Raw genomic sequence first — 55,246 nt, forward strand, 5'->3', positions numbered from 1 at the left:
TATACTGGTCTGGTGAACAAGGTATGTTAATTGTAATGTTTAAATTGCAGCTTTATATTAAATGGGCAACTGGTTGACTTGTCTTATTTAACTAAATTAAGCACAATTCCAATTTGCTGAGCTAAGGCTGAAACGTCTGGGTCCTTCTGTGCACTGTGGTAACGATGCCATGACCCTGCGTGTTCCTGGCCCAAGAATGCCCCACTTCCTGGTTGATAAAGGTAAGCCTATCCAACCTTTTGGTTTCTCTTTTCACATTTTATAAGTCCTGTTATGGTATGTTTTTTTAAATAGGAGTGGGTCTCCAGTGCCTCTGTCTGAAATCCCAGCCAGCTGCGGTATCTCTGTGAAGAGGGTTCGTCGGATGTAACATTTTCTGTTCCTTTCCTGGCTGTCCTGTCCGACAACAGGTCAGTGCATGCCCGCCTCGTACTTAAAATTACTTTGCTGCAGTTGTTTTGTGCAAATGGGGCTTAATCGTTTCTCTCTTCTGACAGCGTGGAAGTTATATTCTGTCTCTGATTCTAATGGGGGCACAGTGCAGGCTCATGCCCTGAGAGTTCTCCCCTTCCTACATTTCTTGCTTGCCCATGGAATGGTTATCTTGCTTGGGCTCGGGCTGATAAGTCAAGATCAAAGGTAGTTTTTCGTTAAATTCTTGAGTAATTTAACTTGATGTGGTTGTGAGGCTTTCCCTTCTCTTTTAGTTGATGGATCATGGCAGCCTCTGCTGTTAGAGTACTCTAAATGTGGGTCAACATGGATACTGTTGATGGTCTCTGAGTGTTACAGCACCATTTACTGGAAGCTGTTGGGTAATGGAAGGTAAGACGTAACTGTTCTGTCAACTACACAAATTTCTTATGCTGTCTTTTTGTAGTCACAAACCGGAGCGTTTCAAATTTGAAAGCCTATATTAATGCAATTTTTGTCTCAGGATACGGAAAGGCATCTCCCTTTGCTATACCTTGACCAAGAAGTGATTCTTTCCTGTCCTTTGACGCTGCTAACAGCTGCCACGACCGTACCTTCTGCTGACCCTCAATAAGACCCCTAACTTTTGGCCTGCGGCGCGACCTGGCCGCGGCGCGGTAGGCCTCGGGCGGCCTGAGGGCCCTGGGGCCGCGCTGGGCTCTGGCGGCCTGGAGCCTGCGGCCTGGACCTGGCGCCTGGACCTGTGGCAGGGCCTGGACCTGGGCGGCCTGGACCTGGCGCGGGCCTGGAGCCTGGGCGCGCCGTGGAACCTGGCGGCCTGGACCTGGCGGGACCTGGACCACATAGGCCTGGACCACATAGGCCTGGACCACATAGGCCTGGACCACATAGGCCTGGACCACATAGGCCTGGACCACATAGGCCTGGACCACATAGGCCTGGACCACATAGGCCTGGACCACATAGGCCTGGACCACATAGGCCTGGACCACATAGGCCTGGACCACATGCGGCCTGCGACCACATAGGCCTGGACCACATGGGGCCTGGACCACATAGGCCTGGACTGCAGGCCTGGACCACATAGGCCTGGACCAGGCATAGGCCTGGCACACAGCTAGGCCTGGACCACATAGGCCTGGACCACATAGGCCTGGACCACATAGGCCTGGACCACATAGGCCTGGACCACATAGGCCTGGACCACAACATGGCCTGGACCACATAGGCCTGGACCCATAGGCCTGGACCACATAGGCCTGACCACAACATGGCCTGGACCACATAGGCCTGGACCACATAGGCCTGGACCACATAGGCCTGGACCACATAGGCCTGGACCACATAGGCCTGGACCACATAGGCCTGGACCACATAGGCCTGGACCACATAGGCCTGGACACATAGGCCTGGACCACATAGGCCTGGACCACATAGGCCTGGACCACATAGGCCTGGACCACATAGGCCTGGACCACATAGGCCTGGACCACATAGGCCTGGACCACATAGGCCTGGACCACATAGGCCTGGACCACATAGGCCTGGACCACATAGGCCTGGGCCCGGACCTGGGCGCCCTGGACCACACAGGCCCGGACCTGGGCGCCCTGGACCACACAGGCCCGGACCTGGGCGCCCTGGACCACACAGGCCCGGACCTGGGCGCCCTGGACCACACAGGCCCGGAAGACAATAAGTTCTTAAATCTGTGTTCTATTGATGCTGAAATATCATGTTTTGTCTTTCAGGTTCTTGAACAAACCTAATAAAGCTTGAATGACTACAGTTTGACTCGTGGCATTTTTTGCACCACTACTGCATTGCCTTGAGGAAATTAAGGCCTGGATGGCACTAAATTTCCTTAATTTTAACAACAAAACGAAAGGTATGGTGTTTACATAGACTGTTCACTATTCGGCATTAAATGCATTATGACAATGGCAAGAGTCTTAATTACAAAAATATACAATTATAATGTTTTTCAGCCATACTCATCTCAAAGTAATTTTATCTCTCCCTCCTGTGGATAAAACATCCAGCTTTACTTTACATGCAAAAGCATCCTAAAATATGAAATGGGGGTCACAAAATCCATGTAAATGTAATTTTTTACTTTATAGTAACTTATTAAAACATGAATTTAGTGTAGAAGTAAATTGTTTGTTTTGCTTGAAAATGTTACTTTAATGCATGTTTGCAGATAGAACCTTATAATTCTAAACCGAAAGTGATTTTTCAGATTCTGAAGGTTCTATCTGCGCTTGACCTGTTCCAAAAAAAAAACCATTTACAAATTTCAGAAAATGTTGCTATTGTACATTTGGAATACATTAAGGGTCTCTCTCTTTCATGTATAAGAGATTTGTTCCTCATCATTTTTGCTATATGAAATGCAAAAACTTTAAATCTCAATATCCCAAAACTACTCAGACCACAGATAAAACCTTATAATTCGAAGGCGACGACATGTTAACCTCAGTGACAGTATGGGTAGTGCCCTCCATCATGCTCACTTGCTCTGAGTAGGTAACATCACCACCCTCTTGGGACCAAAGTGAGGGAGCATTTTAAGGTAACAATACATCACCCTGCCCAACTAACAGAGTCTACAGGTGGAATTTAGATGGTCTACACATCAATTTGGGACTGCCGTTCAACAGGCTTATGTGTCTATGATTGAACCCCTGGCATCACTGACTCCAGAGACGATTAGAAAAGTGTGGGAGAGAGATACAGATATTCAAAAAAGCATTGGTGATGACGACTGGGCTAGCAAAGGTAGTGGGGATGATGTTACTAGTCTTTAAACAATTTGTAATGTTTAACAGTTTTCATCTGAAGAATAGAAAATTAGAATAGATTACAGTTAATGTATATATGCAGTTCACATTATTTTTTTTAGAAAACTAAGATTCCTATTCTGTACTGTATGAATTGAAAATGACATGACATGATGTATGATATGATTAAATCTATTTAATGTATGTATTGTGAAGCAACTTTGTTTTGACAAACTAGAAAACCAAACAAAAATATAATCCAATAAAACTGCATTGTTGATCATTAAAACTAGAATAAAAAATGTCTATCAATACAGGCTTCAAATTTTCCAGATATTTGCATTCCTTGTGTTAACTCACAACGTAATGAGACAGGTGAAAACAAAAGGCTTAGTGATGATTGATAACACAGATGACGGATTTGATTGGTCAGCCATGTAAATTAGCAAGTGATTGAATACAAAACATGAGTACAAATAGCACACTCTGTCTCAATAAGTTTGTTAACGTTTGCAGTTAAGCAGGTTTTTTTTTTAAACTGAATTGAGTTGGTATAGTGGCACTCACAAGTGGAGTAGATTAGAGTATTGCCCTTGTGATGCTGGGGCTTCGAGATCTTTTACTTTTTGGACCTGGACCACGGCGCCCTGGACCCCACAGGCCTGGACCACGGCGCCCTGGACCCCACGGGCCTGGACCCCACAGGCCTGGACCCGGTCGCCCTGGACCCCACAGGCCTGGACCCGGTCGCCCTGGACCCCACATTTAAGAACTTGTTGTCCAGGCCGCACCTGGACCCCACATTTAAGAACTTGTTGTCCAGGGCGCCCTGTACCCCACAGGCCTGGACCACGGCGCCCTGGACCCCACAGGCCTGGACCACGGCACCCTGGACCCCACAGGCCTGCACCCGGTCGCCCTGGACCCCACAGGCCTGCACCCCGTCGCCCTGGACCCCACAGGCCTGGACCCGGTCGCCCTGGACCCCACAGGCCTGGACCCGGTCGCCCTGGACCCCACAGGCCTGGACCCGGTCGCCCTGGACCCCACATTTAAGAACTTGTTGTCCAAGGCGCCCTGGACCCCACATTTAAGAACTTGTTGTCCAGGGCGCCCTGGACCCCACATTTAAGAACTTGTTGTCCAGGGCGCCCTGGACCCGGGCGCCCTGGACCGCCTGGACCACACAGGCCTGGGCGGCCTGGACCTGGGCGCCCTGGACAACAAGTTCTTAAATCGGTGTTCTATTGATGCTGGAATGTCATGTTTTGTGTCTTTCAGGTTCTTGAACAAACCTAATAAAACTTGAATGACTACAGTTTTTCTGTGAATTGTTTAAAATTTGACTCGTGGCATTTTTTGCGCCACTACTGCATTGCCTTGAGGAAATCAAGGCCTGGATGGCACTAAATTTCCTTAATTTTAATGACAACAAAACTGAATTTATGCTGTTTATGCTGGGTGGTAACTGAGTCTTTAGTCTTGGACCTTGGAGAATTTAAACCACTTGTGAAGCCCTATGTTAAAAATGTAGGTGTTATCATGGATTGTCAATTTAAACTGGACAAACAGATTAACTCCGTAGTTAAATCAATTTTTTTTCCAATTGAGCACTCACTAAGGTGAAATTTTTCCTGTCTCCTAAAGACTTTGAAAGGATTTCATATTTTATTTTGACTCGCCTGGACTACTTTAATTGCCTATATATAGGCGTTAGTCAGGATTTCATTTCCAGATTGCAGATGGTACAGAATGCGGCTGCACACCTGATGATTGGCACACGAAATTGGGAACATTACCCCTGTTTTTGCCAGTCTCTTTAAATCTCTTAATGGTTTAGCCCCTAAATACTTGTCCAACTTGATTAAGCTGTGTGCTCCACTAAGAGCTCTTAGGTCTGCTGACCAGTTGCTTTTTGGCTGCCCCTCGGGCTAAGCTAAAGAGTAGGGATGACTGGGCATTTGCAGTGGTGGCCCCGAAGCTCTGAAATAGCTTGCCTCTCTTCATTAGACAGGCCCAGACTCTTGTTGTTTTTCAATCTAGTCTTAAAACTTATTTTTAGAGTTTGGCATTTGACACTATGTAAGAGCTGCTTCCATGTATTTATTTTATTTTTCTATTGACCGGTTTTATCGATAATTATACTCTCGCTTGCATGTACAGCACTTTATTAAACACTTGGTGTTTTTTCAAAAGTGCTTTATAAATAAACTTTGACTTTGAGTACTGTTCATTATAGACCTGTACGGTACAAGAAACCTAATGCCTCGCCCTACCCTCACTGCATTCTATAACTTACCCTTTACCTTACTGCTCTGGGCCGAAGCTATCCTGGCACTGTTTTCTCTAAGACACAAGAGACTGAGCCTTCAAACCTCCCCTCAACATCTCTCATTGACTGGTGGTTTTGGCAGCCATGCACTGTACCTCCATCCTGATGCCTGACCAGCTCCAGACACTTATTATTTGCTGGGGTTTAACACTTTTTGTTTAGGAATCTTTTCCAGTCTCTAAAGCAGCTCTGTCCTTCACACTGGACAGAAATTGGGCTGAACTTTTGCCAAATAATTGGAAAGGGCAAAGACAGTCTAGAGGAAATGCAAGCCACTCAGCAAACAAAACTCAAGCAACACCAGCTGCCTCGGTCACTACTGTACACGACAGCGCTAGAATTATTGGTGGCGGTGTCCAATATAGCAGCGGCAATGACTGTCACGCCACTCCTCTCTGGACTAGTTGTGTAGAATGGCAAGAACATGAGTGCTTTCTTTCGTTAAAGGAGTACTTCACCCAAAAATGAAAATTCTGTCATTTACTCACCTTCGAGTTGTTCGAAATCTATATACAATGGAAGTCAAAAGTGCCCCAGAACTGTTTGCTGTTCTACATTCTTCAAAATTGCATCTTTTGTGTTCTATGGCTATGGGAGTCAAAGTGGGGCAAAATCTGTTTGGTTATAAGCGTTTTTCCAAATATCTTTCTCTGTGTTCATCAGAACAAAGAAATGTATACAGATGTGGAACAACTCGAAGGTGAGTAAATGATGACAGAATTTTCATTTTTGGGTGAAATATCCCTTCAATTGAGTTCGACCATTGCCCCCCACACTGCAATCACATCACCAATGAGATTTACAATTATTGAAACTGACTATGAATCAAAGTGATACAATGTTCAGAGTGGTAAGGGCCCCCAAAAATATTCAAAAAATTCAAAAAGCTTCAAGGTCCTCATATTCCCTTTTTGTCTTGGTAGTAAACGAATGCAGATAAATATATATAGTTCGTAACGGTTTCATGTAAACTATGTGTACCCACATGAAAAGAAATGTGTAACCACATTTGATCATCTTTAGTATTAATGTAGTACAGAATATTAGAGTATACTACAGTAATTATTTTATGTAATTTTATTACTACAAAATGTATTACAATTCTGATTTAACCTCATACCGTGCCCTGCAATACCTCTATATCCCACTAGGACGGCGCAGCCTACAGAGTTTGGGATTCTGATCTAAACTAGTCTAGTTTGGATTACAACTTGGTTTGGCTGTTTTATGTATTGTTGAAACTGTGCTTTGCACTGCACTATTGTAACCCGTGTTGAAATCTGGTCTTAATAGGCTTAGTATGCTCGATAGGCTAATTGAGCAGAAGCTGTGAAAAGGATTATATCCTTTGCATTGAGGGACAGCATTTAGAATTGTCTATTCACCTCAAGGACCTACCAGCTAAACAAAAAAAGATACTTAACAAACTAAATCCTCGCAGTGTCCACCATGTCAACTGTAAAAAGACTATTTCACCCCAAACACTCAATTGAGGCGCTCTGTTTATACACTATTCATTTAAATTAGCAGCATTAAAAAGCATGAGGTGAGAGTCAGCTCCCCATCTGGTGTATTTTGTCCGCTCGTGAGCTATGTAGGGGTACAGGAAGTGTTGCCTAGTGACGGATGAGTTTATGCATGTAGCCAGCAACAAAGATGGAGAAGTACGAGAAGATAAAAGTGGTGGGGAGGGGAGCTTTCGGGTAAATAAAACTACAAACGCTTCATGGTTTGCAAAAGTATCTAAGTTTTTGTCAGCTTTTATTGAGCAAAAACAGTCTAACGCAACGTGTAATAAACGTGATAAAAGTTTTTAGTTAATTTGAGAGACTCTTGTCAGAAACTTTAAATCTGCTGCGCTTCGCTCATAATAAGGAGTTAGCGGATCACTCTTAAAGCGCAATTTATTTCCGCATTCCTTTAGTTTGTTATACCGGTATACAACCATTATAGACCACTTTTAATGCTTTAGTATTAACGTGAAACGTTGAATTCATTGTTGAGTATACATCCTCGCTATTTTAATTCTCAGAACTCCTAAAGGGATGCGTATATGATTCCTATCGGATTTATAGGAATCCCATTGGGAATGGCCAGAAACAAGGGTGTGAATACTCAGAAATTATACTCAGTGTTATTCATATAATTTCTGAACTCTAGGTAGCCTAGAATGTGAAACATGTGCTCATTTAACTTATAGCCAATGCTTGACGGAAAACTTTGGTTACTTAACTGCACTTATGAACGTACAGTGTGAACCTTATTTTCCAAGCTGGTGAAACAGACTGATAAACTAAACAGACAGAGCAGATTTTCTCATTTAATCATCTACTTCTTTCAAAAGGTTCTCTGTATATTTATATTTAAAGTAAAATATTTGATGTGTGAGCTCTGAAAGACAAAAACAACTGAATACTGAATATGTGAAATAGAATGTAATAAAGAGGATTTTTATATTTAAATCATGATGACAAGTGAAACATGGAATTTGTACGTAAAAAAATGGACGGGTTGTGGAATATGACAGAAATACTGTACACATTCTGTGTTGCTATGCAGCTTTTCATCATTCTTTAAAAAAGAAATCTACATAGTAACTTGCAGCCTTATATCTTTATCTGTTTCAGCATAGTGCATCTTTGTCGCAGACGCACTGACGGCGCACTGGTGATCTTGAAGGAAATCCCAGTAGAGCAGATGACACGTGATGAACGTCTCGCAGCTCAGAACGAATGCCAAGTTCTCAAGTTACTCAACCACCCCAACATAATCGAGTATTATGAAAACTTCCTGGAAGACAAGGCGCTGATGATCGCAATGGAATACGCTCCAGGCACAGACATTTTCTCACTGTTTGTCAAAATGTGTAAACCAGGCACACAATGCCTTCGGGTGAATCTTATGAATAACATGTCAGATTTGCCTGAGACTAAAATGATCAATTATTTACATTTTACTGCCTTTAATTATAATCCTAATCCTTTGTCTCTGCAATTGTTATTATAGGTGGAACCCTGGCAGATTACATACAGAAGCGCTGCAACTCCCTGTTAGATGAGGACACCATACTACATTTCTTTGTCCAGATCTTACTTGCTCTTTACCATGTGCACAATAAACTCATCCTACATCGGGACCTCAAAACCCAGAACATACTACTAGACAAGCATCAGATGATAGTTAAAATAGGTGACTTTGGCATCTCAAAGATTCTCGTGAGCAAGAGCAAAGCGTACACTGTAAGTAATAAAACGTTGTATGTGCGTCAGCAACGATTTGAATTTCACAGCATGTGATTTCAGTGATATACTTAAAGTTCTTTTTATGACAGGTTGTGGGGACACCATGTTATATTTCTCCAGAACTGTGTGAAGGAAAGCCATACAACCAGAAGAGTGACATTTGGGCCTTAGGCTGTGTTCTTTATGAGCTTGCTAGTCTCAAGAGAGCCTTTGAGGCAGCAGTAAGATCTATCTTTATTGATTTGCTTCGTCTTGATTTTAAATCCTCATTTTAAATCACTGTCTATATCTGTAATACTACAGTATACCCATTATTTCTACATTATGGATATTTCGCCACTTTGCACATTTTCTATATGGATTGAAAGCCTAGATGTGAACGCCACATATACTGTATCCCACAATGCAATGTGTTCACGTTTAAGTGATTAATGAACCAGTAAACTAATATTATAGTCTAAACAAATAAGAAATCAAGTTTTTGTTTGTTATATTTAATGACAAGCTAAGTAACTTTTCTGTTCTCAGAACCTGCCAGCCTTGGTGCTAAAGATCATGAGTGGCACATTTGCCCCCATTTCAGACCGTTACAGCCCAGAACTTAGACAGCTGATCCTCAACATGCTGAATTTGGATCCATCCAAGCGACCCCAGCTCAATGAGATAATGGCCCATCCTATTTGCATCAGGCCATTGCTCAATCTCTACACTGACATAGGCAACGTCAAAATGCGCAGGTAGGATTTTTTATACTATTAGTTATATTATTTGTATGTGCTTGTTAACTATATGTAAGTAAGTATTTGTCTGGTCATTCATGTGAGGTTCAAATTTTCTCTTTTTAGAATTGAAAAGCCACTGTCTACTGTTCAGGCAGGTTCTCATGGAAGACCAGGTGGAAGAGGAACCAATACTAGAACTAGAGGTGAGATGTTATTCAGTAAGCTCTTTTTCTTAAAGGCACAGTTCACCCAAAAATAAAAATTCTGTCATCATTTACTCACCTTCGAGTTGTTTCAAATCTGTTTACAGTTCTTTGTTCTTATGAACACAGAGATATTTGGAAGAATGCTTATAACCAAACAGTTCTTGGACCCCATTGACTACCATAGTAGGAGAATTACTTTATAAATTTCTTTGTTTTGTTGAACGCAAAAGAAGATATTTTGAAGAATGTAGTACAGAAAACAGTTCTGGGGCACTTTTGACTACCATTGTCATTCCTACTATGGTAGTCAATGGTGGCCGAGAACTGTTTGGTTACAAGCATTCTTACAAATATATTTCTCTGTGTTCATCAGAACAAAGAAATCTACACAGATTTGGAACAATATGAGGGTGAATAAATGATGACAGAATTTGTATTTTTGGGAGAACTGTCTCTTTAATATAATTTTTTTATGTGTAGTTGAATATTTCTATTCGTGAAATGGAAAGATTACTGTTGTAGGGGATTTACAGTAAAAGACCCTTAGACCAGTTATGAATGAATGAAGACAAGAAGTCAGGGTTGTAATTAATAGATGAAAATTTACTGAAGAAACATGGTTTTGCCAGCAGAAGTCAGCTTCAGCACTCTCAAGGAGTTCCACAGGTCGACCTGCCTTACATCCATAACAGTAGTATTTAAGCTAACAGAGTCAACTAACTACGTCATTACTTGGGTAAATCAAGCTCACATGATTGGTTATCAATAGATACACAAGAACACAAAGCTGTCAAACACTTCTGGAGTCATGAGACAGGACATATAGTCCTATGACAGGCATGTACTATAATACGAATTAAAACATGACGTTACGTCTGTCTCGTGATTTTCCACTCTTTCTCATTTTCCTGAAACAATACAATCACACTCCTCAAGGGTAGAGTGTGTGCTAACAGAAGATGTCAGAAGTCCCTTTTCACAGTCACACTGACCGAGCAGGAAGAGAGACCCTAAGCATTCATTAGAGACTTAAACCATGAATTATTCTCTACTTTCTGTATCAGAAAAGGTTGGTGTTAATCGTGCTTAAATCATCAGTTTAAAATAAGATAATGCTGAATAATAAGTGATTAAGAAATGCCAAAACCACATAAAAGTAGTTATATTTGAAGTAAGGTGAAGCCACGGCACTGGTCCCTTCACTATCTTTGTTGATTTCTCTGTCTGAGGCTTTTCTGTTTTAATTTGTGCAATTCATTCCACTTCACTAGGTGGGCTGTCCGGTTTAACCACAACAAAGATGATGCATCCATTGCCCTTATCTTCAGTGCACACCTGGGGCAGTGGCATTTCCACTCCTCTGCGTCTGCCCATGTTAAACACAGAGGTTATCCAAGTCTCCCTGGGACGCACCCAAAAAATGGGCGTCACCAAATCTGGGAGGCTCATCACTTGGGAGGTGTGTTGTTATTTTTCCCTGATACGAATCCAATAAATCCTATTTAATGCAGCCAACTCCATGTTCTCACAGGGCACATGGCTGGTTTCTTGCACCAGCTCAAAACACGAAATGTTTTGCTGTTCAAAAGCATTTTAGAGTCATATGCGTGTTTAACATCTTCAGCGGTCTTGTTTGGTTCTATGGCAGGCACCCTCGGTTGGATCTGGTGAGCCTGTTTTGCCTGGTGCAGTCGAGCAGATGCAGCCGCAGTTCATCTCCCGCTTCCTAGAAGGTCAATCTGGTGTCACCATCAAATCTGTATCATGTGGTGATCTTTTCAGCACCTGCTTGACAGGTATACAGCCTCCTACCATCCAGAATTATCTATGAATGCACAGTAATCTCAATCTCAGTCCATACACTACAACAGAAATAAGGAGTGCCTAATCTTCCCTTTTTAGTACCCTTCTATAACGCTCATTAAGCATCATTTGTTCACACTGCCTAAACTAATCTCTTGTGTCATGGCATTGTAACACAGCGGTATACGTTTGTCTCCTCCAAAAAGTAAAGGATACGGTGTTAGCATTCGTCTCGGCAGGGAATCATTAGTCATGTGTCACAAGCACATACAGGATTCAAGGGCCTCACTTCAGCTCAATTGCTTTCTAATGCAACACTTGAGGGAGAAATGACTTCTGGATAATCCTGTGTTCTGGATGATAAACCTCTTCTCTGTGCATGTTCATCAGTAAAATCTTTCATAATCCGTAATAAGTTTAATAATAAGTTTGCTTTTATACTGCAGACAGGGGAATAATAATGACATTTGGCAGTGGAAGCAACGGTTGTCTTGGCCATGGCAATTTCAACGACGTTACACAGGTAAATCTATTATATTCATATTTCGATCTGTTACTGCTATTACTGTACATTCTTAGTGTCACCTTTAACATTGCTTATAAACATTTTTGCATGACAGACAAAACAGTAGCCAATAAGCAACTACAGAGGAACCACCCAAAACACTATCAAAACTCAATGTCAATGCATATCAATATCAGTTTAGCAACAAAATGGCAACTACCCACAACACCCCCACCATTGTGGAAGAAAGATTTGAACAGATTAACCTATATTTACTCAGCAAAATGCACAAATCTCTGTATTTATATTTTTTCTCATGCAACTGTTTGTGAATTCAGCCCAAGATAGTGGAGGCTCTTCTGGGTTACGAGTTGGATCAGGTGTCTTGTGGAGCATCTCACGTTCTGGCTGTGACCAATGAGCGAGAGGTTTTCTCCTGGGGGAGAGGAGACAATGGTAAATGAGTGCCGTCATTTGTCACTTGAATGGTGTGTTTCATTGGATTTCCCTTTGTAGTCTTGTAGACAGAATTGCCTCAATCTCATTGTCTCTGTCATACTCACACTCTCCTCATATCTCTCCATCTGACAGGTCGGCTGGGTTTGGGCACTCAAGACTGTCATCACTCCCCCCAGCAGGTGAGTTTGCCATCTGATTTTGAAGCCCATCGCGTGTTGTGTGGGGTGGACTGCTCTATGGTTATAAGCACACAGCACCAGATTCTGGTCTGTGGAAATAACAGGTACTTAAAACAACGTTCTTAATGTCTCTTATTATTCATAACAAAGATAAAGGGTCACTTTCATACTTCTAGGTGTGCCAATCTCGGAACAAAAAGGTTGAATACAGCCTTTCCACATGACTTAAGCAACAGGATTTGCTACAGTTTTCAGTGGATATAAAATAGTTCCAGATATGGGGCTGGCTGAGATATTGACATTGCCTGTCATAGATCCGATACTTAGATGCGCCTAGATTTTGGCATCTTTGACTTTGATTTTGGCATCAAGCTGACTTTGGTAGTGTTACACTTAGCAGTGAATTAACCTTAATGTAAACGTGTGTCTTTGATTTTATCTTTATACATAGCCATGTCACAATTGTCTTGCTTATGTTGGGCAGTTTTTTCATTGCCAAACCAGTTTAGGGAGTTAACACTCCTCATTCTTGCTTTAGCGTTTAAAAGGACTGTGGAGGATAAAGTTATTTCATCACAGGAAATGACCAAGATCATGTCCATATTCTATACAAAACTGAGTCACACCCTGTTAACCACACCAGTGTACTCTTTGAGTGCTAAATATTGTAGTCTTTTCAGTTTAACCAATTTCAACTTCATTTTATAAGTTATACGAAATGCAAGTCAGTATAATAATTTCATAATAATAAAGTAATAATTCAGCAAGTCAGTATTATAATTAAAATGTAAGTGACTTGTAAAGTCAATTTGACTTAATCATTTAAAGCAGCTTTTGAACTAAAGTTTTCATGTTGAAATAGGTAGAAATTTACAGCAAACCCTTTTAACCATGAACTTCTTGTGAAATAAGTATTTCTGGATCAATACAGTTAAAATGGTTCTTCTGTGGCATCATGTAGCACCTTTCTTTCTAAGGAAATAGAGAAAAAATCTCCACAATGACCTAGATACCTTCTAGAGTTTTAAAAGAGATATTAACAATGTCTCAGGCTGTGCTCGGATTTGTGAAGATACTTACAAGTCAGAGATTTAAGTACATAATCAAACGTCAGATTCCTTCAAAACCAAATGATTTAAGCCAAGTTATTAACATTAATTGCTATATCATAATTGAATAGTGCTTATATTTGTTTACTTTTTATCTATATTTCATCTAGATTTATGTATTAGATATATATTCAAAATAAACCCTTGAAATAACCTCAGAGAACGAAAAAATAAATCATCTTATAAACAGATTTAACAAACTGGGTTTGGACAAGATCTCGGACACAGAAGAGCCCCCATCTCACTGTCAGGTGGAGGAGGTCCATATATTCCAGCCCGTCCAGTCGGCACCTCTAAATGTTGAGAAGATTGTTTACATCGACATTGGAACCGCACATTCTGTTGCCGTCACAGGTTAGAATCCTGTTGATTTAGTTGTTTTGGACATCATTTATGTCAGTGCACAAAATGATTTGGTTTAGTCTGATTTGTTCATCTGACCTGCATGATAATGTGCTGGATATGCAGAGAAAGGACAGTGTTACACCTTTGGCAGTAACCAGCTCGGCCAGCTTGGTTGCAGTTCCTGCAGAACCACCCGAGTGCCCTGTCAGGTCCCAGGACTGCAGGGGATCACCATGGCAGCGTGTGGCGACGCCTTTACTCTGGCAATCGGTGCAGGTAGCTAAGACTTAAAATAGAAGTGAATCATATAAAAGCATTGTAAGAATCATAATAAGAATGACTGGTTCATGAGAGTAATGAGATTTTGGGGAGAAATTTGCATGGTTGACATTTGTTGATTATACGTTTATGGGTCTTTTTTAATCAGGTTGCAATTTTGTTCATTCCTTTCTTTTAGTTTTGGAGTGAAATATGACCCAGACATGATCTTGACTGTTTCTATCAGCTAAAGTTTCCTGATGCAATACAGCTTATAAACTATACCGGCAACCGCTATAAACCACATCAGTTAACAAAATGTCAATGTTGCACGTAAAATTTGAATGTGGTATAGACAAGGCTGCTACGACGCCATTAACTTCTTTAGTCACAGAAAGTGCATTAGTGGGGGCAGGTAAGTTAATTAACACGAGGTCATGTGGGTAGAGGTCAGCATGCAACCCTGACTGTGTCCCGCAAGCTTAGAAGACTCTGAAGACCTTTATTGTTTCATGTTGTCTTTGTTCATTCATCACTCTCACAAGACCAGACATCCAGGAAAATAGATAGACAAAGATGTCATTCAGCTTTGTCCAGTGCAAATTGTATTTAGAATTGTGAGTAAATTTTCTGCTCCTTCATTTTGCAGAGGGGGAGGTGTACACCTGGGGTAAAGGGGCACGTGGTCGACTCGGACGGAAAGAAGAGGATTCTGGGAAGCCAAAGGCTGTGCAGCTCGACGAGAGCCACCCCTTCACTGTCACATCCGTGGCCTGTTGCCATGGAAACACACTGTTGGCTGTGAAACGTAATGTACAGCTAATAATTTACAAATGTTAACAAATAAGACATTTATTCATTTTCATTTTTTCATTGATTCTGCATTGAAACAGTTACCATTTTCTTGATTTCAATATACAGCCATGCTTCTCTAATGTTTTGAATTTCTCAGCATAAGATTTGTTTGAAATAGGCTGAGTTTATAGTTTGTGTATTCATTACTTTGTCTTGACACTGCTGTTTTAATAATTGCAACAATCTAATGTTCTTGCTCATCCTTTCTTTCCTCAGCATTTTTTGAAGAGCCTGTTCCAAAGTAATATGACTCAAGTTACACAACGCACTCAACAGAGGAGGCTCACGCTCTTGCAAATAAAGACTGAGGGATTGTGCGTTGGAGAAGTGCAAGCTGTGCAGTGTTTGTACAGTAACTACATGTTAACACATGATAACAGAACTGTTGAAATTCTGTTTTGGAATTGCATCTTTTTGGCAAGACCATGCAAGACTGGCGGACTGGCAAATGCAGTCTTTATATTAAAAAAGGGAAGGGTCGGTCTTAGATTAGCTGAAGGTAATTCTGTGACCTTAATAACAGGAAGGAAAATATGATGATAAAAAGCGCTTCTTAGGGTTTCACATAAATGTGAAACGCAGATAGGCATACAATTTCATATGTGTAATAGCACAAAAATATGACACTTTGACCGTCATTTGTGGCAGTTGTCCTGTGTATATCACCTTAACCATATATAAATGATATATTATATACTTAATTACAACTATAAGTATTACTATAATTATTATTATAGCTCGAACAGCTATAATAAATATGTATGCTTGGCAATTTATAATGCATAAAAAGAAGCTTCATGTTTATTCACAGAGGAATAGCATAAACATGGCACGATACACACAAAGCTCATGGATACGTCATGCTATGATGTAATTCTTGTGCAATACGTGATGCTCAGCGCGTGTCCTTGTCCAGTAACCGCGCTTGTCCATGCACTGCATTTTAACGATGGTTAGCAAATGTCAGAAAATATGATTGGTAAAACTGAGCCAATAAACGATACAAATGACACGGTTTGTGTTGTTTTCATTGACGTAACGTCTGATCCTGCACATGTGTGATGCTCACCGATAGAGGGAGTCATTTCCTTTACAAATAATTCCCCTTACAAATTCCTGCAACCTTTTGTTTGCAATAATCGGGTTATTGTCTTTTCATGCACACGAGATTTTATTAAACCTGACGATAATTATAGTTTTGGGATTCAATGTTTTTTTTTAAACTTTTAAATCTTATTAAAGCGCATTTAGAGAATGCACAAAAACATTCTACTAACTGCATAATGTTTATTTTACAGGAATAAAACTTCAATGCAGCTACGTTATAACACTCACAAATAGAACGGTAAATAACTAAACGTTCTCTCCTCCTGATCTCCCTGGGCAGGGAGAGATTTAAATTGGGCTCCTCCTTCACGGCGGAGTAGGCGGGGCTTTATATACCTAAACAGATGGGATTCGAGCTTTGTCTCAAGGCTGTCAGTGTTATCTCGACAGACAGGAGAGGCGCGCGGTTAATGTTTCTCATTGAGCTCATCGTCTCGCTTCATCCGTAGCGCTGCATTGACGGACTCGTCATATAAACACATCGCGGGGTTCAGACTGTCAACCCGATGCTGGATCGAGCGGCGTTGCTCGAAAGAGAAAGCCGAGACGGAACAATACCGACCGCTTAGAAGGAGAGAGCGCTTGTGTATCGTCGGCAAGTGAATATCAATTTTCACCCGAGCGCTTTAAACGGATTCAGACTGTGACAGCACGTCAACGAGCATTACTGGAGAGGAAAATAAACGCCATTTCTATAGACTAAAAGATAAAAAATACAGCAATGCCGGGTTTTGACTACAAGTTCCTGGAGAAACCCAAAAGGCGCTTTCAGTGCCCTCTGTGTAGCAAAGCGATGAGGGAACCCGTCCAAGTTTCCACATGTGGACACAGATTCTGCGACACCTGTCTGCAGGAATTTCTCAGGTGAGGCATCATAACAACACATGGGAACGAAGAACATGTGACAGAAGCTATACCTTAATGCATAAGATAGACATTTGATTTAGGACAGTGAAGATGGATGTTTTGAAGGTTAAACTGTGTTAGACAGATAAACAGTTTCGTCACTTAAGTTACTGTTTCGACACATAACTGTCAATCATCTGCGGTACTGTTGACGGTTTTATGGGCGCCCGTAGGCCTTCTGTTGATCTGGCTGCCAATAGGACACCGGGAATGATGTGTGTATGGAAATACCGTGCAAATGAAGTTTCTGTAGTGTTAGACGATAAATACAGGCGTAACATATGTGTGTCTACATGGAAAACATCAAATACAACACTAAAACACCAGATAAACAATTCAATGAAAACGCTGAGACTGTGTTGAACATTATGACAGCCTTCCTACTTGTTTGTCAAATGACAGCTTTTGTCTTTGTATTATCATTAGTATAAAATTCTAGCTCTCACAGATCAGTAACAAACTTAAGAGAATTCTGGGGAATAACATTATTTTGATGTGTTAAAGTCTACTGTACCTTTGTAAACCACTTGTTATGATGAAAGACAGAAATGTGGGAACCTTTGCAGACACGTTTGGTGTGTGTGCACTGTGCAGGGCCACGGTTTTTACGTGAAATGTCTTGCCTTAACCTGTAAGGAAATTTGTACCGGTTAAATATCTTTTAATCTATTAGTGTCCATAGATGTCTGTTAGAGTTAGCTTTTATGGGTAGCGTTTAGTAAGTATCATTATCTGAAAACCACAGTGACGGGTTTTCAATACTATAGCTTGTAAGGTCTGTGTGTGTTTGTGTATTTTCAGGCTGTAGAGACCCTCAACTCTGGCCTTGTCTGTCATATTGACCGCAGGGCTTTTCGGTGGGGGCGTAAGAGGGGGTTGTCACACACGTGGGATTTGTAAGGGACTCCTTTATTGGCATGAGGGCAGCAGTACTCCGAAAGTTTGGCGGATTGTTTATTCAGAAATAAATTGTATTCCAGTCACTTTAACAACATGAAGGTGCAGGGCTGTTATTACATGTCAAAACTGAATTAAAATTAGATAGGTAAATAGTTTTACTGACATTGATATGGCCACGGAAGGAAACATGAATTATCATTTTTTTGCACATATATGACCCCTAACAAAGGCACGAAAATCTTATCTACTTTTTCCACAAAACCGGTTTTGTTATTCTCCTGTCTGCATGTCGTGTAACATAAACACTGCGCTTTTGCTGATGCTCTGGTAGAAGATAAGAGGTAAACAGCGCATGCTGCTGGTCCACTACGGTCACATGTTGTGATAGAAACATGAAGGAACCGTGCATGTTTACCAGAGAAATAGGAAGACAGGAAACGCATGATAAATTTTGCCCGAGGCTCTGTCTTTATATTCTATTCCCAGAACTTGCTTGAAGTAAACATCTTTTCTCTCACGCCTACGTTCGAAAAGGATTATTCCTAGCAATTTCCAGTGTAAAATTCTGAAAAAAGTCCATGAGAAAGTAAGAATACAAGAAGTGTCACACAAGACTTAATGAAGGCAGACAATGCTCATGAGTCATCGGGTCATTAGTGTGTCAGAGAAATGTGATCTGGTGCTCTTTCTAAGTATTCAACTTTTTTCTTTGAACTTATTTTAAAACTTCACTATTTGAACTTATTTTAACACTTCAGTGTAACTGTAAAACTATTTAGATGGTCCGGTGCCTTAAAACCTTTAGCCTACATGCTAAATTGAGTTTGAGCAAATCTTTGTCTTTACAAGGTTTCATTGATGTATTGGAGTGGTTTGCATTAGTACTTCAATTAACCGACACGTTGTGTTGAATTGATTTTAGATTCAACATAACTTGTCGACTTGATGTTTATTATTATTACAAGGCTCTCCCAAATCCTTTATTCTGATCGGTTATTTGCAGCACTGCGGGGTCAAATATGCGGTTATGGTCTCTTGATTGATCAAGTAATGGAAGTTCGAATTAGTTTCTATGTCCATTCATTTATTCATTTTTTGCTAAGTAGCCGTGTAACCAGCAGAAAAAATGTGGTGATCATTGAAATATAAACCTTAAGAGCTAATCATCTTGTCTGGGTTTATTTAGCAATACTGTACTTTTCCACTGTAATACTGATTGTAACATATATTTTTGGAGTTGATCTTGAATCTCAAGACCTTCTTGAATGGCATTAAGAAGAGAAAAGCAAATATTTACGTGATTGTAAAGATTAGTCTAAGTTTCGTTGACATTTCACGATAACCGCAGCCTTTTTTATCCATTGTTGTGTACAGTACACATGCAGAGTTCTTCCAACCGTTATTACAGTCAGCCTGTGATCAGTTCAGACCTGCCTTTGCAATGAGATTTTTTGCCGTTCGCGCGAGGGTTTACATCTGCTATGCTCTTGCACAACAAAACCCAACTATGAATCACCATCTGCTGCATTTTAACCATTATTGTTAAAATGCCTCTGGCGATTTTTGGTCCCACGCTACATGCACACCTAAAGACTCACCCTTCTGAAACTCAAATTCACATTAACACCTGAATCATCCCCCTAATCCGCAGATTTATCCCATGTAACTGGAGGAGGGTTTGACTTTGGTCCTAAAGGTTTATTTGCGTTGTAAATGGAGTGTGTTTCCGCTGTAGGAAGGCAGTTATCTCCGAAGGCCTAATCAGAGCCGGGAGGGTCAGGAGGGGCCGACCCCTGGGGCTTATCGCTCTGGCAATCAACTCGGTCACGTGATCAGAGTAGACAAACCTTGGCTGAGGGCATTTGGTTCGTTGCCATCACACAAAAGAAGTTCTCATGGGTTAATGCTTTTAAACACGCATGTGAGTGTGCACACCATGTGATAAAGATTTATGCCAGTTAAGCAAGTAGAGTTAGAAATATACATCATTTCTTCTTTATCTTTCTGTATTCTCTTGGGAGGCGATGGTCTGCAACATGTGCGCTTTGAAGCCTCTACGGCAGAAGGATGGGTTGAAACGGGGTGAAGCAGGGTAACTGGTGACAGGCATAGTGGGAATCTAAAGATTGACTCCTTTCCAGGGCCATCTGTGTGGACAACATCTTCTTTACATTAAAGCTCGAATGAATTGCCCTCTGTTCATTGAAAGAGGAGAAGAGCTTCTTTGGCCCGTCACAGACAGTGAGCGCTTCTGAGGAATGGCTGCTTTAGAGGAAGCATTGGTGCCCAGTGCGGAGAGGAAGTCAGGATGGGTAGGACATCTGGGAGTCAGCATCTTTTTCAGAACCCGTGCCATTGAGAGCGATGAAGGATGACTGGGTGTCCCCCATTACTTCCTGATTTGTCTTATGAAGGACCATCACATTCTCACACTGGTGGCACGGTCTATGCCTCGGTCACACTAGACTTTTCATTCCATTGACTTCCATTCATACACATGCGAATACAAGCTTCCGCGAAACAAAATGCATTTTGCTGCTTTTTAAGGGTCAAGTGTATAGGAAGCCCAGATAGCACAGGTACATCTGATAATCGTCTTAGAAAAGGCAGTTTTACATAAATTCTAAATCATAAACATCTTACTGACATCTTTTTGATGTCTGTATGACATCTGACGTCTCAGAGATGTATTGCAGAAAAGCAAACAATCCAAATAATACGTCAAATAGACGTCTCCCAGATGTATGTGTGCTATCAGGGAATGGTAATAATGAAAATTTCGCACAATACTATTTTGTGCAATACAACTATAAAATAACAATAGCAACAATAACAATGTAAATACGTCGGAATCCATGATGTGTAAATAAGAAACCCACTGGTTTTTTATTAACTGTGTTTTTTCACATTCTGAAAATCTACTGTAAACTGCAGCATAAGACGCGTTAAGAATGGTTGAACTCGTATATCTTAGCTCTCATTCAAGGTTCACAGATAACACGGTTGTGTTTTTGCCAATACATAGTGAAAGGAAAGTTCACAACAGTGTACTATTGATTGCCTTGAAATAGATGGCTCAGCTGAGTTCAGTTTCAGTGCGAGCACAGCGTTTAGATAGCGGTCCAAAAAATGAAATCGCCTCGGGCACTACGCTGTGCTCATCCTATAAATATATTTCCACAACTACCGGCGAGCGAAAAAGACAAGTTGAATTGCTCATTAGTCACGTCAAGATAATTCAAATCAATTCCTGTAGGTGAAGAATAACAAAACTCACCCAACTGTCAAAATCATGTTAATGCATGGTCTTGGAAATGGCAGAGAGGTTGACAGCTGACTTGTGAATTTTACCACAGCTGTAAGGTTTCGCTGTGGTCGAGGTTAGAAAAAAATGCGGGAGGTGTCACATCTACAATTATAAGATTGTGAAGAATCCCTTGTGCTGTTTTCACAGCTGAACAACTTTGTTTTGGTGCGAAAGAACTGAGATCATATCTTAGATAAATGATATCATTGAGAGACTTCGGCGAGGTCATTGTGAAAGTTGACCCTACCGTGCTCCAGCTGTGAACGAGTGAAAGTTCTTCATCCGTTCCACACAGCTGCGTAGGCTGTTATGAGAGAACCGCTCTTGGTTTTGTTGAATTTAAATGTTTTGCATCAACGGTTCTTTGGTTGGATGTGCCGTGAGGGTTCTGTTTTAATTATCATGGTCGAGGGTGTTATGAGGAGCTTGTTCAATGAGGGCGACACAAAAAGCGGGTGAGCGCTTAACATTCCTGACTGGATTTTTCTGACCCCATTCAGATGTCCACTGTCTGCAAGTGCATAGACAGCATTCCTGAGTTAATAACTGCGGTGCTTCTGTCTCGAACCCTCATAGATACCACCATGTTGTACAAAAGAAAGTTATGAACAGTGTATTAAACATCGGGGATCCGGGACTTGCCCGAGCATGTTTATTTCTAAAGATAAATGGTATAACCATTCCTCCCCTTTGTATCTGCACCCAAGGGAACTATTTTAGTTATGCAGTGAAGCACTTTGTCACTCACGCTTTGCATGCTGCTGAGGCCAGGTTGCTTTAACCTGGATTTATCGGAAACGTTTTATCAGCTGCTATATACAGTATATATTAAGATTATGTATTAAAAAGTGTGTGGCAGTATTGCGTATTATGAATAAATAATATCTTTTAGCAGGTACTTGGTATCGGAGCCAAAACAGAGTTGTAGTGTATTAAAGCTGCAATATGTAACTTTAAAAAAAAAAAGTTATTGAATAGATACATTGTACAGTTTTGTGGGGGATGTCAATTTGACCTGTTTTTCTCGCATAAAGTACGTAAAATAATTTGCCTTTAACAGAGAAGGTGATAGAGAACCAAAAGCTATAGATTGCAGCTTTAAGTTACTGGTTTTATTTGCGTATGAACCTACGACCTTAGAATTGTCTTAACTCTTTATGAAACAGTTGAGAAATTATAGCATTTATAAGATAAATTGTTAATTATATTTCATGTTAATATAGATATTTTACATCGTGAATGTACTGAAGTCTTTACTCCATGCTACATCCCTGTAACCGACAGTTGAAGGTCATCCAGATGCAATTAGATTCTCTCCGCTAAATGATTCCAGCTTTTTACGCTACAGTAATGTAAACCTTCAATCTCCGTGAGCTCAGCACAAGTCTCTAAATCCCAATCACATCCTGTTCCGCTCACCCACATTAATGCCCGTTCAGATTGCGGAGATGCGAAAAAGCAAACGAATACCCGACGAACCAAGTTTTCATATCAACGATGAAACAAATGTTCACCCTATTCTTGAGAAGAGAGAAGAGCATGGGGAGTTTAATAGATTGATCCAGGAGTCAAAGCTGTACCACGATCGTTTTCATCGTTACTTCAGGACGATGGTCTGGGGGTTAATTAGTTACCAAATGGCATTTGCATTGCAGCTGTACTATTTAAACGGTTGTAAAATATGTGTACACTTGACTTGATGTTTGTTTACATGTGTCTGTGCTTTCTACCTACAAGCAAAACTGCTTAGTTATTGTATATAAATAAAAATAAAGAAATTTGAAGAAACTGATTGTATTTGATGACTTTTTTATAATCTTTCATATTAATACAATTCACATGTTATGTTGTAGTATGGGATATTACAAATATATTGGCGGTACCAGTAAAAGTCATCAAATACAATCAGTTTCTTCAAATTTCTTTATTTTTATTTATATACAATAACTAAGCAGTTTTGCTTGTAGGTAGAAACTGTATATACTGTTTAAACTTTTATATTTGAATGCCACCTCAAATTATGCCACAGAACTTCTTTTTTGTCCTGGTTTTTGTAGTCGCTGTGACTTTTTGTACATGTGACAGTAACAACTCGACATCCATTTTCTCACAACAGCTTTTTGAGCGTTTAGCGCCCCCGCATACCCTCAGTGACTCTAGGCGCGTGACGTAAAATGCTTGATTCTTATTGGACGGTCCGTTTCTTCGCTTTGCGAATGGGGAAAGATTCTTCGCACTAGACGAAAAAAAAACATTCGCATTTTCGCCGCGCGGATATTCGCGGTCTATATGAAAGGCTTCATAAGAATCTATTGTTTTTGTTCTAGAACATTATCGCAACGAACATTCGCACCGAATATTCGCGGGCAATCTGAACGGGCCTTTACACGCAACTGATCTTTCGTTTATTTTATTTTTTCCGGCAACTCCATATATCTCATGCGACACGTGAAGTGGTTTAATCAAAAACGGTTGTATTTTCATGGATCTGGGGGCTGAGACAGCTGAGGGACCACGGGTGCGAGACCGCTACCCGTTGTGTGGCTGACAAGCAGGCATTTAAAAAATCCGCTGGTGAGGGAAGCAGCTGGGGTGGCGTGATCTTCAGGAAGAAGCGTTGGCGCTCTGAAGGCACCTGTCTTAGTGAAAGGCTCTCTTATAGAGCTCAACAGGTGTTGGCAGAGCACTTAATCTCTTCGGGTTAAAGCGTGCACTCATTCGGGCCTATTGACTGTCAATTCCGGAGGCAGACTGGATTGAAGGTCACAGCCATTGGTTCCTCTGTGTGAAAGAGGCCCTCTGATGGCTTCCTTCCTCCCTACCCGTGCAGATCCGCTGGGTGTAACGGCTCAAAGAAGTTCTTTCAGGTCCAGCATGGCACGTTATCCTCTTTTGGCTCTGCGGGTTTATTCTCAGATGTGTCAGAACAACACAAACTTAGAGTTTCTAGTTTCTTCTTTGCATCCGGTGAAAGAGAACAGAGAAAGTCTTTCCTCAGGTTCAGATGTGCTGATCATTCCATCTACTTGAGATGAATGAGATGTTAAAGAGTATGCTGTTTGAAGTATTGGTGCATGTCTTGTTCTCTGAGTCTTTTTCTTTCTTTTTCATGAAATGGCCATGGCTATTTTAAAACAAAGCTTCCGAAATATAAAAATTCTGTTATCGTTTATTCACCCTTATGTCATTTAAAACCTGTATACTCTTTCTTCTGTGGAAACACAAAAGAAGATATTTTGAGAAATGTCTTGGTTTTATGTCCATACAATGGACATCAATGGGGGCCAATGTAATTTGGTTACCAACATTCTTCAAAATATCTTCTTTTGTGTTCTGCAGAAGAAAGTCACATGACATGAGGATGAATAAATGATGAGAGATTTTTCATTTTTGGGCGAACTATCTCTTTAACTTTTTTTAATAAAAAGTACAATTTCTTATATTAAAATAATTACTTATTTCTTAAAAGGACATTTGCAGGTCCATACACAAAACATCAAGCCACTCTTTATACATCTCAATACTTGCAGAAGGAATTTCCTGAATATCATCTCAGTAAATGAAACCTAATGCTGTTACTCAGTGGCCGAGTCTGTGTGGGAGATAAAATGGATTGTGTTTCACTAATGGTCTCCTCTGCCTGCGCTGTGGGTTGATGGCGAGCACAGGGGTTCTAACATGTTCTTATCAGCTACATGAGCTCACATCTAGCTTCCCAACACGCTCGCCTCTCCCTTACACACATATACACACACCTGTCTGGCATGAGTAGCCTCACCTTTATCCCGTTACCATGGCCACTGTAGTTCTAGCCTAGCCAATGTGTGACACCTCCAAGGAGCGATGCACCTCTGGTACACAGTGTCGCTGATGAGCCTTCCTCTGTTTTTTCAATGAACCGAAACAGAAATCACATGTAAATGACATATTCCTCCCCCGTAGTGATTAACTGTCTTTAACTAGGGTTTTAAAAGTTTTAAAGTCAGGGAACGCGGAGACGGGCGGAGAAACTCAAGAGGTGTTTTCTCTGGATGACGTGGGTGACTCATGGCGTATATTAGGTGCGTAGTTGGTATCCACCAGCACGCTGTGACTCAGCCAGCCAGCAGCTGCACAACAGCCGATAATGAGAGTAAAATCTTTAACTTTCACAAAGCGCTGCACCCACTTTCCAGTTACTTTTATCAGGATGACTCAACAGTGGCGTAAACGCTTCTCGTTGTCCTTATCTTCTGCGCCGTGGTCCGCAAGTGGATATTCCCGCCTTGTTTTTGAACCCTTTTCAGTCACACAAGGTAAAATTAGATGGGGTGTGGTTGAGGTTTTTTCTTGGAGCATCTGTGGAGTAGAGTTAAATCTGGTTTACCACACAACACACAAATTAGCTTAAGTCTCGCGTACTGTTCATGTAGTGTCTCACGCAAGGACACACAATGAAGCGCTTTGTCGGTCTCGCGAGTTGGTGTCAAGCCACGGCTTAAGACTTGCTGGCGCTGGAGACTCATGAAGTTAATTTAGAGTTCATTCTAGACATATTAATTGAAGCTCAATTCAAACCATTTGTGTTGATACCTACAATATATTCACTGTTTTATTCGCTTTGAATGAAGGAAAAACAAACCATTATGAAGAGCTGATGACAAGCTTAATATGTTAGACGCTATTAATAGATATCAAAATGGATAAATATTTACTTGGGATTTGTGTGCTTGTACTCTCTTGTGTTGTATAAAGGGATGTATGGGTACAAAAAGATCGGTTCGCTTTTAACACGTTTTGTTTTTTTACTCGGTTTCGGTTTCCCTCACATTTTTATCCTTTGCAACACACAATATTTAGTTAATTCATAGAGTGTTGACTTGTCTTTAGTTGTACTTATAAATAAACATTAGACCGCATAATGCAGCGATTAACCAATCCCAATCAAGTATCCCACAGTGCCATAAAAAGATAAATAGTGACCACACATGTAGGCTATTTGTTGGCCTGTCTTGGTCTTTCATGGTTGAACCACTGTGAGAAGCGCATGACATTAAACATCAGCAAAATAATCCACCCATCCTCACTAGCGCCAAAGATAATATATATTGACAAGATGCACCACTGCCATTACAATGAATGGAGAGGAATGCAATGCTCAATATGGCCGCTCTAGCGAAGAAAGCCCCGCCCTTAAGTAGAACGATCCAATCGTCAATCGATAAAGACTAGCGATTCTCTGGGCGGGGCTTATGTGAGGCGCTAGCCAGCCTGTGCGCAATAGCTGATGCGACCTCGAAAAAGATGATTTTTAACGCAATTTAAGTTTAGCAAACCAAAGTTATGGTGCAGTCCATATCAGGTTGAATTATTGAAATATGGAAATATTCTATTTAATTGTGATTTTTGCCAGCGATTTTAGAAATATCTGCCTTCCACCATTCAAATAGATAGGACTGTTAACTTGCAATGACGTAAATAACTGACCAGAGGCGTTGCAAACAGGGCTGCCGAGTGGCACGACTTTCGTAAACGGACTTTGCTAGCGCTCAGGATTAGCCTGCTGCTAATTTGTGTCAAAGTTTGAGGTGCTGGTTTTATCTCGACAACTTTTTTTCCAGTCCAGAAGCCTTCCTGTCTGGCAGGGGTGTGAGATGATGGTAAGATAACTGTAACTGATCGCATCGCCTCCATTTTACGGTAAACAGGCTATTTTTAAAAGGGCCTCAATGAGAAGTAGACCGAGTGAGTGTGTTAAAAGCAATCAATGGGGAAAATTTGATATTCACCACTTATCAGATCATATCTATAAGATCATATCTCCAATTAACGTTAGCATCCGGTACCTTTTAGACGTAATAGCAAAGAGAATTGAGATCAGCCCATAAGTTTCGTACATCTGAAGTTCTGAACGTGCTCGAAGGCTCCGACTTAGTTTTCTGCTAAAAGAAACCCTCAGAAGATTGAATATATCAAGCTGGTGCAGGATTATCAGAGAGCCTTTATTAGCTTGTTCTTAGATCTTCTCATTTTGATGAATTATGTATTCATCTCAGAATGCGCTTTGAGAGCTTATGCTTCTGCAGCTCGGCCTGTAGCCATCTTTAAACGGAGACCTTTTTGAACATCTCTCCTACACACTAACTGCATGGGGCGAGAAGCCCTCACAGCTAAAAAGATAAGCTAAGAAACAGCTAAGCCTAGTCCTTTATACTCAATTTTCCCATCCAATTTCCACATCACTGATCTCGCACACTATTTAAGCTTCTTAAATTAGATTTGTCTTTGTCAACTGCGTTTTGTCAGTTTGAAACTTGAATTGACCCCGCAAGGGTGACAGATGTGATGTCATAATGGGCTTCCAAATGTGATTTTTTCCATAATGCTTCGCATTTATCACATTAAATGTGTCAGCACGCTTTGATTTTTGTTTTAATAGATGGTCAGTAGCTTTCAGATATGTCTCTGTGGCTTTGTATCTCTCTTTGTGTCTTATAACTTTGGTGGAGTGGATGCTATACGTACGACTTCACCAAACCAAAGGTTTGCAGAACATAAACAGTTTTGAAACAGGAAAATTAACCGTGGTTTTATTATAGTAAAACTGTTTTTACCATAGTTTTACTTCAGATATCATGGTTAAACTAAGGCTATTGTTGTGAAATCATAGTATATTTGTGGTAATGTGGTAAGTTACTGTAGTAAAACCATGGTTATTTTTTATTTGCATCATGTCTTATTTACTCGGCCAAGGTCGACTTTGTGTGCCATTCTTGTCATAACAAAAAAATACGGTTATTGGTAGCATCTCAGGAGTAGTTGTTTTTACATTGAGTTGCATAACAGAGTGAGCTAAAAGGAGGTAAAAGGTTGCACATCTCCATAATGCAGGTTTAAGAAATTTCATATTCTATATATTAATATAGGATTATAAAAAACACTTTAGTCCTATTATGTGTATTGTAAAGGACCAAAAGCCATGTCTTAAGACTCCTTCATGTGTCCTCAGTTGAACCATAGTTTTAGGATTAGTTCAAAACGGAGTCATGCATCAGATGTGATGGTAATCCATTTTCTCAGTCCTCAGGATTAGAGTAACACATCTAAAATGGCTCTAATATTTTTAAAGGCATACTTTTTTGGACCCCTTCTGAATCTCAATGCCCAGTCTTACCTCACCTTGATAGTTAGCACTGCGATGCCCTTTATCAGCATTAAAGAGTAGTATCGCCTAGAGACAGATCAGCATCTCTGTGCGTATGGACAGCGTCTCTTTTAAAAAAGCTGTCAGCGCAAGAGGAGCGTGCAGATCTGCTCCGTCGTGCGCCTGCATTCCCCAGGATCCCTACGGTGACTGCCTCCCCTCAAAGCACGCGTCTCCACACAGATGAACGTTTGACAAACATCTGCCCTTTACAGAGGCGGATAAATTTAGACCTGCCGTCTGTAATTAAACTGCCAAATCGTCCCGTAAGAGAACCGACTTTCCATTCATGCCAGTTTTGACAGTTGTGCGCACATGTGGAGACGTAGGCGAGAGAAAGAGAGACCGGAAGAAAGGTGTCTGACAATCAGAGTGAACATCAAAGCGGAGGAGTTAGCAGTTTCACGTAGGCATTTTACTGCGCTTTTTAGCACCTCCATGCAGACCGGTGTCTCCTCCTCACACGTGTGCCAAATCTAATAAACTCACTTCGGCACTTTAGCTGCTCAGAACGTTCTGTCTGTCTGTCTGTCTGTCTATCTATAATCTGTTGAACTGGGCAGGGTTCTTGATGTGATGGGGGCAGGGGGCTTGAACACACCTCCGTCAGGGCTCGTGGCAGGCGCGTGCAGACCAGTTAATGAAATGGAATTGATTTCCTCTCGCCTCCCACAAGCATCTGTACTCTACCAGTTGCATAAAAAGACTCCCAGAGTGAGCTATTGCACTGGAACCCTCTTTCAAGGTTAGGATACCACAAGGGTGTTATTTTCGCCAGACTTTGTAACACATTCGTTCATTCTGAATTTACTTCGTGGAGTACAGTTTATGACGCTCCAGTAAACGTGGTTTCCATTTCTGTCAGCAAGGAAAGCCTCACTGTGAGGATTACAGGTTTAATTACTTGTAGTTAGTACTGACATGATAAAAGGACACAGGCCATGTTTCTTTAAGTACATGACAGATATTTACAGTAAAAAAGTTGGTGCTTTGCAGTAGAAAAGAAGTGCTTGAGTGTCTATCAGGTGTGGAGTACTTTTATTGAATTCTCTTTGCTCTTTGATGACTCATAACAGGTGACGTCTAACGTCTTTTATTATTGAGTGTCTCCTAGCCCTAGAAGTATATCAAATTGACATCAAATTATTTATTTTTTTGATATCCACTGCACCTATTCCGTCTTTTACTACAGATAAAAGGTGCTCTTGCTATTACTATGAATATAAACACTACCACATTTTTTATTGGGAGGACATCTTTGTTAATATAAGTAAACTTTACAATAAGGTTGTATTTGTTAACATTAGTAAAGGCATTAGCTAACATGAACTAACAAGATCGTTTTTCAGAATTTGTTAATGTTTGTTAGTTACTGACAGACGTTATACATTTTTAAAGAATAAAAGAAAGAATAACTGCTGAAATGAACATGAACTTAGATGAATAAATAATGTAGAAGTATTGTTAATTGTTAGTTCATCTTAACTAATGTATTCACTTACAGTATGTTAACAAATGCAACCTTGTTGTGAAGTGTTACCATAATATCTTATGAACAGAAACCCATGAAACCTGGCAGCAATGCCCCCCCCCAAAAAAACCTGGGAACACTTTAGCATTCACAACATCTCCCTGCCAACCTCTCATATTTTGTTATTTTTATATGAGATTAACTTTGAGTTTAAACTTTGTTGTAGTCTTGTTAATGCTCTTAGTAATATGACATTTCAAAAACATTTCATTAGATCCCAGATGGTTTGCCTCTGAAATGTCAGCAGAGAGAGTGATAAGAGAAATGCAGAAACCTTTTGCGTAAGTGTGAACCTCTGTGACCCACAATGTGGCTTGTGTCATTGCAAACACGATAGCGGCACAGAATTTCATCCCACCATCGTGATTGCGAGGTCTTGGACGGACCACATGCTTTATCTGAGCGCGTCATCATAAATGAACAGTTGATTCAGCATCACTCTGCGCAGAATTTACATTATAAATCTATGTAAAAACACATCTGAAACGCTTTTGTTTAGGGTCAAACGTCAAGGTCAAGTTTTAGGGTCAAGTTTTTTGTTTTGCTAAATGACTGTTAAGACACTCAGGCATTAGTAGGCAGCAGTGAGTAACAGTTAAGTGTTAAGTGCTCGGCCACTGCAGTTTTCTTAACCAGCGGGCACGGGACTGTAGATTTATGATGGTCAAGCCTTCGCAATCTAACAACAGTCACGGTGTTGTGCTGACCTGAGACTGCCTGCGGAGGTTTGTTATCTTCACTGTTAGGTGGGCGAGGCAGCTCGAATCACCGTTATCCAGCCTAAATGCCAGGTCAGATTTTATTGCTCCTGTAGTTGTAAATCAGGTGTCGCAGGCTGGATTCGAACATGTATCTCCTGCATAAGCACTATAGTTAAAGCACAGGTGCTAACCATAGAGCTGGATGTAAACAATTCTTGTTACAGTAGGATTTAAAGGGATAGTTCACCCCCCCAAAAATTTGGTCATCATTTATTCACCTCATGTTGTTTAAAACATATGACTCTTTCTTCAGTCGAACACAAAAGAAGATATTTTGAGAAATGTCTCCGTGGTTTTGTGGCCATACAATGGAATTCAATGGGGGTCAATGTTGTTTGTTACCAACATTCTTCAAAATATCTTCTTTTGTGTTCTGCAGAAGTATGAAAGTCATTCAGGTTTGGAATGACATGAGGGTGAGTAAATGATGAAAGAATTTTCTTAAGTGAACTATCCCTTAAATGCCTCATTTTGTCCCAATGTAGCCCGAACGTAATTCATAACCTAATAAAAGTCCTCTATACAAATAAACACACAGTGTAGTTTTCAGGGCCAGATGTTCTTTTAGCTACTGCCGTCCTCAAGTGCACTTACTGTTCATTGATTTACACCTCCATTCAATTCTGAGACAGAAAGAGAAAGATATTTTCAGAGCCTCTCTCGACCCCTCCGAGCTTTCCTTTGTCCAGCATTCTTTACACTGATTGGCCACTTCCCCGCTGGCCCGCTTGTCAAAGGATTCGTCGAAGGTGCGAGTGCAGTGTTGTGACGCCTGTCTTCATCTATATCACTTTGCAAACGGATGACTGGCTAATCTGACCCAAGGGCACGTCAGAGAATTTTAAGAAGCTTGGGAAGCAATCAAGAATCATTGATGATCTGGAATGAAGTGTACACGCTCCCTGTGAAAACGACATAGCTGACCCCAATATGCCTGATGTTGGAGGACGAGATCAGAGAGCTGTAGCTCTTGACACAATGTGTTAAGTGAAAGGGGACAGACATGAATATGTAATTAGCCTGCAGGCGTTCTCATCTGTCCTGCTGTTAAAGCACACGGGCCCTCGGCTCGATTGGTCATCTTTTAGCATGAGCAGCTGTCACGCCTACCCGCTTGTTGAGGGAAACAGAGATTTTACTTTTAATGCGCTATTGTTTACCCCGTTGCTTGTGGGAGATCGGAGGTGGGGGAGTCCAGTGTTTTATTGGAGTTTTAAAGGAATAGTTAAACTTGATTATATCTTCTTAAAGGGACAGTTCGCCCAAAAATGAAAATTCTGTCATCATTTACTCACCTTCTTGTCATTTGAAACCTGTATGACTTTCTTTATTCTGCAAAACACAAAAGAAGATATTTGGAAAAATCTTGCCAAAAGAAAACTGTTAACTTCTATTGTATGGGGACAAAACCAGTGCAAGTCAATGGGGACCAACGGTTTTCTTTTACCAAGATTTTTCTAAATATTTTCTTTTGTGTTCTGCAGAAGAAAGAAAGTCATACCAGTTTGAAATGACAAAAGGGTGAATCAATTTTGGGGGGTGTAACCATGATGTATATTCTGTGGAACAGAAATGAGGAACTCCACAAAGGAACAATTAAAGGGAACCAATGGCAATTCTTGTCTTTTACGTCAAAGCTAGCGATATGTGGCAAGTCAGAAAATGTGTAAGCTTGAATGAGATTTGGGAATTGAGGGTTTGGACCAACATGAGGGTGGGTAAATGTTTTTTGGAGGGGGGGGTAATCTAGTCCTTTAATTCAAATCTCGAATCCAAACTTTTGTTGGTGTTAAAAGAATGCAGAGGAAGAGTTTTTTCTTCGAGCAAAATGAGCAGAGAAAGGGCCAAACATTATGCTAATGCTAATGCTGATACATCATCGTATCCATGAATCAGCCATAGCCATGAGTAGGGCTGCAAGATATATCGAAATATTGCGAACGTGCATATCACAATATGCACAAATGGTTTCCAATAAATTAAACTTTACTTCAAAAAGTTATGTATGGTTAAAGTTTCAGGTCTATGCAAAGACTGGTGAGACAGAGAGAGAGTGGCGCTGTCTTTTCCCAGAAATAATGTGAAACATGTTGGAAAAACAATACCATCACAAATATTCTAATGGTTTCCATCAAAATGCCATTATGAGCCATTAGCTTCTTCCATTAAAATACAAAATATTTTCTGTAGTGTGTTTTTGGCATTTTTCCAATAGGATTTAATGGTGTTCTATTGGTTCCCATCTGCTAAGTAGCATCCCACCTATAGAATCCATCACCAACCAGTAGGCACCATTATAGTTTCCATTAAAACCTATACTATTCCCAGTATAACCATTAAATCCATTACATTTTTGTTGTGTTTTGAGCAGGGTTCAGGGTCTGTTTTTAAATCATTTTTATATAATTTAATTAGAATTTCACAAACTTTAAGCATTGTCATATACATGTTGCATTTAACATTATTCTTCAATAACGTGCAGCTCCAGCCATGAGTCTCAACCAGACGTCTAAGTCGGAATCATAAGGTCTAAAACAGTTGTATGGCTCTCTTACTTTTTGGAAAGATTAAGTCAGAAAGAGTCTAACCAGTCACCCTCCTTGTTTCCATTATAAGAAATGAGAAGGAGATTCTGATATACCTTCCATTTTTCTCTGCCTACTGTGCTTCAATTCACATTTGTTCATCAGTTAAGGGGGCGGTACTCGGTTGTAAATCAGAACCTAACCTGAAAAGCTGATTGGTCCCAATGGAGCTGTATTGATGGTCTTGTAATACAGTCCAACAGCGTGCGTCGGATGCGGCTTTGCTGAGTAGGTCTGTCTCTGAAGGGTAATTGATTGACTTTTTTATTAAGGCCTGTTGTTAACTGGAGCCCCACTGACACACTAACCTTAATGGATGGAAGTTCCGACGTCTCCTCGGGCGTTAACATGTCCAAATCTCCATCTGGGATCTTTTTCCATGTCATCATGGGATGTTTTTGGTCTCTTAACATTAGGGCCCTTGTGGAATTCAATGGGGACGTATTGTGTACATTGTTATGTTACAGTTTATTTGCATAGCGAGTTGAGGGAAAGTCCATTTATTATTGACTTGTTTTACAATTACAACGTCTCGTGATACTGCAACTTTTTTTGCCCTTTGGCGAGAAAAGCGTTTTTATGACCATAGATAATCACCACTGCAATCGCTCTCAGTTTCTTCCTCATAGATAAATGCCATCATTGTATGTACGTGTTAAACTGGATCACATTCATGAAGACTGTATGTTGTTTGGAGAGCGTCTGTATCTCAGTAACAGGCAGTAGATGGGCCGTATTAACATCTCTCGGGAGCACTTTCACAGATGGTCCTTTGGTAGGATTATGTTTATGTAAATAATGCTGGTGTACAGTAGGACACACACACACATTCCTCCCTCATACTCCTGTCACTGCTATCTGCGGTCACTTCTATTATTTACCACAGTGAATATTTAATGGTGACATCAGTGCTCAGGACAGCCCATGCTGCTGCCCGAGGGGGTCTTCTAATGAGGCACGACACCATCTCAGCTGGTTACTTTACAGCCATGCCAAATCTCATGTCTTCCTGTTTCTCCTTTATGTGTCTTTCAGCCCTGTTCAGCTTTGTTGCGAATGGTTCATAACCAGAGTACATAATTAACCTTCAGCATAGTAAAAAAAGGGCAAACAAAGAGCCTCTACCCAGGTTTGGACACTCCTCAGGTCAGACAGGAAGTTGATGTTTAGTGTTGCTTGCTAAAGGTATGAATGGCATTGTATTGCTCATACTTGGGGTTAAGGATTAAAACAAACTCGAAAAGTTATACTAACAATAGACTTACATTGAGGTGGGTCCTGATAACTTGGGACCAGGGGCTGGATTCACAAAACTTCTTACTAAAATTCTTCCTCACTTTCATGCTGTTTTTTTTCTTGAATGCGAATAAAAAATGTTAAATATTTTGTATTCTCGGAAAAAAAAAACGTAAAGATTTTCTTTTTTCTCAATATTGATCTTAATAAATATCCTAAGAATTATTTAATCTTAAATTTTCTTAAATGTCAGAATGTAATAATGTGTTTTATACATGTATGTAGGTTTTGCAATCGTTTGTGTCGGGTCATAAATGACAGTTTTGACTTTTAATTCCCAAGGATTAGTTTAGTAATGAGGAACTGATTTAGTGATGATTTTTAATCAGAAAACTATTTTATTTGCATTTATTCTAGGTTAAAACGACTTGAAACATTTTTTACAAATAGAATTACAAATATTTTGATGTCATAATTTACATTTAGTCATTAAGCAGACGCTTTTATAATACACAAAGAAGGATTGATATACTTGTTGTTATTATTATAATACTAGCTCTAACATATTTTAAATACTGTAAAGCAGAGTTTGGGTTCTAGATGGAAGTACTATGGGCAGTCAATAGGGTATATGTGGAATGTCACATGACTTGACTAAACTGGAAAACTGGTCTTGTTACATTACTGCAAAAAATGAATTTCTAAGCATTTATGTTTTGTTTTCTAGTAAAAACATCTATAAATTCTTAAATCAAGATACATTTACTTGACAAGGAAAGTGACCTAAGATATTTTGTCTTGTTTTATGAAAGAAAATACTGTATATAACATAACATATATAAGAATTAAATAAGTTTATGTTTAAAACGAGCAAAAAAAAATCTGCCAATGGGGTAGTAAAATCATTTTGAAAGGTACTTAAGGAAAAGGTGAAACTAAATTCAAGATTATTTTTCTTACGCCACTGGCAGATCATTGTGTGTTTTTAGATTTTAATGTCACTGAGAAGAAGAAAAAAAAACGTTTGTATATACATAATGACTATGTTCATCTTTGGAAGCTTCAGCTCTATTTGAAACAAAGCACATGCAAGAAACTTGAAACGGATGTGATCGATAGACCTGTTGTGTGCATTTGTTAAAGTTGTTGAACACATCGCATACATATTTGTGATGTTCTTAAGAAAATACTTGAGAACTTCTCATGCCCCAAAATATCTTTCCCAAAAAACTTCGGGATAAAGCCCTTTTGACTTCTGAAAGTAAGCAACCGCATTGCAGCCACCCCAGAACACTCAGGCATTGTGGTGATGAGTTTTCCACAAGCAAGCCCCACCCACGTTTTATAGCAAGTAGTTTGACTCTTGCCATGTAATCTCAATTGCTTTCACTAGATACACTGAATCTGCTGGTTGTACGCTTAAGACAACCCAGCGCTGAATCGATTATTTGTGTCTGATTACTTTTCTACTGCTCGGCGACGATAACAATATATCCTCTCTTGCTTCTGTTCGCAGTGAGGGGGTCTTCAAGTGCCCGGAGGACCAGCTCCCACTGGATTATGCCAAGGTAATTCACTCAACACTAATCTCCAGTGCTTTCTGTTGTAGAACAGATTACAACTCAATCACTCACAGTGCTTTACATTCCTATAACATACTGTGGGATGGAGTTAAAGGCGCCTCGCTTTTTTACTTTACTCTCTGTACTTTACTAGAGAGTCGCTCTGCAAAAGTGTACGAAATGCTAGCGTGTCAACGGTCTGGTACCGCCCCAGGCACTTACCCCACGTCCACGCTTCTCAAATCTCAAACAACCCGAGTAATCGCACTAATGAACTGCCACCGGTCACTCGTGTCCCCAGGAATGTCCAAAGAAATCATGGAAGAAAGAGAGTTGACTCGGAGTTCCTTATCTGACAAAACGAGTAAAAGTGACAGTTCACCCAAAAATGACAATTCTCGTCATTTACTCTCCCTCGTGTCATTTCAAACCTGTCTGGCTTTCTTTCTTCCGCAGAACACAAAAGAAGAAGAAAGTTGGTAACCGGACAGCAGCGGCACCCATTCACTTCTATTGTATGGACACAAAACCAATGCAAGTGAATGGGTGCCGTTGCTGTTCGGTTAACGACATTCTTCGACAATATCCTATTTTGTTCAGAAAAGTGTTTAATAAATGTGAATTTTTTTTACTCATGTTGTGCCCTCGAGAGTAAGATTATGAAACACAGACTCCTCCAACAATGATGAACAAACCTTGAGTTTAACAACATCCAAGGCGGCAGGCATCGTTTCAGAGATGCTATAAAATTCCCTCTTACTGCGCGGTTTTCAACTGAACCGTTGAACCCTCTGAGTCATCTTCTCATGCAGTGCGCTTGACACACTTCTGCAAGGGTACATGCAGGAAGTTAAACCTGTTGTGCATTGCAGAGAGCTTTAGCTCAGTAATCCGTTGAAGCGGTGATTTGCATGAAGTCCAGGGGATAACTGTACTCCTCCTGGAAACCCTAGAGTTGTGCAGGAGGAGCGTGTGATGCTCGTGAGACGCATTATTACACAAGCAGTAATTTTAAAAGGCCTGACAGTCGCCCACAGATCACCCAGCCACCTCCGCAGGGCCGGTTGCCAGTTTGAGGTCGGGTTCATCACGCGTCTACTGTTTTATTTGGTACACCTACACTTCCTAAACGACAGTACTGTATGAAGTGAATACATAGTTAGTTGCAAAGCTACAATCCGAAATAATGAAAAGACCATCTTAGGTTTTCTTTTTAGATTTCTTTTAGGAACAGTGTAAAAGTGTGATTAATTTAGAGAACTTTAAATCTTTCAGAAATCCGTTGTGCGTGATGCAGAATGGCACAGTTGGGAGAGTTTATCTAAGTGTGCCAGAAAATCTGTCAATGAAAATGAATTTGTGTCTGTGGTTGGGACACAAATTTATTTGGAGGGGGTTTGGTGGCTCCATGTGGGACTGCATGGGTGGCGAACAGCAGCGGCGCTGCCTCACATGTCGTCCTATCACACAGTAGACGTGTGTGTATGTAAATCCAGCTGGCAAGGGATTTAGACTGATTGGATGAAGCATCGTCTCATCAACTTTATGGATGCAGAGAAGATGCAATAGCCTCTGGGTGTAGCGGATACGTACACACCAGTAGACACGTATATATGCGTTTTACAGAGCAGTGATGAGGTCACCATCTTCACGATGATCAAACAGCAGTATAATTGTGTTTCTATGAGACAAAATATATTTTTCCTTCACCATTATGCAATTTCTAATAGTATACAGCTTTGTCTTTGAGTCCACGTGTGTGAGTTTTAAAGGGATAGTTCACCGAAAATGAACATTATTTTATCATTTTCTCACCATCATGTCATTCCAAACCTGTATGACTTTCTTTCTTCTGCAGAACACAAAAGAAGCTATTTTGAAGAATGTTGCTAACCAAACAACATTGGCCCAAATTTACTTCCACTACTTGTGTATGGACACAAAACCACTGAGATTTCTCAAAATATCTTCTTTTGTGTTCCATAGAAGAAAAAGTCATATACAGGTTTTTTTTTTCATTTTTAGATGACAGATTTATAAATTACAAAAATGTTAACCTTTTAATAGTTACACACATTTAAAATATACAGCCAGCTAAAAATGATGGTGACTCAGACCTAGTCAAATGAATGTAAATTACGGCTAAAATTAATTAATGCTAAAAATGACGCCTTAACCAATCACAGAATTATTTGGTAAATTTATGTTTATTCAACATTTTGTTTGCATCATTTTTAGGGTGGTTTTCCAGGCAGGGCTTAAGACTAGTCCCAGACTAACCTAAATGTTAAAGGTGTCTTGATCAAAAACAATATGCACTGACATATCTTAAAATATATCTGTGCAATTGTTTTTGTCTCAAGATGCGCACCAGTAATGTTTTTTTGTAAAGTATGTTTTTAAAAACGACTTAAATAAAACGACTTAAGATAATCCCTGTCCAGAAATCCGCCCCCTAGTCACCCAAAAACAACTACCATACTTATCTATTTTCAAGATTGATTATTGCTGTCATTTCGGAGTACTAGTGCCCATCCCTATGAATGACGTGACGTTAGTTGTTATTATATCAACAAACAATCTCCTTTAACTGTAAGACAAGCTGCAGGCGTGTGCCGTGTCACAGATAATAAGTGAACGATTAAGTCCAGGCCTGTGCCCTGTCCTTGATTGGTTAATGTATGAGTGTGTGTGTGTGTTTCACGAGAGGAGACAAGCTTGATTAATGTGTCCTTGGTGTAATGGTGTGTTGTAGATCTATCCTGACCCTGAGCTGGAACAGCAGATACTGGCGCTGCCCATCCGCTGTATTCACAGTGAAGAGGGCTGCCGCTGGACCGGCCAGATGAAACAGCTACAGGTAACAACATTTTAACTTTAACATGTACCCAAAACAATCTGCAATTCATGCATTTAAGCTATACATTCTATGTGCAATTCCTGTGCATTCTTCAACATACAAATGTTTTCACAAAAGAAACCAAATCACACAGTTTTCATATCTTTTCCAGAGCCACTTCTCCACCTGCGCCTTCAACGTGATCCCCTGCCCCAACCGCTGTGCTGTCAAGCTGACGCGCCGTGACCTGCCCGAGCACCTGCAGCACGACTGCCCCAAACGCAAGGTCAAGTGCGAGTTCTGCGGCAGCGAGTTCACGGGAGAGGCCTACGAGGTACGCTGAACAGTTGTTAGCATTTGGCATTTTAGCTTTATGAGCATGTTGATTTGGCGGCTAAGCAATATTAGCTTGATTATTTTCTGGTTTTGTTGTGTAATAAGGGTTACGGCGTGTTTGTCTCACTGTGGTGTAATTCACACAACGTGTTAACTCCGAGAATTGGCAGCTAAATGTTGTAGTGTCACAGGAGCCGCGGTTGTTCTCGTTTGTAGTGCCACTCCTGTTTTTACACTTCTAATATCAAGCCCACAATCTATAAAATAAATGTTTAGACTTGTTAAATGGGTTATATTGGACACTTTCTTTGTTTCAAGGGTGAACTGCAAAATTGCACAAAATTATTCAAATCTATAATTAAAGAACTTATTTTCTTTGGATTTAACCCGCAGTGCTGTTGGGAAGTTTTATGACCCATTGGCCTTGTGTTATTAGAGTTCTTACACGCAGTGCTGAATTGATATTCTTCAAACATGTTGGTTTGGGTTTTTTAAACTTAGTATTGAACTTCTGCTATTGACTTAGCCTGAACCATTTTGCTTATAGACTCCATTCAGTTTCTAGCGTTTATATAACCATCTTTAGTCTCCTTTCCACTAATAAAGCTAGTGTCACATAATGTATGGTTTAGCCAAATAAAAACCATGCTAACACTCACGTCCTTGCATTTTTTGTTTCTTAGAACCACCAGGGCATCTGTCCACAGGAGAGCGTCTACTGCGAGAACAAGTGCGGAGCGAGAATGATGAGGAGACTCCTGTCCCAGCACACCATGACCGAATGTCCCAAACGCACCCAGCCCTGCAAGTACTGTGGCAAGGAGTTCGTCTTTGACACCATCCAGGTCAGTAGCATGACGGACCAGACCTCTCGGCCATACTACAACAAAAATTATTAGCAGTATTAGAAAAATATGTGCATTTTGTTAAAGTCAGCATTTGTCTGTATTAAATCTGTGTTGGCCTTTTTATATTCATTTTTGAAAGACTTTAAATTATCAATCCTGTTACTATCACCTGTTACTTTTTTAAATGATCAACCCTGTTACCATCACCTGTTACTTTTTAAAGAGTGATAAACTACTCCAAAAATCTAAAAGGCATTGGAACTGGAGTTTCACAATCTTAGCATTAGTTTTGTAGTGTCAAATTTATATGCTGAAAATGTCAGCCCTGTTACATTTACATTTAGTCATTTAGCAGACGGTTTTATCCAAAGCGACTTAAAAATGAGAGCAATGGAAGCAATCAGTGCAACAAAAGGGCAACAATGCATACGTGCTATAAAACTGGTCTCAGTTAGCCTAACACAGTACACAAAGCTATATAAACGCAAAACATTTTTTCAACCCTGTTACCATTCTAAAGGCAATAATATATCCCAACATGCTTTATATGGCACAAAATTAACTTTAACCTGATAAAGCGTCTTCTTCATAGAATGGCCCCTCTATATCTTATAGCCACCCAGCAGCTTTTGAATCATTCAGCACGGTTAATTCCTTCTGTTGTGTGATGGGAAAGGGATGAACACAGTGTTTGTTTGTTGGGTGTTTGTGTCAGTGTTTATAGAACAGAGGTGCACAGTGGTGAATTAAAGGGGTTTTGAGGCCGCACAGGGTGGGATGGCAAAGGGCCTGTGAATATAAACGGAGGCTTTCATGCGAGATTCTGGGTTTGGTGCCAGTCAACCACAGCTTGGGCTGGCCGAGTTTTTCATAACACCTGCGTTTAAACACATAGAGGTAATACAAGCGGAAAACACTGTGATATTCAGCAGCCCAGCTAGAAACGCACACACTGCTATTTCTTCCTCATACAAGGGAGGATTCACATTTTGTGAGACTTGTTTGTGTGTCATTTCTTATTTTAGGTCATACATTTATGTTGCACACATTTGTCTCTGTGTGTTAGAAAGCAACAGTGTAGTCAAGGTATAAATCAGGCATAAAGCATAAAATCCTCCTTTATCAGTATTGTTGTATTATTTTAGTTTAATCTGTATTTTTATTTTATTTTTATAAAATATCTTTAAAACAAGTTTACATTGTAAGCAAAATTGCCTATAAAGATATAGAAAATATACAAAAAATAAAGCTTTTTCTAAATATAAATAGAGTATAAAGAGTTTATTTATAACTCTGTATAGGAAAAAATCGAAAATAATGTTTTTTATTGTGTTATCATGTTTTTGTTGTACTATATTGTGTTAGCTAGCTAGTTTTCTTTTTTGAGTTATTATTACTTAATTAAAACAAGCCAACTACAGTTTGATTGATATTACTTGGAATGCACAATAAAAAAAACATGAATTTTGAAAATTGTTAAAAGCAGTTTTTTGCAAATGAACTCTTCAAAAATATGGATAGAATAGAAATAGAAATATTGAATATAAATATAGATGTGGAATATGAATATAGAAATATGGAATATAGAAAAACAAAAAATGTTCAGAAAATATATTAACAATAACTGAATAGCTAAATAATAGTTTTTTTACACCATTATGAATTTATTTATTTATGAATTTATTTATTTTACAGAACACATCTAATAAAATTTACTGAGATGTATGCTTAGAAAAAAAACAATAAATCAAAAACAATTTTAGTGATGAAAAATAAAGCTGCTCAATGAAAAATAAAACTTCTCAAGTCATCTTTTATATTTCACTGGAAAGTAAGACAACAATCATATTTTTTTGTAGTGTACTTGTGTGTTCACTTGTGTGAGTTATTATAGTTTTGATTTTAGTTTTATTAATATTTTCAATTAGTTTTTATTTTTGGATTTTTTTTGTTTTTATGTTAATTTTAGTTAAAGTTTTAGCAATTTTGGTATATGCTTTTGTCATTTTATAATTTATTTTTTTATGTTGCTATATAAGATGAATTCATTTTAATTTTAGTTTTTGTTTATTATTATAATTTTAGCGCTTTAAACTTAATTCAGTTTATTTTTGAGGCACCATTTCAATTTTTCATTTAGTTGAAGTTTTTCCAATAATTTTTAGGTCAACATTTTATTTGATTTTAATGAACAGAAGCGTTTTCAAAGTTTAAATTTTAGTCAACTAAAATAACCTTGGTTCACTGGGCGTTGAACTCATAACCCGTGTGCTTCCAGTGTCACACGAGGGCAGAAGCTTCTCTAGATGTCATGATGATTTCATAAATCTCACGCCTCCTTTTCTTGCAAGCTGCCGTTGCTTAACAACAGCGACAGAAACTCACAGCCCAACCTACAGATTCACGTCAATGCTGACTGCTTCACTTCCTCCCCCAGAACCATCAGTTTCACTGCCCTCGCTTCCCTGTGCAGTGCCCCAATCAGTGTGGCACCCCGAACATCGCCCGGGAGGATCTGGCCAATCACGTGAAGGAGAGCTGCGGCAGCGCGCTGATCCTCTGCCCCTTCAAAGAAGCCGGCTGTAAACACAGAGTGAGTCCTGAACTAACTTTATCTGAGCTTACAGCATTTAAACGCTGCTTTGAACAACTTTCCCTCCTCCACACCTGCAAAATTTGTGTCTGTGTCAGTGAAAATCTGCTTTGATGCAAGTCTGAGGGCATTTTTTTGGAGGTTGGAGATGAGGCTGTCTGCTTTGATCACTCAAACTCCAACTTTGGAGTTGATGCCATACTTAACATTTCATAAGCATGTTTTTCCGTTTCTGTTTATAATAACGTTCTGTGTTCCGCTTTACAGTGCCCGAAATTGGCCATCGGTCGACATCTAGAGGAGAGCACAAAATCCCACCTGACCATGATGTGCACCCTGGTGGGCCGCCAGCGACAGGAAATCATGGAGCTGAGACGGGAAATGGAGGAGCTGTCGGTCAGCCATGACGGCGTTCTCATCTGGAAGCTGACCGACTATTCACGCAAGTTGCAGGAGGCCAAACTTCGCAACAACCACGAGTTCTTCAGCCCTCCCTTCTACACGCACCGCTACGGCTACAAACTGCAAGTATCGGCTTTCCTCAACGGAAACGGCAGCGGCGAGGGGTCGCATCTGTCCATCTACATCCGCGTGCTGCCCGGCGAGTACGACAACCTGCTGGAATGGCCCTTTTCCTACAAGGTCACCTTCTCTATCTTGGACCAGAGCGACCCGTCTCTGTCCAAACCTCAACATATCACCGAGACCTTCAACCCTGATCCCAACTGGAAGAACTTCCAGAAACCGTCCAGCAGCCGGAACTCGCTGGACGAGAGCACGCTGGGTTTCGGCTACCCCAAGTTCATCTCGCACGAGGAGATCAAGAAGAGGAACTACATCCGTGATAACGCCATCTTCCTCAAAGCTTCCATAGAAATCCCGCAAAAAATCATGGCTTGAGGATGTTCGGGATTTGTCTTTCTAGATGTCGTTATGGACCCTAATTTGTCTGTTCCGAAACTGTACCGACTCGTCTGTCAGGTTGTCTGACTGACTGACTTTAGGGGCCCGTAGTGAAACGTGGAAGTGTTTGATCTGCAAAATCATCACTTTGAAATGTTTTGCTTTGTAACACTCTCTTCCTCAATCTACAGCAGCGCCTTTGGACATTCAGTAGTGCCTAGAACATTTATTTGAATTTAAATGTTATTTTTCGAGCGTGATTTATGTTATTTCTCAGACTGAGTATGCGATCGAAGCGGACTGTGAAAGGGTAACCCTTGCACTTTGAGAATGTTTAAATATTTGGAAAAAAGGCGACCGGGGTCTGAAACACAACAGCAGGCAGTACTCAATTCACACACACACTGTTGTGTACACAGTTTTGTCCGGTATTGGTTCTCTCAACGGTGGGAGTCAACAGAACCTAGCATTCCTGTTTAACTTGTTTTAAGTAAACTAACAATGACTGTGAAGTAAATGTAGCTAACTCCGTATTGTAAGCTAGACGGGACTCCCACCTTCCATTCGGGACTGACAGCAGAACTTGAATCGATGAGGGGTTCAGGAGTTTTCAGCCCAAGCCGTGCACTCCGGTCCGGATCGAAAGCCATGAGAGAGATTGTTTACATTCAGTCTGAGGGCGTAAGGAGAGAAGTCAACATGGACCACTTTTTTGTACCGTAACCTGTATTTTTAACCAGCATGTGTTGATGCATCTCTACATATTGAGGCGAATGAAAGGTCAAAGGAACCAAATTTTTTTAAATATGTGAAAAAAGCAACGCTGTTTATAATGAAAGGTGTTTTAAATGTGAACTCTGGACTCACATGCTTGGTACACACTTTCTTTTTTTCGTCCTGTGATGCCGGTCACTGGCAGCTGACGGATACTGTAGAATGCAGGCACTCGCCACAGTCGCCCCAAATTGCTGGTACCTCAGGTGCGAGGGCGTCGTATTCGAGCGGCACTGGTTGCTATGGTTACCCGTGCCTGCAGGAAAGAAGCATGTGAACGGCAGGAGAGTTCTTCCATGTGCCTGAGGAAGATGAGCCTTGTGCAATATGGCTGCCATTGCTCCATACAGACAAGACTTTGTGGATACTTCTTATATATGTGAATACTAATAAATGAAAATGAAATGCAAAAGCACATGTAATCTCGCTACGATACCAGCTAATATTTTGCAATGATTTTGAGGAAACCTGGAAAAAAAGACGTTTTTTTGCTAAGATTCTGTATTTTACAAAGCACCGCAGATGTTTTCTACAACATTTTTGGAAATGAGTTGGGGGTGCGTACGTTGACGTTTTACGGGACCTTTTTACGTTTCATGTCCGTGGCATTTGCTCAACCGTTTCGTTCGTCTGGTTTGGATTTTGAGTATTACGTCTGTATTATTTCCTCTTGAAAGTATTTATTTTAATGCGCCGTGACATAAACTCGATATGAGAGATGGTGTAGATGTTTTTATATGTTGATTTAATGATTGCTTGTCGAATATCACTTGAAATAAAACAGTGTCTGAAAGATCTGCTCGCAGTTGTTGTCTCACACAGACAGTTTCGCTCACGGGACCATTTGCCGTCTCAAAGTTTACCCGGCCCGCAGTCGCAAATGTTTACCAGTCCCGCAGGATCCTCCCACAAGATCAACAAAACAAAGCCTTTGCAGAAGAAACAAACCACATGTGAGGAATATGCTACAATTCAGTTTTAAATACCATATCATAAGACATTCTTGTCCACAGCCTAAGACATGAACCATAATAAAAGGATGTAAAACATGGGTTTTTGTGAATTCCCACATTCACAAATAATTTTTTAAAGCATGGACATCTTAAAAGAACACCATTCAAAAAATACATGCTTAAGCTGAAACAAACAATGCTGTGTTGTTCTATTAAGAGACATATGGAAAAATCTTTAACTCTTCCAAACAATAGTGAACAAGTGTGTCAAGCTCCATATCACATAAACGCAATATTAAAAGCATCATAAAATAACTTTTGTCAGCATTCGACCGAAACGTCGGTTATTTATTTATTTCGTCTAAAAACCAGGTTAGCTGTCATCAATCCAAAAGATGACCAAATGTCATTGACATCAAACTTTACACAACATTTGTGAATTATCAGACAACGATGACATTTTCTAGTAAACGATTTTCTACTTATGTAAAGACGTCATTAAAAAGCTATGCAAATTCATAATATACTTTTATTTACGCTCAGCTCTAAAATATTTTATCAGCTAGATGTTTTTCTTTGAGTATTCCTATTAAACCGTTTTTCAGAATTCCTATCTAGTGATAACAAATAAATGGAAACGTCATGAAAATCCATAGGTCAGTAAAATCTGGTGAGTTGGCTTGACATTTTTGCCCACGTCAGCATATTCCCACTACGCATCTTTCTTTTGCTCCACTCTTTACTCAAATCACTCAGATGTGTCACAGCTTTTACTTCATTCACTACATTTGCAAGCAGTCGTGAAGATTGCCAAGTCCGCACGCTCTTTATTGTTTCGTTTCACACCAAGTGAAGGGGTTATATCTGATTACTGGACACAGTTCACATCGCCTGTTCATGTGCCAAACACCCCGAGAGATGAAGACAGAGGAAGTGAAGCAGACACGTGCTCAACTTTGATGTTGTGCCAAAGGTTTTCTGGACTCTGTATATGGGTGTATGGGAGTTTCTGAAAAAAGAAGGAAGAGAAAGAAAGCAGGCACATAAATGTTCCTCACAATTCTCCCAAAAGAGAAAAGCTGTTAGTTCCATTTACTAGTAAAACAAGCCAGACCTAAAACATCGCTTGAGTTGTTTTGCAACCTTAAAAATAAGAGTTTTCAATCTGTGGATTCAAATATACAATGTAACCTTATTCTTTTTGGAAACCATATTTACGTATTTACACGACATTACACTAATTCAAAAAGTAGTTGTGAGTAAGTTTATGCAGTCATATAGTCAAATGCTTTTCCACAACCGTTTTAAATGCACATTTTTTAAAGTCTGTGGCATGTTGACGGCCCCTAAGTTTCCTGGCACGTGCAGTTCAAACAGCGGCCCCTGAGCTCCTCAGGGCAGAACTCGGTGAAAATAGCAACGTCTAATTACACATTAGCTCACACAGTACATGTTTCCCATGCCATGTGGAAAAGTCTGGTAGATACAGACTCTTCTTATGTGTCGCTCACAAAACTTGACTTAGTTTGGAGAGCCAGTGGCATCTGTATGCAATAAAGGTTTGGATACAGTGGGTGGAGTTGAATAGCCTCGACTTTTCACTGCTATAAGGGTATTTTGTAATGAAAACAACTTGCTTTCGACTAAACAAAATGAGCTTGAACATTTCTGTAGCGATGAAACCTACTCTAAAACAGTCCATTGGTGTAAAGTGGTTTCTCTGACTGCTATCACACACTGTAATGATCTCAGTTACAAAATTGTTTTCCTTGGATCGACTGAGGATGTCGTGTGTAAATTAAGCATAGCGCTGGAGTTTCATCTTCATCCAAAAAGACATGTTTTTAGAGAGCGTCAGACTTTGGTGCTGTGCTTGCATAAAAAACACTTTGAAATTGAAGTTCAAAGCAACTTTGACGTTAGCAGGGGGTCAAGAGCTCTTTCTACTTCCTGTGCCCTTTATATATCTCCCGTGCACACTCTCTCGCTCTCTATAAAGGTGCCAGTATTTAACATGCACGTGAGACTTTCCACTACCTCACGTATAAGCAAATACCGCATGATGGAGGTGTGTTTCCACATGGAACGGCTCCGAGCAGGGAGCTTTAAATATCAATTCTCAATGATTTGGACATCTAAATAAAACACACATTTCATAAAGTAAACAAACACTTTTGAGTCACGGATATTTCTCCCAAATAACCTACCCAAATTGAGTTTCATATTAACAAATGCTGCTTTTTTTGTAAAAGGACTGTGAGTTCCCATCATGCATTGCAGCATCAATCGTATGCACTTACTTTTATGAGATTGTGTTTTGCTGTTTGCTAACTTTATTTATGCAGTTGTTGTTGTTGTTACTGTAAGTTAGTGTAATTTGTTATGTGGTTTTGTTGCTTTTTTTGCCTCACCCTCATGTCGTTTGAAACCTTTAAACCTGATGTTGGTGTTTTCTCCCAGTACAATAAAAGTGAATGGGGACTGCAGGTCTTAGTTGCTGCCGTTTGGCATGTTTTAGCATTCCATCACCAAAAAAAGCATCATACAGATTTGGAACGCGGGGAGATAAGGGCAAGTATAGCATGATATTCTTTAATAATGTTTGTTGATTGTCACTATTTGAGTTAAAGGGCTAGTTCACTCAAAAATAAAAAATCATCATTTATTCACCCTCATGTTGTTCCAAACCTGTATATGACTCTTTCTTCCGTGGAACACAAACTAAGATATGTTGAGAAATGTCTCTGTGGTTTTGTGTCCATACAATGAAAGTCAATGGGGACTAGTGTTGTTTGGTTGCCAACATTCTTCAAAGTATCTTCTTTTGTGTTCTGCAAAAGAAAGAAAGTCATACCGGTTTGAAATAACATGAAGGTGAGTAAATGATGAAATAGTTTTGGGGTGATCTGTCCCTTTATGTGTTTTTTAAGAAGTTTTGCTAATGCACATACAGTATTTGCTGTGACCTTGTGAGTAGACCTGACAGGAAAACTCAAAAATCGGAATGCACATGTCGCCTATATTAGCCTTTCTCAACAATACATTTTTGTTAATGCTGTTTATCACGAGAAAGAAGTTAAACTGACATTGTTACTTTTGTTACGCATGGCACGTTTGACGTAAAAGTCCAGACGCAAGTAAAACTAAAATATCCGCTGAATCCCATGAGCATGACTCAGTTTCTCCATCTCTCAGAGAAGAATAGACATTGGCTTGTGATGTTCTATTCATAGACAACAGCATGATTACGCACCAGTGTACAATGATGCAAAACAGCTTTTGTGAATCTGATTACATCACATCACATATTCTTCACCGACACTGCGTCAGCTATCCTCTCTGCTCTGCGTGATGGGCACTTTATTTCGGTACAAGAGTTGGAATGGCATTATCACCAGCCTGAGGGCTTGAGTTTTATCCTCACAAAAGCTGAAAGCCAGAGATGGGTGAGATGCATCACTCTCGCTTTACATTACAAAATAAATTGAATTGTGATGCTGTGGCACAGAATTTGCAAAAAGCTCCTCTCAAGCGAAGAGAGTTCCCCTGCTACCATTCCTGTAAACGAACTGTAACTTATGGAAAACGAGTCCTCACTGACGCCTCGATCAATGTGTCTTTTCATGCAAAACAGAGAGACATTTCTCCCGAGCCAGGAAACTGTTGGTCAGAACCTGTGGAAGGTTAAAGAAGGTAGTGTTGCAGGCTATGGAAAAAGTTATGACTTGACATGAAGATGAGTGATGGACGACAGGTTGTTATTGCACTCTTAACCGAGTCCATTAACTTCTTGTTAAAGTTTATGGTCAAGGTTGTCCTTGTTTTGCAGAAGCAGCCTTGTGTCCAGTCAGCCAATCAGATTGGACGGATCATTTCAGGCCTTTCCAAGTTAAGTGTATAATATGCATCAGATGGTCAGTAGCCATGTCCTATATAGGATGAACCTACTGTAGCTTTTAGAATATGGATCTTTTTTTCCTAGTCTTTAGTTTACATTTATAGTATTTGGCATATGCAAAGTATTTAATCCAAAGCAACTCAAAGTGTTTTTGATCAGCATGTGTGTTCCATGTGGATCGAACCCATACGTTAACCATCTTGGAGATTCGTGCTGGTCTACACCGGTTTTTTCAACTAGCTGATAACCGAGAGGCTTTTAATCTGTCCAGACAAGAAGCGAAAAACACACTGTAACCAGACAAATCGGATTGGACAGTAAACTTCTGACATACGCCGTTCTAGCAGGAAAACCCCGACCTGACAGCAGCAAGCATGACCTTCATCTGACTGCCATGTGACCACCATGTAAATTAGAAGATATTTTTGAGGATTTTTATATGTTTGATGTTAAGGTCACAGACTGCACGTTAGAAAAATGTCAACACGAACTTCTCAACTCATTTTACTCCCACCAATGTGGCCCTTTTCCTAATACTCAATGTTTGGAAATGATTTTATCCATCTGAAATTGTTTGGAATACTAAACCGTAATCTGAATATAACAGATGTTTGGAGTAGAGGGATTGAAAAATGAATAACAAAATAATAAAAGACCAATGAATTATGCACAACAAAACCAGTCACGTCCATTTTGATTTCATGCAGATTCTTACGCAGGAAAATAATGTATATATTTCTGATTAAATTATTTTTTGTGTTTAATAGTACGAGGGCTTTAGGTTAAGCAGGTTCTGTTGGAGTTCCTGCTGTTTCTCCAGCCTCCGCTTTAGAAAGAGACAATAGTATAATTGGCTAAATTAGATCAAGTATGAAGCCTGAAGTACTGTCACTGTTTCTCATCTGTCTGTCTAAATACCCTCATTGAATTCACCAATGCTCCTGTCACGATTTTGCCTGAGGTCGTGACTGCCGTGCCAGGTGCTGCCGGTGCTTTTGTGGCGTCATTTGTTTTCATGTGTTTCATCTCACGTGGTCTGATTTGACAATCATAATTTGTCGGTGTCAAAGGTCAAGCTAACCTCTGAAGCCCTCACTGTGAAACGCTGTAGTAACCACATCACAGCTCGACTGCTGAGCTGCGCTAATCCTATTATACCCACTTTCATCATAACCAAAGCATCTCCATTAGATCTCTCTTCATAGCACCTTTACTCACTGCCAGCAAAACACATTTGCCTTCTACACAGTTGTCAAATAACCGCTATTAGTAAAACACTCAAATTCGGTAAAACTGTTTCGCCCATATTGATATCTGGCTTGTTTCCTGGTATTTTCTTTGTCATCTGAAAAGTGAAAAATGTATTCAGACTTCATTTCATTTTATTCAGATTAAAAAATGGTTCCAGCCCAAACTTAAATTATTAGTTGCGCTTATGTTGCTGTATGTTGTAGACACAGCATATATATCGTTTTTGGGAAAATAAATAACATTTGGATGGCTTTTTAAACTAGGAAAGTACATACAATTAGTTTAAATTGTATTACTTTTTTCGGGAGGGAGGTTTGTCTTTGCCACATTGGGTTTGTTTGCATTGTCTTTTCCATTAAAACTTGTAGGTTTAGTGACTGAAAAGGGAAGCAAAACAAACCGTGAGAAACTGAAAATCTGCAGCAGATGGTCAGTGGAAGATTATCCTTAAACGCTTTACAGCTGACCGCATGACAATAACTCGGCACGGTCCTTTACAGGAGAGCAGTTTTACTGTGACAGTCAATGAAGTCTCAACAGCGTTTAAGGATTCAGTTGGTTGAAACTGCCAAGCTGGCAGTTTAATATCTGGATGTTCATTACATTGACTGTGTTTCACTGTACACTACTATGTGGGAATATTGAATGCTTTAGTGTGTCATGCCAAGCAAATAATGTTGGAAACCTGCCTTAAAAATGCAATCTGCTGTTATCATCTCTGTTTAAAACATAAAATTGAAGGTTCCTTTATATAACTTTTTTCGACGTGGGTTGAAGTCAAATGATGTCAAATCCACCTGACAGATCAACTTATAAATCTTCATTATTAGCTCACAGTTGTGATTTGTGTTTTCGACCCAGATTTTTAAAAATGTACTTTTATGTACAATCACTACATTTGATTTATTTTGTAAATAAATAACATCTATACAGCAATTTATTTACTAAATAAAAATGAGTAAACTGGCAATTCCACCAAAGTGGATGTGACATTTTCAGTCAAGACTTGAAATACTGAAAATATAATATATTTTACCGATATAATGAATCATCTGTTTATATTTTCCAAAACCCCTGAGGTCCAGACAGTAGAAAACATCAGTCAATGCACGAGTTTTATATTTTAAAAAAGGGAAATATGCATGCGTTATGGATGTGACAAAAAGACGATGGTGTGAATCAGAAGCAATAACACCAAACAAATGGAGAACATAAAATAGTTATTAAATTTAAATTTTCAATTTCCCATTTATGAGGAATATGGACTGTTATTGATGTGACAATTCTGTAAGGGACACTTACCTGACTAAATAAAAAGCACTTTAAAAATCTTAAGAGAGACCTATCATGAGTATGTAAACATCCAAATATTGACATCTGACCTATCAGTATGGTAAAAACCTTTCGTTAAAAAAGACAATTTTTCATGATAAGGTTGACATTTGCATGGAATTGCCCAAATGTTTTAAAAGCAGTAAATACCCTTAAAGTAATAAATGAAAAAAACCAGACAGAAATAAAGGTTAATACAATTATGTTAATGAATGAATGAATGAGGCATTTATATAGCGCTTTTCTGTGTATTGATGTACACCCAAATGTTACATCAATACAAATGTTACATGTTAAAAATAAAATGGAAATAAAATCAAGCAAAACATAAAATAAAAATCAGTAAATGAAATACAAAACCCACAAAAATAACTTCTTGCACACACAGGTAATATAAACCGGCTGTTATGAATCCTTCACAGGAGTCAGCTCTTGCACAGTTACTGTAGGTCATTTCCTGCGCTTCAAATGAGCAGGATTTCTCTCTGCCTGATGAGACAGTGAGAGAGGCAGAAAAGAGCCACCAACGCCTCCTAAAGAAAGAAGTGACGAGTCACAGTTCGCAGGACGAGCTGTTATGACGGTCTGCCTGTGAGAAAACCTGCCAACAGGGAAAGGTAGAGAGGAGTGGTTGCCAGGGTGAAGAGACTCTTTTCCATCAAGCTTGATTCTGATTGGTCGGGTCTACGTCTGAGGAAAGGGAATCCTGCCAATTGGAAACAATCAATGTTTTGTTGCCGGGGCTAAGTCGTTCCAACATAAAGCTGACAATTATTGGTAAAAGGTTTGGCCTGTAGGTTTTTATAAAAATGTGCTCAGACGTTTCTTTGGTTCAAATTACAGTATTTCCATTCTGTTTATCTGTCTATAACCTACTATAATACTGTAAAAGAAAATAGCACTTAATAAACAGCAATTCATTTACAAGCTTTCTATCAAATCTAAATTTAGTTCTGCTTGTTAAAAACGACACACTTCAAACACAAGTAAACCACGTTGCACTCCAGTTACAAGTGTGGAGTATTGGATCCATTTACATATTTTATTGAACCGAAGCCACATGACAGAAAACCCCTCCTTTATTTATAAAGCCGAGCGTGAAATAATAGTCTGCTTTGATTTAGCGTTTGATGTCACATGACTACTTTGTATTGCTTGTTGACAGACTCTTGTTGTCGTCTGGGCCGCTGTGGTTAGACAGCCATGCCGATGAGGAATAATGTGTTTTACAAGGCCCTTTGTTGGCTGACCCCCAACCCTCCGCTTGCCATTTCTCTTAATCTTAGTGCAACCTTTATTGTAAGCTATTGTTAGAACACGAAAGGCTACCAAACACACTCACGTGACATTATATATGACTCCAAGTATGCATAATCAAAAAAGAAAATAAGATATATTTTGCATTGTATTTTTATGACAATTCTCAATAGTATACTGCTAAAATAAAAATGAAATAAAACATTGAATTGCATCAATCTGTTGCCAGTTACAATAATGGGACGGGGTGGGGCGGCATGTCTCCTATATTCATAATGACACATTTAAATCAGCAGGAACTAGGACGCATAAATAAGGTTACAAAGGCAAAGCGTCAATTAATCCAATCTGCAGGGAGAATGTCATATTCACTGACCGAGGCATGTCATCAGTGTTTAAAATAATACGATTGCTATATATCAGCTTGTTCCTGATGATTTTATAAAGCAATGTAATGGGCTAAGAGAGAGCAGCTCACGTGTACGAGTCACATGGAGGGTGGGCGGTGTTTCGTGGATGAATTATTTTTTGGGACCATTGTCTGTGCCTCTTTACTGTGGGTGGGATCCATAGTTCACCAAATACAGATCACATCTGGAGTTGTGGCCACAAAGCGGAGCCAGGCGCCAGAGCTCCTATCCATCAGACGTTCCCTTGGACTGTTTTCTTACCTCACATATGCTCGCACATGCAGGGCTGCCCGGTGACACGGGGTGCAGTTTCCATTTTGTGAATCAAATCTCTCATGAGGTGAACATGTGAAACACAACATTTCAGCAGATGTGACATGAAACGATGACGTCTTTTTCTTTTTTTAAAGTGCCGTTGTTTTGCAGTCCTAGTTTTGATAGGATTCTCGTTTGGCTTAGAAAGACTGTAGCACATGCACATGCTAATCGTTCACAACTTTAAAAATCAAATCTGATTCAGCTTTGGCAACAGAACCAGTCCATATGTTTCAAATTAAAACCCAGCCACGTGTTTCTGGAGAATTAGTTGGATCTGCAGGACATCTTAAGCCGGCCAAGCCAACGTTATTGTCTTGAGTGACAACCTCCCTCTTTTACTTTGGGAGCTATGATTACTTGTGCATTTCTGCACAGACATAATGTGATTATGAGAGAAAATTGGACTGAAATTTCCATGCACAGAAGAAAAGATGAGAAGTTAAGGGGTGTTCTGCACATTGACAGGAGCTTAGGTGAGACACATGAGTGAACGTTCTTAGAGCTGAAATCTATTCTCAGTAACAGCGCCAGCATCAGGACTCATGTCTGAGTCAGCAAAGCCAAAACAGAAGAAGTTACAGAATGCTCTGTGGGGCACATTGGAAACCGTCCGAACATAGAGCCGAAATCCCACAAGGGGCGAGTAAATTACACTGTGGAGCCATTCCGGACTTCAAACAGCTCTAAATTACTAAACTAAATTACTGGCCTGCAGTGGGACCCAGGGCCATATATAGACTACACGGATTGGTCGGAGAGATGCAACACTACATATTATCTGTTTATTACACAGCTCTCTGAAATACTTGAATCTGTTAGTTGTGACATTCAGAGGTATTTTATTCTCAGATAACAACCACTAAAACTGATAACACACTGCTAATCCAGGTTTTGCAAGTATGCAGTTTAATACTCAAAAATAATTTACAAATAAATATGGGTATAAATCTGTAAAAACAGGGCTCAATCTACTAAATAAACAAAGGAATTTTCCATAATATTTTTTAGTTACCTGTATTTTAAATTTTGCACTGAATTATATTGTGTTTGAACATTAACAGAAATATCCATAAAATAAACAAATAAAGTACTGGCAGAAAATTACAAGTACATTTTTACATATTTTTACAGTGTATGCCCAATTAATAATTATTTAATGGAATTATATGATTACATATTTGATTGATTGCATATTGATTAATGATGAATTGGATATTTGTCTT

General features: G+C 39.8%; 3 protein-coding genes across 3 annotated transcripts in view; all 3 read left to right on the plus strand.

Annotated features, from left to right (window-relative positions):
* Positions 1 to 1,048, plus strand: part of LOC130564460 (uncharacterized) — a 7,127-nt gene extending 6,079 nt beyond the window's left edge. The window contains exon 6 of the mRNA XM_057350539.1: positions 938 to 1,048. Within this exon, the coding sequence (XP_057206522.1) occupies positions 938 to 1,048 (111 nt within the window). The remainder of the gene's footprint in view (positions 1 to 937) is intronic.
* Positions 1,049 to 7,205: 6,157 nt separating this feature from the next.
* nek8 (NIMA-related kinase 8) lies at positions 7,206 to 16,231 on the plus strand. The gene is made up of 15 exons (XM_057351324.1): positions 7,206 to 7,253; positions 8,178 to 8,383; positions 8,557 to 8,789; positions 8,882 to 9,013; positions 9,321 to 9,529; positions 9,638 to 9,717; positions 10,992 to 11,179; positions 11,369 to 11,516; positions 11,970 to 12,046; positions 12,367 to 12,484; positions 12,620 to 12,770; positions 13,966 to 14,129; positions 14,244 to 14,396; positions 15,028 to 15,186; positions 15,450 to 16,231. The coding sequence occupies exons 1-15, from the start codon at positions 7,207 to 7,209 to the stop codon at positions 15,476 to 15,478; spliced, it is 2,094 nt and encodes a 697-aa protein (XP_057207307.1). The 5' UTR covers position 7,206; the 3' UTR covers positions 15,479 to 16,231.
* Positions 16,232 to 16,688: 457 nt separating this feature from the next.
* traf4a (tnf receptor-associated factor 4a) lies at positions 16,689 to 45,395 on the plus strand. Its single transcript, XM_057351325.1, has 7 exons — positions 16,689 to 17,204; positions 36,266 to 36,317; positions 39,067 to 39,171; positions 39,323 to 39,484; positions 40,170 to 40,331; positions 42,772 to 42,927; positions 43,195 to 45,395. The coding sequence occupies exons 1-7, from the start codon at positions 17,062 to 17,064 to the stop codon at positions 43,825 to 43,827; spliced, it is 1,413 nt and encodes a 470-aa protein (XP_057207308.1). The 5' UTR covers positions 16,689 to 17,061; the 3' UTR covers positions 43,828 to 45,395.
* Positions 45,396 to 55,246: the final 9,851 nt, after the last annotated feature.

Source organism: Triplophysa rosa, linkage group LG14 (genome assembly GCF_024868665.1).
Source record: "Triplophysa rosa linkage group LG14, Trosa_1v2, whole genome shotgun sequence".
Taxonomy (NCBI): Eukaryota; Metazoa; Chordata; class Actinopteri; order Cypriniformes; family Nemacheilidae; genus Triplophysa; species Triplophysa rosa.

Bases quoted from the DNA above. Each gene is read 5' to 3' on its own strand.
- traf4a (XM_057351325.1), top strand. From the start codon at position 17,062: ATGCCGGGTTTTGACTACAAGTTCCTGGAGAAACCCAAAAGGCGCTTT. The intron at 36,318-39,066 runs GTAATTCACTCA...GGTGTGTTGTAG, and splicing joins TCCCACTGGATTATGCCAAG to ATCTATCCTGACCCTGAGCT. The intron at 40,332-42,771 runs GTCAGTAGCATG...TTCCTCCCCCAG, and splicing joins TCGTCTTTGACACCATCCAG to AACCATCAGTTTCACTGCCC.
- nek8 (XM_057351324.1), top strand. From the start codon at position 7,207: ATGGAGAAGTACGAGAAGATAAAAGTGGTGGGGAGGGGAGCTTTCGG. The intron at 11,180-11,368 runs GTGTGTTGTTAT...GTTCTATGGCAG, and splicing joins GGAGGCTCATCACTTGGGAG to GCACCCTCGGTTGGATCTGG. The intron at 15,187-15,449 runs GTAATGTACAGC...TTCTTTCCTCAG, and splicing joins CACACTGTTGGCTGTGAAAC to CATTTTTTGAAGAGCCTGTT.